Consider the following 72,089-nt stretch of genomic DNA (forward strand, 5'->3'; position numbering starts at 1 on the left):
AATTTCTTCTCATTGTATCTATAGAAATAACCTTAAAAATACTAATATCTTCATGAATTCAAATGAAATCACAACCTTGATTGATCAAAGGATAGTGAAACATGATGAGAAAATTGTAGAAGCAACAAGTTTCTCTATGGAGTTAATACATATATTCCTTAAACATATCACTGATAGTGCCTTGATTAAAGAATTGAGTAACAATTTAGATAAAAGAAGTCTTCGTGAATGAAAGTTAAAGTGAATATTCTCAAAATGTAATGACCATATTCTCTTATGATTATTACTGATGGAAATTCCTCAATAACCAGTGATGAGAAAACATGATGAACTCAATAGTTACTAATCAAACTTTCACCTATAGCAATAAGCTACATCTATAGGCAGTAAAATACAATACCTATCCAACACATAAGATGGGCCAAACAACTAGCATCAACATATGTACCATCAGCAATACATCATCATATTGCTTAATGTGAAACATTCATTTCATGACATATACATACATACATACATCAACACCGATGAAAGGTTGTGTGGAAAATTCTCAACACTGATGAGGACTTGATAAATGCATCTAATAAGAGATATAAATCCACTCTAATAAAGTAGGCTTTGTATTTACAAGGGATAGTTGGGAGACATTCACTATAACCAGTGAATAACAATTTTGAATTCTTACTAAATAACATGCAATGATTATTACCAACTAGTATGTCACCAAATAAGACTACACCATCTAATGTGTATGTAATAGAGAGAATTTTTAAGTCATGCCCATCATAATCAATTGCCAAGTTTCTATCAATAGATGCAGTAAGTGAATTTTTGTTTTATTCATAAAACCTTTTAGAACATACAAGAAATAATTAATGGAAGCAAGCAAGAAGATGAACAAATATATACAAAATATTAGGTTCCGCCAGGTGGATTTTATACTCATGGACTTATTTTGTGCACTAATAGATAGACCTTTAGTTGATAAAGCAACAATGAGAAATACTACTGAAGTTGATCCATTTCTTGGAGCAACCCATGTGACTAGTACTAGTTCATTTGTGGGGACATTGTTGAACAAGAAAACTATGTCTCCATTAAAATTATGAAAGCTTCTATGCTTTAAAATTGTTATTATTTATAGTGTAATTGTAGTTTACTTATAGATAACTCATTTTGGACTGATAATCCCATTATGTTTTTGTAAGAAATAATTTTTTCTTTGGTCATCATTTTGGTATGACATTGAGGCTATTTGGACCCACCATACTTAAAAGGTACATAGTTTCTTTTCATTGCTACAATATTTTTCTTTTCTTCCATTTATTCTACTATATTAAATTTATTGGTCTAACAAATTTTTTTTTAAGGTGGAATGAAGAGGGTCTTGAATTAAAAAATCAGCTCATTACATCTTTTGAGGACCTTTTTGGTAAAGAAACATTTTTCACACTACCCTATTTCTCAAAAGAGCATTGAAAGATATAAAGACTATGAGGGACCAATATAAAAGGGGTCTAAAGGAGAACCCAAAGTATGACCTTCCTCCTATGATTCCATCGATGGAGTGGAATGAAATAATAGAAGATGCAAAAGAGAACAGGTTACGTGATAAAGAAAATGAACCAAAAGAGGACAAAACAAGGTATGTCATGATATTATTAAGTAGAATGTAATTATGCACTAATTAGTGATCTTTGTAAATATATAATCTAACATGTCTCAAATTTTTCATAGATTGTAGGACATGTCAGCGGCTACGTAAGCAAGAGTAGGAAAGGTTGGCCAACACAAACTTGGCTTTGGTGGCTATATGAATCTTCAGTCTTGACTTGTAAGTAGCAGAATTGGAATTTCATATAAATTGTTTATATAATGTTGCAAATAATTTTTTTTAATCAAATCATACATACAAAACTGATGATATTAAGCAAAATATATAGGGTACAGAATTCAATGTAGAACCCATGGATGAAGATTAAAAAAATCCTTGAAGGAAGATTATAAAATCATGGTTGCACACCTATGCTAAGAATCTAAAAGCCATACTCAAGAATCTGGTGCACCAAATAAGACATAGGTAAATTGGTCAAATAAAAAGTAAATCAAATTGAATAGTTGAGAAATTTCTTTTTTGGTGTTAGTCTCAAACATAAATTGACTACATAACATTTCACTGCAACCTTCATATCCTATCACATAACTTGTACTTTATGAAGGCCATGATGTGCATCATAGTAGTGGAGTTATTAGTTTACTATTGGAAATTAGTCATGCAATTATGAATACAATTGAACATCTTTAATTGCAATTTGACATGTAACTTTTTTTGAATATTTTAGAGCATGTTGAACATCATAGTGAAGGATGGAGCATGTTCCAAGTGTTCAACATGTTGACATGGCGGTGGATCAAAATGTTAATGTACATGATGTGGCATTGTCATGTAAGAAAAATGCATGTTATGTTGTATTGGTTAATTAAATACTTGTAATAGTTTTAAAAAAAAAAGGAGTATGCCAATTTAACCTATTTACTTCTTCTTACAACAAAACCCCCTTTAGTGCAACAACCTCCTGCTCCTCGAAATAGGAGGCATCATAATTTGACATTACATGTGTTTGTCTGTGGTGATTGATCAGGAAAGTACTCTACATACTTCATAAATTCTTTGAGGCAAAAAAGAAATTTGGCCCTATTTAATTAGGATTTCGGGTTGACATGTAATTATTAATTATAATCCTAAAGCAGTAAAAACACTTGCATAAAAGAAATTAGGGTTAGGGATTGTTTCAATGTTGTGATGCAAAAATTGGTTCTTATGGTGGTATTTAGTTGTAAGGGATTACGAATTGTAATCAGGTTGTAGTCACTATAGTGTATTAATATTGGACTTGTTCTTTGGTGGACATGGCCCAGGAATTGGGTGAACCACATTAAATCTTGGTGTCTTGTGTTCTTTCTTGTGTGATCTATTATTTTTTAATATTGTTTATATTTGCATGTAATTTTTATTTATGTATGTGGTTTAATCCTAACAACATGTGCCATAAGAGGAGGATAATGAGGAAGACATTGATGCTCCTATCAGCCTTCACCTTAAGAGAGCTAAGAAAAAAAATGATTTTTAAAAAATGCTATTTGATAAACCTTTTTTGATAAACTTTGTTGGATAATGAAAGAATGTTGTTTCAAGTAATTACCTATGAATGTTGCATATTAATGTTCTTGCAGTAGTATTGAGCTGTAAGGGATTACAAATTGTAATTAGGTTGTAGTCGCTAGTGCATAATAATATTGGAATTGCTGTTTGGTGGAGATTGCCCAGGGATTGGGTGAACCATGTTAAATCTTAGTGTCTTGTGTTCTTTCCTATGTGATTTGTTATTTTTTGATATTATTTATATTTGCATGTAATTTTTATTTATGTCTATGGTTTAATCCTAACAACATGTGCTACAAGAGGAGGATAATGAGGAAGATATTGATGCTCTTATCAACCTTTACCTTAAGAGAGCTAATAAAAAAATATGATTTTTTAAAAATGATCTTTGATAAACCTTTTTTGATAAACTTTGTTGGATAATGAAAGAACATTGTTTTAAGTAATTATCTAGGAATGTTGCGTATTAATATTGATTTTTATTTCATGTTAATGAATATTGTCATGTGTTAATGAAGTCTTGATTAGTATTATGTATTAATGAATTTTATATCATATTAATGAATGTTATGTGATTGTATTGATTGAATGTTATAGTTCATAAATAGATGAATGAATGAATGAAGTATGTAATTAGATGATACTGGGGAATTTATATTGATGTTAGGGGGAAGTGGGGTGAAGTCGGATGAGCTTCCACCTTCACATGGTTGGCCTTGTTAAGTAGAGAATATTAAAGTATTTTTGAAACCAAGTGAAGCTCAAACTAACATACCAAGAATATCTTCCTAACTAGCTAATAACTTTTTTTATTTGAGATAGAGTTATGTGTCCATTCCTTTATCAATCACTACTCTTTAAGGCTCCTCAATTTCCTACTCTATCCTTTCTTTTGCTTCAAAACTACTACCAAAGTAATCCTTGTTCCAAAGTAGCAATTTATTCTTGATTGTCTTTAGCTTAATTACCAAGAAATATAATCTTGTGTAACGCCCCACCAAGGGATCCAAAAGAATTAACCTAAAGTTTCACTAAGTTTGCTAAACATTTTTTTTTTTTTTAAAGTAAGAAAGTATGACATACACATCAAACAAATAGTAGCGGAAGCAATAACATGTAATCATCGACAAACATACATTGCAAGTTACATTTCTTAAAGATCCCAAGACGTTGAGTCGCGTTTAAATTTAATTAATTCTAAGTCTAACAACTATCACATACATATAAAAGAATAATCAGAAACTCCAATGTCCATAATATACATTTGTTCCGAATGCTCCTTGGCAAATTAATTTGGAATGCTCATTCATCCACTGTACATGTCACAGGGTATGAAAGGCTTAAAAGAATATACATATGTAAAGATCAAGATACAACATCCTCAAATCCATGATACAAAGTACAGTAAAAATATATGAAACTATTCACCATACATGATACATCCATACATCCATAATGATAAAACATCTATCATAAAATCTAACCATCCATCATACTAATCCAAGAACATAGTGTAGGTAAATGCCAATCACGAAATCTCCAACTACGGTGACCACGGAACGAATCTCAATGGTAAGAGTAAAATCGCTACCACCCGACCGCGTGGAACCTAAATGGTCCACTCCCACCACGTTGAGGAGATAGTCTCAAGTCCCAAATAGGATAACAAAACCTATAATCATAAATACTCTCTAAGTCCAGGAAATCCTATAAGTATGCTAACTCAAGGGTTCCTAAAAAGATCGACATCTAAATCCCAGAGGTACCACAAGACATGTAGGAAACCTAATATGCAAGCGGGAAAGTGTCATCGCAAAAGTCATGTAGAAGTTACCCGAGCAATCCCTTAGGAATCCTGGGTCCCTACTGATCCTGTGGCCACTAGTATCCTCTCGTACTGACGAGGCATACTATGGAATGCAAGGTCGTAACCAAGCGTCCTCTCTACCCCATCCTAGTCTGTACTAGCACTCATGGCATGGGAGAGAACATACAATTATCTTGTTAGGTTCATTTTCTCTCATTTAGTGTAAATATTTTCACTTATTAAAAATGACTTACAATGGGTTTCTCAAGGCAGCCTCTTAGGGCTCCGACCCCCATTGCAAGCCACTTCCCGACTCTACACATAGATAACCTACCCTAGCTCATGAACTCGTAAATCAAAGAATCATAATAAAACCATCTCAGTCCTATACGAGCAACTGAAAAAACATCATAAAAAGATAATCCACAAATTATATCAGTTCTTCATGAGCAACAGATAACATCAAATAGTAATCATGTAATCACGACAGTTCTCTATCAGCAACTGAAGGCATCAATGATAAGTCACAAAATCCAATGGTTCTCTAATGAGCAACCAGAAAGAAATACAAGTATAACTGATCGAGACTCAGAAATGGTTATCACATATAACTGATCGAGACTCAAAAATGGTTAAGTTAGGTATCTCAAATATATACACCTCAGCTTCACACAAGGAAACTAGAAAGGAACAACAAACAGTAACACAATCATGTCATAGAGCACTTCATCACATTACCATGGTCAGGTTAAGAAAGATCGAAACCAAATCATCATGACATCACATTCACAACCCCGAGCCTCTGGTAACAACCTAAACTGGTCAACACTCTAGGGACCACCCAAACCCCAAACATAACCATTACATAGAAAACATCATAGTTTCACAGTGGGGTTGATTGAAGGTAAATTATCGAGTTAAAGGTAAGGACCTAGTTCTCAGTTAACATATGTTTCAAGTAATTAAATTTCATAGTTTGGGTTTGTTTCCAGAACACAATAGGATTTAAATTGTAGTTTTTAATTAATGTACATTTCTAATGCAAAGGTTTCCCCACTATTACCCTTAAATTTTAATTCGATAATTAATTCAACGCACAGATATATAATTGCTCTCACGTTTAAAAGTTAATTTTCCTAACAAAAATAGTCTAAGATAACCTTTTCATTCTATTAAATTATAAAAGAAATCCCTTAATGATTATAAATAAAATAATCATGATTTTTTAAAAAAATCAATATTTTAATATCTTCTAATCTTAACAAATATTATTAGAAACATATTTAATTTAAATAGATTAAAATTTTAATTCAATATATAAATATTATTATTAACATATCAAATTGTAAAATATTATAAAAAAAATTTGATAGCAAAAATATTAATAACATAAATTAAATTTAATTTAAAACTTATATTTCTTTTAAAACAAAACTAAATTGCAATTTATATTATAAAAAAAAAAAACTCTTAAATCGCATGCGGACTGCATGAAAAGTTTTTAAATAAAAAAAAACTTAGCGATTTTAAAATCGCTGTCCTGCGGCATTAACCCGCTACGCAGGGTACAGGCTGCAATTTAATGCGATTGGCAGCCGGGTTTGGGGTTGGGTCAACGAAACCCCCCCCCACACACACATAAATATGTTTTTATTTCATTTTTATAATAAGACTTTGTTTTTTTTATATAAATAACTATTATTATATATATATATATATATATATATATATATATATATATATATATATATATATATATATATATATATATATATATATATTTTAAATTGATTTCATCTATACTCTGATGGAGAAAGTAAATAAATATTATCAACCTTCCCAAATTTAGAATTTCATCTTTAGATTCGACCCTTTCTCGATTAAATCCTATGTTCTTTGATTTAGAAACTAGGGTTCTTTCAGATCTCTTTTCTAACCCTGACGTGTACAGAAGATTAATTCATGAGCATTTATTAATTTTCAATATTGGAATGTTTAAACTATGATCACAGAGAATTTAGATATACAACCCACAGGCACGAAGAAGACAAGGAATAGAGAAATTGCGTAAATAATCAATGATCAATACACAAGACCCTACCTGATCCTGATGCTAATACAAAACCCTCGAAAAACTAGGGAGAATTTGCTCCCCTTCAATAACTTTCCTCTGAAAAACTTTCCTAGAATTCTCCTTCTGAAATTCGCTGTCAAAAGATGTCTTCCCCAAAATTCTTGTCCAAATTCGTCTCTCCCAAAAAAAAATGAACCCCCAAAGTTGTGATAAGCAATTTCTCTTCCATTCGGGGCACTAATTGTGCGTTTACCCGAGAAGACTCTTTGCACAACTCAGTTAACTCCAATTTAACTTTTATTATCTTTTCTTATTCTTTTGCATTCAACTTTCATGCACATTAAGTTGAATTATTAAATAACTTTATTTAAAATTTCACTTGACTTCAATTCTTAATTAATTTATTACTTTAAATCTTATGTGCACTTTTAAGAAATTAAAATAACATTATTAATTTTTATAATTTAATCTTTTAATTTAATTCTTATATTTAACTCATGTTTAGATCACGCGATCTAGAATTCTTAATAAATTAATATCTTTCAACTTTTTAATTTATTTTAGAACTTAATTGATAACATATTTAATTAATTTAAATAACAATAATATTTAGCATTTATTTAAAAATGAACTCCAAATATATTATTATTAAATTAAATTAATATTATCTTGTTCTAAATATATCTTGAACTTTAATTTCCAACTTTAATTCTTTTATTTAATTAATTAATTAATTAATTAAATATAAAGATATCATAATAATTCCTTATTAAATTAAATCATTAATTAGTCTTTTTAATTAGACTTAATTTATAGGAAATACACCAAGGACTCATAAAGCAACATACGAAAATCCATCATAGAAAAATACATACCAAATCAAACAAAAGGGTTATAATCACAAAATTACATCATTTGATGCATTCGGAGGACACTTAACTCAGATACTTGTCCTAATTATCAATTAGGACAATTGGCTAAAGGGTTTAGGATTTGGACTTAAGAGTTTATCTCCCCTCTCTTACCATTGAGACAGTGCGATAGGGTACGCTCATCCTGACAATTCAGGAAAGTCGATACCCGGTACCTGCAACCTGCATAAAATCCACGCATGTACAAACACAATATTCTAAGCTAAACAGGCAATGGCAGGAAGTGGTGCATCGTGTAGATCCCGACTAGCAGGTGACTACGACTCCCTTCCTTAACCATATCAGAAACACCATACATAAATAAAACAACACGCACACCATACACATGCAGTATGGGGTAAGTATCCATAAGAGGCACATGAAATAATAAGCCATCTAACTAATCATCATCGATAACTAAAACCATTGAATAATCATCATACATGCATGAAATATAGAGTACCAAGAAATCTCATCATATAATAAACTGAGTGTAAACATCCTCTGATAATCTCTAAAATAATAATACTACTCATCAAACATAAATTGGCCTAAAAGAGTTTGGTAATCATATCATAAAGGTAGCTCGAAAAAATGTAAACTAGGGGCAGGCACTACATCCACCCCCCCTAGACTTAAGCTTACTCCTGGAAGCCTATAAACAAATAGGGATATAAATCCCGTAATCTAGATGCATCCTCCCATGTAGCTGAAGAGTCATCAATAGGGTCCCATTGGACCCTTACCTGCTCTATGGTTCGACCCCTGAGGGTCAACTCCCGCTGCTCCAGAATACGTATTGGCTCTAAAGCCAGCTGCCCGTCCTCTACCTGCAATGCATTCCAATCAAGAATATGTACAACATCAGGAATATACTGTCTAAGTACTGAAACATGGAAAACATCGTGAATGTGAGCAAGGCTGGGCAGTAAAGCAAGACAATAGGCAACTGGACCAATCCTCTCAAGAATATCGAATGGTCCCACAAAGCGAGGTGCTAGCTTCGAGCCCTTTCCATAACGGATCGAACTCTTTCGCGGACGCACTCTCAAGAAAACCTTCTCTCCCATAGCAAACTGCTTATTTGACCTATGAGCATCAGCATACTTCTTCTGCCTATCCTGTGCCATTGTCAAGTGCTCTCGGATACGCACCACCTGTTGCTCCATGTCACGAAGCATCTCTGGGCCCAACAGGATGCGATCCTCAAGGCTATCCCAACTCAAAGGTGTACAAAAAGGGCATCCATATAAGGCTTGGAAAGGTGCCATGCCAATAGAACTGTGATACCCGTTGTTGTAAGCAAACTCCACTAGGCAGAGATAGTCCTCCCAATGATTCTGCCTATCCATCACGTACATCCTCAACATATCTTCGAGAACCTGATTCACTCTCTCTGTCTGCCCATCTGTCTCTAGGTGATATGCTGAACTGAAGTTCAACTGCGCTCCAAGATCATGCTGTAGTGATGTCCAAAATGCGGAAGTGAAAACATGATCCCTATCCGAAATGATCTTTCGGGGAATACCATGTAGTCTCACAATATCACGCATGAAGACATTAGCTACTGAAGCTGCAGTGTAGGAAGACCTGATTGGTGCAAAATGTTCCACCTTGGTCAACCGGTCAATGGTGACCATGATAGCATCATGACGACGAAGAGTCATAGGTAATCCTACTATGAAATCCATAGAGATGATGTCCCACTTCCATGAAGGAACGAGATTCGGTTGCAAAAGTCCTGCCGGATGCTGGTGTTCTGCCTTGACTCTCTGACACTCAAGACATCTAGCCACAAAATCAGCAATGTCGCGCTTCATCCCGAACCAATAGAATAAACGTCGCAAATCTGCATGCATCTTCTTGACACCTGGATGTGCCGAGTAAGGTGCACGATGGGCCTCTAATAGGATCAATATGCGAAGCTCATCCAGTAGCGGTACATAGATCCTTCCTGAAAGTCTCAAAAGGCCATCTGACTCTAGGACATAGCCTGAAAACTTACCCTCCAAGGGTCTCCCTGAATTGATCTCACTGCACACCTCTAGATACCATGAATCAGTGGGGAGTGCCTAAAGTATCTGACATCTCAAATCGACACTAAGAGTCATAGATGATATCACATGTTTCCTGCGACTCAAAGCATCAGCTACGACATTCTCCTTCCCCTGGATATACTTCACCTCAAATTCATACTCGCACAAAAACTCCATCCAATGCCTTTGCCTAGCATTCAGATTAGGCTGCGTGAATATGTACTGAAGACTACGATGATCGCTATGTAGTTCAAATCTGTATCCCAACAAGAAATGTCTCCATCTCACTAAGGCATGAACTACTACTGCTAACTCAAGGTCATGTGTAGGATAATTCAACTCATGATCCTTGAGTTTGTGTGACTCATATGCAATCACTCGACCATTCTGCATTAGAACTGCTCCAATACCCTCAAGGGAAGCATCTGTACACACCATGAAATCATCTTCTGGATCAGGTACTGCTACGATCGGTGCACTGGTCAGAAGCTCCTTGAGTTTTTGAAATGCTTCTACACACTTTTATGTCCAAAGAAACTTCTTTCCTTTCCTCTAAAGGGAGGTAATAGGGTGTGCTATTCTGGAGAAGTTTTGAACAAATCTGTGATAATACCCAGCTAGACCCATGAAACTACAAATTTTTGACACAGTAGTGGGTGCAGGCCAATCTACTATTGCCTGGATCATCGCAGGGTCTACAAAGATACCTTTGCCTGAAATAATGTGTCCCAAATACTGTATCTCTGATTGAAAGAAATCACACTTTGTCGCATTGGCATAAATTTGATTATCTCTCAAGCACTGCAAAACTAAACTCAAATGTTCCTCATGTTCCTTTTGGGACTTAGAATATATCAGAATATCATTAAGGAACATAAGAACAAATCTATCAAGATAGGAATGGAACACCCCATTCATTAAGCACATGAAAATTGATGGAGCGTTCGTCAGCCCAAAGGGTACCACTGTGAACTCATAATGCCCGTAGCGAGTTCGAAAGGCGGTCTTATGAATATCAGCCTCCTTGATGCGAAGTTGATGGTATCCTGACTTAAGATCAATCTTAGAGAACACTGTAGCTCCCTTGATCTGATCAAATAAATCATCAATCCTAGGTAAAGGATACCTGTTCTTTATTGTCACCTTATTCAGCTGTCTGTAATCAATGCAAAGGCGCAAAGAACCATCCTTCTTCTTCACAAAGAGCACCGGAGCTCCCCATGGTGATACACTAGGTCGAATACTACCCTTGGCCAAAAGTTCCTCTAACTGCAAACGCAACTCACTTAGCTCTTGAGTGGTCATACGGGAAGGAGCTCTAGAGCTAGGTTCCGCTCCTGGAGTGAGCTCGATGCTAAAATCAATGTCTCTCTTTGGAGGCATGCCTGGAATCTCACTCGGAAAGACATCAGCATACTCTTGTAAAATAGGGTGATCTAGGGTCTTCCTCGTAGAGTCTTCCTCATCAAGCTCATTTACCGTAACGACAAATACCTGACATCCCTTACGAAAGCTTCGCTTAAGTTGCATAGCAGAGATCATCCGTAGGGATATAGGCCTCGGTATCCCCACAATCTCAACATCCTTCCCTTGGTCATCCTGACACATAATGGTCTTCTTTCTGCAGTCTATACTAGCCCTATGAGAGCCAAGCCAATCCATACCTAAGACCACATCGTAGGAGCCAAGAGGAATAACTCGAAAATCGACTGAAGTCTCAAACCCTCCTATGCTAAGTCCACACTTATGAACTACAGAATCTATGGAAACTTTAGCGCCTGAGGCTAGTTCCACTTGCCAACCATGATCTTGCTTAACCGACTCCAGCTTACACTTGTCAACTAGAGATGGAGAAATGAAAGAATTTGTAGCACCTGAATCAAATAATATAGAGAGAGGTGTACCTCGGATAGCTCCTGTAGTCTCAACTACTGTCCCCTGATGGTCTGCCTGACGGTGATCCACCGCTGCAAATACTCTATGAGATCCACCTGTATTTCTGACTGTAGGCTCAGATGCTGTTGGCCTGGGTCCTGAATACTGAGATGCTCGCTGTGGGCAGTATGCTGCAATATGACCAATCTGTCCACACGAATAACATCCCGTGCCTCTGCCAGATCCTCTCCCTATAGGTGGTGCATTCGACCGCTGGTGGCTACCCTTGCTAGCAAAAGACTGGTTGCTCTGTGCAAGTCGAGATTGCTGATTCTGTCTATTACGTTGAGCATTGCGATTGATCCTAGAGTTGGATCCACCGCCACCACTCTGTGCCTGAGGGTAAAATCCCTTATGCTACTGAGGCTGCTGCTGGGAATGCTACTGAGAATACTGATTCCTCCTAGGGAAGGGAGGCTTCTTGATTCCATCGGAATTGTGGTTGCCCTTAGATCCTGCTATAGTAGGTGTTCCCACAAATCCTCCTTGCCCAAAGTTGACACTTTGCTCTACCAGGATAGCTCGATGTACCGCATCCTTGAGGGTCTTAGGCTCGAATACCTTAACACCCCCAATAAAACGGTTGTTCAAGCCTCGAATGAAATTTTGTGCCAACTGTGCTGGGTTGTCACTAAATCCCGAAAAAGGCATGAGCTCATAGAACTTGCGCTCATACTCTACAACGGTCATAGTGAACTGTCTCAGGTTATGGAACTCATCTGCTCTATGCTGCTTCCATTCCTCTGGTAGGAATCGCTCATGAAAACTCTCCAAGAAAATCTCCCAAGTGACACTACCCATGTCAATGCCCAACTTCTTCTCCTCAATAGTCCACCAGGTAGCTCCAAATAACTCTAGATTGGTAATGGAAAACCTCACTTTGACATTACTGTCAAAGTCTTGCATAGCAAAAATCCTGTCAAGGGCAATAAGCCACTGCTCAGCTACATACCCAGAACCTTGCCCATTAAAGGGCTTGATCTTGGACCTCTGAAGATCCTTCATCTGAGAAGATACTATGAATCTATGTCGATCCCTCTGAGGACTCCTAGATCTGCGTCTATGCTCATGTCCAACCTGGTGTGCTCTATTCTGCTCAAGAACAGGAGGTAAGCGATCAATAAGGGTTCGCATCATTTGCCTCAGATCAACCTCCTCAGAGTCGGCATGTCCCTCATCGTGGTTCTCTTCCTGATGCTCACTGACATGCTCTTCCCTATTCTCTTCCTGAATGGGGCTCTCATGGATAGACTCATGAACACTAACATCTCTGCCTCGTCCACGGCCAAGGCTACGGCCCCTAACGGAAGATCTCGTCCCAGATGCCATCCTACAATAATATCCAAGACACAGGATGCTAAAATAACCATGAAACATACTACTGAAATACATAGATAAAAGACACATGTTTTGCAAACAAGATATTTTCAGTTTTCAGTTTTGAAGTTTTGAGTGTTGAAGTATGAATAAAATAGGTAACTAATAGTTTATATACTGTTTCAGTTCAACTAGCTTCAAGTTTTAGTTTAAGGTTTGCATTTTTATTCAACTAGTTAACACTAGTGGCGTTCCAATATACCCAGAGCTCCCAATGTAGAAACCTGGCTCTGATACCAGATGTAACGCCCCGCCAAGGGATCCAAAAGAATTAACGTAAAGTTTCACTAAGTTTGCTAAACATTTTTTTTTTTTTAAAGTAACAAAGTATGACATACACATCAAACAAATAGTAGCGGAAGCAATAACATGTAATCATCGACAAACATACATTGCAAGTTACATTTCTTAAAGATCCCAAGACGTTGAGTCACGTTTAAATTTAATTAATTCTAAGTCTAACAACTATCACATACATATAAAAGAATAATCAGAAACTCCAATGTCCATAATATACATTTGTTCTGAATGCTCCTTGGCAAATTAATTCAGAATGCTCATTCATCCACTGTACATGTCACAGGGTATGAAAGGCTTAAAAGAATATACATATGTAAAGATCAAGATACAACATCCTCAAATCCATGATACAAAGTACAGTAAAAATATATGAAACTATTCACCATACATGATACATCCATACATCCATAATGATAAAACATCTATCATAAAATCTAACCATCCATCATACTAATCCAAGAACATAGTGTAGGTAAATGCCAATCACAAAATCTCCAACCACGGTGACCACGGAACGGATCTCAATGGTAAGAGTTAAAGCACTACCACCCAACCGCGTGGAACCTAAATGGTCCACTCCCACCGTGCTGAGGAGATAGTCTCAAGTCCCAAATAGGATAACAAAACCTATAATCATAAATACTCTCTAAGTCCAGGAAATCCTATAAGTATCCTAACTCAAGGGTTCCTAAAAAGATTGACATCTAAATCCCAGAGATACCACAAGACATGTAGGAAACCTAATATGCAAGCGGGAAAGTGTCATCGCAAAAGTCATGTAGAAGTTACCCGAGCAATCCCTTAGGAATCCTGGGTCCCTACTGATCCTGCGGCCACTAGTATCCTCTCGTACTGATGAGGCATACTATGGAATGCAAGGTCGTAACCAAGCATCCTCTCTACCCTATCCTAGTTTGTACTAGCACTCATGGCATGGGAGAGAACATACAATTATCTTGTTAGGTTCATTTTCTCTCATTTAGTGTAAATGTTTTCACTTATTAAAAATGACTTACAATGGGTTTCTCAAGGCAGCCTCTTAGGGCTCCGACCCCCATTGCAAGCCACTTCCCGACTCTACACATAGATAACCTACCCTAGCTCATGAACTCGTAAATCAAAGAATCATAATAAAACCATCTCAGTCCTATACGAGCAACTGAAAAAACATCATAAAAAGATAATCCACAAATTATATCAGTTCTTCATGAGCAACAGATAACATCAAATAGTAATCATGTAATCACGACAGTTCTCTATCAGCAACTGAAGGCATCAATGATAAGTCACAAAATCCAATGGTTCTCTAATGAGCAACCAGAAAGCAATACAAGTATAAATGATCGAGACTCAGAAATGGTTATCACATATAACTGATCGAGACTCAAAAATGGTTAAGTTAGGTATCTCAAATATATACACCTCAGCTTCACACAAGGAAACTGGAAAGCAACAACAAACAGTAACACAATCATGTCATAGAGCACTTCATCACATTACCATGGTCAGGTTAAGAAAGATCGAAACCAAATCATCATGACATCACATTCACAACCCCGAGCCTCTGGTAACAACCTAAACTGGTCAACACTCTAGGACCACCCAAACCCCAAACATAACCATTACATAGAAAACATCATAGTTTCACAGTGGGGTTGATTGAAGGTAAATTATCGAGTTAAAGGTAAGGACCTAGTTCTCAGCTAACATATGTTTCAAGTAATTAAATTTCATATTTTGGGTTTGTTTCCAGAACACAATAGGATTTAAATTGTAGTTTTTAATTAATGTACATTTCTAATGCAAAGGTTTCCCCACTATTACCCTTAAATTTTAATTCGATAATTAATTCAACCCACTGATATATAATTGCTCTCACGTTTAAAAGTTAATTTTCCTAACAAAAATAGTCTAAGATAACCTTTTCATTCTATTAAATTATAAAAGAAATCCCTTAATGATTATAAATAAAATAATCATGATTTTTAAAAAAAATCAATATTTTAATATCTTCTAATCTTAACAAATATTATTAGAAACATATTTAATTTAAATAGATTAAAATTTTAATTCAATATATAAATATTATTATTAACATATCAAATTGTAAAATATTATAAAAAAAAATTGATAGTAAAAATATTAATAACATAAATTAAATTTAATTAAAAACTTATATTTCTTTTAAAACAAAACTAAATTGCAATTTATATTATAAAAAAAAAAAACTCTTAAATCGCATGCGGACTGCATGAAAAGTTTTTAATTAAAAAAAAACTTAGCGATTTTTAAATCGTTGTCCTGCGGCATTAACCCGCTACGCAGGGTACTGCTGCGTCAACGGTACCTGCTGCCGCAGCAGTACAGGCTGCAATTTAATGCGGTCGGCAGCCAGGTTTGGGGTTGGGTCAACGAAACCCCCCCCCACACACACATAAATATGTTTTTATTTCATTTTTATAATAAGACTTTATTTTTTTTATATAAATAACTATTATTATTATTATTATATATATATATATTTTTTAAATTGATTTCATCTATACTCTGATGGAGAAAGTAAATAAATATTATCAACCTTCCCAAATTTAGAATTTCATCTTTAGATTCGACCCTTTCTCGATTAAATCCTATGTTCTTTGACTTAGAAACTAGGGATCTTTCAGATCTCTTTTCTAACCCTGACGTGTACAGAAGATTAATTCATGAGCATTTATTAATTTTCAATATTGGAATGTTTAAACTATGATCACAGAGAATTTAGATATACAACCCATAGGCACGAAGAAGACAAGGAATAGAGAAATTGCGTAAATAATCAACGATCAATACACAAGACCCTACCTGATCCTGATGCTAATACAAAACCCTCGAAAAACTAGGGAGAATTTGCTCCCCTTCAATAACTTTCCTCTGAAAAACTTTCCTAGAATTCTCCTTCTGAAATTCGCTGTCAAAAGATGTCTTCCCCAAAATTCTTGTCCAAATTCGTCTCTCCCAAAAAAAAATGAACCCCCAAAGTTGTGATAAGCAATTTCTCCTCCATTCGGGGCACTAATTGTGCATTTACCCGAGAAGACTCTTTGCACAACTCAGTTAACTCCAATTTAACTTTTATTATCTTTTCTTATTCTTTTGCATTCAACTTTCATGCACATTAAGTTGAATTATTAAATAAATTTATTTAAAATTTCACTTGACTTCAATTCTTAATTAATTTATTACTTTAAATCTTATGTGTACTTTTAAGAAATTAAAATAACATTATTAATTTTTATAATTTAATCTTTTAATTTAATTCTTATATTTAACTCATGTTTAGATCACGCGATCTAGAATTCTTAATAAATTAATATCTTTCAACTTTTTAATTTATTTTAGAACTTAATTGATAACATATTTAATTAATTTAAATAACAATAATATTTAGCATTTATTTAAAAATGAACTACAAATATAATATTATTAAATTAAATTAATATTATCCTGTTCTAAATATATCTTGAACTTTAATTTCCAACTTTAATTCTTTTATTTAATTAATTAATTAATTAATTAAATATAAAGATATCATAATAATTCCTTATTAAATTAAATCATTAATTAGTCTTTTTAATTAGACTTAATTTATAGGAAATACACCAAGGACTCATAAAGCAACATACGAAAACCCATCATAGAAAAATACATACCAAATCAAACAAAAGGGTTATAATCACAAAATTACATCATTTGATGCATTCGGAGGGCACTTAACTCAGATACTTGTCCTAATTATCAATTAGGACAATTGGCTAAAGGGTTTAGGATTTGGACTTAAGAGTTTATCTCCCCTCTCTTACCATTGAGACAATGCGATAGGGTACGCTCATCCTGACAATTCAGGGAAGTCGATACCCGGTACCTGCAACCTACATAAAATCCACGCATGTACAAACACAATATTCTAAGCTAAACAAGCAATGGCAGGAAGTGGTGCATCGTGTAGATCCCGACTAGCAGGTGACTACGACTCCCTTCCTTAACCATATCAGAAACACCATACATAAATAAAACAACACGCACACCATACACATGCAGTATGGGGTAAGTATCCATAAGAGGCACATGAAATAATAAGCCATCTAACTAATCATCATCGATAACTAAAACCATTGAATAATCATCATACATGCATGAAATATAGAGTACCAAGAAATCTCATCATATAATAAACTGAGTGTAAACATCCTCTGATAATCTCTAAAATAATAATACTACTCATCAAACATAAATTGGCCTAAAAGAGTTTGGCAATCATATCATAAATGTAGCTCGAAAAAATGTAAACTAGGGGCAGGCACTACATCTTGATCCTGATACCTCTGTTTCCTTCAACTATTGTTCTATTGTATTCATTAGGCTTTCATCCCTCAACAAAGTTTACATGGTGTTCTATTGTATTCATTAGGTTTTGTTCGTAAAATCTACATGGTGCATCTTTTTAAGCCCATCACATGACTCCTAAGCCCCTACTACCCCATCTAGTTGTTTTTTTATCTTTGGCTCAAGGATATTATACTCATTAAGATATGTGGAATACTAATATCTTATTGAAAAAAGTTGATATTGCATGTTTGTACCTTAACTATTTTTTTAAACAATCACATTATTGATATTATTTGTCTTTGCAGGTTCCAAAGCATCAAAAGAACAAACTTATGGTGTTGCATAATTATGCCTTGAACTAGCATCATCATGTTTCGTAGTATAATATATGTTGGTGTAAATAATTATTCACTATTTACACTTACTTAAGTTTACTTAGGTTAATGTATTATTTTATTATTTTGCATTATTTTATTATTTATTTTGTGAGACACTTAAGAGTTTGTACACCTTTTTGATTTGTCATGTTGACAACACAGAACCACGCAACTCTATTTCAGCACATGGTGTCTACAACACTAAAGTTTGCATCATTCACTAAATTGTCATGTAGAAAACACAATTATTCACACTCCCTTTTTAGCACATGTTGTCTACAACACTAATTTGCATGTTACACCCTTGTAGGGTTATCCTCTCATCATTGCACTTACTTTCTTGCTTAATGGAGGATAACCCATATTTGGTGGACATGTTCCTAGTTGTATGACTTATCATGTAGTTGATTCTTAGACAATCTATATGTATCTCAGAGACCTTTATTACAGGCACTCCTACTATATTTTATGCATATATTGAATTGAATACATTGATATTCTGATCATACTCCTTTCTAGTCTAGAGTTGTGCTTGTGTTTGAGTTCTTAGTTCTTGAGTGAATTTTTCCTTAAGGTAAATTATTACATGGTATCAGAGCTATACCAAATTCTTACATGGTATCAAAGTTGGGAGATTTCTCTTCACAAAGTCATTCGAGACCATTTTGCTTCAGCACCTCAACCCAAATCTAAAGTACCACAAAAATTAGTGTCTAGAGTTAGAACGAACCTCACCATTACATCTGGAACATCAATTTGGTGCAAATCAACTATAAATTTGGCTACCTTAGCCCAAAGTTGATGGTGAGGCAAAAAAAATTTGCAAATTGGCATCCAGAGGCCCTGATTTGCAATTCGGGTATTTTTTTAGATCTGTAATTTAATTTAATTCAGATCTAGAATTATTTTTCTCTATCATTTTTGTCTGTATTTTTCAAAAAAGAATTTGCCTAGTTGGGCTAGCAGAGAATTTTTTTTGCAAAACCGGGCAATCACACCCTAGCTCTACAGTGTAGCATATTCCATTGGCGTAGAGAATATTCTATAGAATATTCCTTTAAGGAGAAACATATTCCATAGTTATCGGTGAACATTCATTATACTTTTGATAATGGACACCCAAATTTAGCGGGCAATACATTAAACCTAGCACACAGCGGCTTTGTTATTTTGTAGGTGTGGTGGATTGTTTTTAAATAATTGCAACTTCTTACCCACACTACATGTGGGATTAAACTCCCAAATTTTGGTAGCATTGACACATCCTGATGGTAAGGGTTTCTTGACAAGCAGACACCACTGCTATAGATCCCAGGGAGCGGCCCAAAACATTTCTCGGCATGTAAATCTTACTTCGTCGTCAACATACCTTCCTTCCTAGTAGTTCGCAAATTTCTAGTAGGGATCTAACTTTCTTGGTAGGTAGATAAACCCTGCCCTCTATGGACACGTGGCCTCCTTAGGACCCCACTTCACAAGCCCACTCTGTGCCAGGTGGCACGTGTAGACACACAACATCACTTGCTTCTTCAGCATCCAGTCATTGGGTACATCGGAGCCACCTGCTTAGACATGAGCACCAGCCTAGTACCACATCCACTTGTCTACATCACTAACTTTGGAAGTCCACATTAGCTCTCATTGCCACACAATCAGCCACATAGACCAATCTATTGCTGACACATTAGCTACTCTGCCTCGGTGGACCCTATCCATGTCACCCATCTAGTCAATGCCTACATGGATTGTCGTACTACCACTGTGGACTATACATTTTTTGCCACATCATCCATTGTATGACCATATGCCATGTCAGATTTTTGTACTACCACGTCAACCAAGGGGACTTTTCACTAATGTCATCCAGATACGACGTTAAATTTGACAATCATTTGACTATTATTTCTAGGGATTTTATAACTATTGCGATGATTGTTTGATCATCAAATTTAAGCACGTAGTTTTCTTTCTAGACCCCTCTTTAGATTGTTATTTAATTTGGAAACCTAACTTTGTGAGGCCATAACTTGATCATCTGAACTCCAAGTCAAGTGTAATTTTTTTATTTTGGGTAGAATATCCTAAACTTTCAAATGGTGGTGTTGTTTTTGGTTTTGGTACAAGGATTTTTTAGAAATTGTATTTTTTGGCCACTGTACCTATTCAATCCTACATTTTGCAACTTCAAATGCTCCATACGAGCTCATTTAGAGACAAAAATAGGTTCTATTTTTTTGAAAGTGCATTAGGGTAAGTACACCAAGTTGTGGTGCCAAAAAGGTGACATTTTTTTCAATTTTCAATAGCGTGTATGCACACACTATGGCTTGGGTAACCTGAGCCATAGCGCATATGCACTATAGTGCGTACATGCTATAGAGCGTATGCACTTTTTTAAAAGAAAAAATATTATAAATGGGTTGCATAACCACATCCCATTCATTTCACTTGTTTTTCCTACTTCTCCTCGTAGCAGTGCATATGTGGATTGCCACAAACCAAGCATTTCACCACCCACCTTGCAAATATGCCTCCTCGCCATCGAAGTTTGAGATCACAAGCATGTCGTATGTTATCTAAATTCCTTTTTGCATTGTTTGATACATTTTTATATTGTTTTGTAGGTTTTTTATATTGTTTTTGTAGGTTTTTTACAATTTTTCTTTAGATTTGTTTATTTATTTAGATTTCAATTAATTTCTTATCAGGAAATGTCAATAATGAACTAGAAAATCCCCAAGAAGCTCAAAACCCTTAAAAAAATCAAACCAAAACCCTCCACAAGAAGAACAAAAAATTCTATAGCCTGAACCAATTGCAAGACCTCCTCTTTGCACACAAGAAAATATAGTAAATAAAATAGAAAGAGAAAAAACTAAATTAGAAGGACTCATTGGTTGATTGAAAGAATGTGGACAAACCAATCCAATGAGAGCTCAATTGGCATCATCCCTCCAATCCATTAAGACCCACATGGCTTCTGTTAGTGGTCAGTTAGATGTTTAGTGGGTTAAGAGAGATGAACAAAAAAGATATTATGCAAATAAATTGTCATATCAAGATGTTAAAAAAAAAAAAAAAATACCAAAAGGTAGAATATGTACATTATTTAGAAAACCCAATGAAAAAAATATTGTTAGAGAGGGTACTAAATGGTTCCCCATCTATTGGTGCATACATAATGCTATTAGAAATAATTTTGGGATAGATGGTGGATGGTTTTTTATGCCTCTCCTTGCAACAATCACGAGGTCCCCATGTATTTTTTAAAGAAATTGTATTATGAGTTTGTCCCTGGGGAGATCCCCAATTATTTTGATATATTAGACTCCTAGGGTAGAGGTGGGTGGTCATCATTTGAGAGGTCGGGGGCACGTTGTGACCCTAATGTAGTTAGGGCACCTATGGTCAAGTCATAGGGTGAGCATGTGACTATTCCTTCAGTTGTGAAAGAACATGTAGAGACCAACACTCTAGGGACCATTAATTCTTTGATGTAGACCCTCATTCATTGGATGAGTCCATTAGTTGAGGGGGAGCCTTCTCCGTGTTGCAGTCACATGTGCACATCATGTGGATCCTTATGCACATTTGGAACTCATGTTGGAGATGGTGCAGATAATGGGCTTGTCACTAATTAGTTCCTGAATGAGACATTTGGCACTAACACATAGGTAAATTACAATTATTATTTACTTATTTGAACACATTTCATGTGTATAGTGAATGATTAATTAATTAGCATCCATTGACATTGTTCAAAATTAAGAGTTAGAGTGTTGGCAGGCCTAGTAGCGATCCCCTAGGCCCATTTTTTTGTCCTATCCATGAGTCCAGAGGTATGTATTGATTTAATCATTTAAATTAATACATATATTTATTAAGTAATCATATTAAGGATTGACAAAAAAAATTATGCATGTGCATCATTTCTCTACAGGACCATCAACATTCGCTACAGACTCTGAGCCTAGACACGACATGAGCTTTGTAGAGGTACATTTGTTTCATGTTAATTTAATTCATTTGATTATATTTGTTTCATGTTTCATGTTACATTTAACATGTATTGTATGACATGCAGCTCTTGACATCAGAGACTCCTCATCTCTAGTAGTTTGTCGACCATGGAGTGGCTAAAAGCTATGGCTAGTTCACAGCCATTGACTGAGGTATGAAAGAATTTTTTTGGTTTTAGTTGTTGTTTATAATAGTTAGTATCAAAATTTCTAATTTTATTTATAATTGATTATATTGATTCAATTGTTGTAGGGTCTTGTCACACTTGATCATCCATGAGCCTTCAAGGTGGACTTGCAAAGCGACTATATGATGGTGGTAAGAAAATAATTAATTTTGTGTGTACATATATTTGATTTCAATGTATAATAATTATTCATTCATTTCTACTTTTTTTGTATCAGCTCGAGTTAGAGAAGAGCCTCAACAAGAGGACAAGTGAGTGTGTGAGGAGGACCCCATCATCACCACTGTCTCCCTCCACATGATGGTTGAAGACCTTTAGATATTTGTTTCCTTCCCCTCGTGGGAAGGAGAAGATATAGTTGATAGACATGTACGTGTATAGACATCAGCGGACATATATGTTGGATTTTATGTTAGTGGACATATTTGATATGCATTTGATGTATATATGACATTTTATATTTGATGTATGACATTTATTTGATGCATGACATTATTAGACTTATGACATTATTGTTTAATATATGATATGTTTTTTCATGTACCACATTATTGATTATCATATTACATTATGTGTTTTTTAATTTACATGACATTATTGGTTATCATTTTATATTATATGACATTAAATTAGATATGTTCATGTATGACATTAAATTCAATACCTAATCAATTTGAAACTTTGATAGAATATTGATTACCAATAAACTTTATCACTGTTTAAGCATAATTTTATCATTTCCAATATGTCATCATCATATGATTTATGATCTTGTTCATGTTTAAACTTTTCCTTCTCTCTCATTTGTTTATCAAGTTTATTTCAATACCTAATCAGTTTGGATTTTTGATACAATATTGATCAGCAATAAACTTTATCAATGTTTAAATAGCTATTTTATCCCCTTGCTTATGTTTGAACTTGGTGTGGGGCCTTGTGTTATCTCCTAGCTTAGGGGAGTGGGGCAGTAAGGTTCCATGGTTGGGTGGAAAGTCTTTTACCCATTGAGTATTTTTCCAGAGTTTTTCAAGAGCCTTGGATGATCTTTCTTCACACATTCCAATTTTACATCTTTTTTTGTGTGTGACGAGATGATGCAACATCGTATTTTTGTATCATGACTATGATATGATACTTATGTATACATTTTGTATAGAGATCATGTTGGAGGAGAAAAATGTTAGAATTATATGAAAACATGATATATAATGATTACTTGCTCCTTGTAATATGTATATGTACACATGCTTAGTTGCAATAAAGGAGAATGGGTATATCAAGATGATTGTCCTTAGTATGCTTATGTGATTTTTATGCTATCTAATTGTAATAATGGATTCAATTATTTATAATGAAATATTATTCATATATTTATTATGGTTTTTACTTATGGGAACTTATGTATGTGTTTCTAGTAGTGATGTTTGTGAATTGTCATGCCCAAACTATGAGGGCAAGAACACAACAAATTTTTTTTTTGATTAAAAATTCAACATGCTCTAAGTTTGATATGATTGAGATAGAAGCTTTAGTATAGGTTCTTTTCATTACAATCCTAAGGTTTTAAACATGAGGATGATAACATCATTAAAATTTTAAGACTTTCGTTATTAGATTAATCTCGATAAAATTATGATATTATATTAACTTATCATGATATGCAATAAAACTTACATAGATAACAATGTGCATGAATTCGGATCTCAAATTACTTGCAATATCAAATCAATCAAACCTACATTAAAACTTATTTAAATAGCCAATTAATCGATAAATTTAAACTATTTGATGGTTAAAATAGTAAGAGTACATTTAAAATTAAAACTAACTAAATTAGTATTTATAAAATTAACCCATAACTAAGTAACTAAAAATTATTAACAATTACAACAAAAGTCCTTAAGCAAAACATAAAATAACCTTAAACTTTATTAAATCAACTAATTATACTTTAACAATTTAAGATTTCATTTTAAACTAACTATATAACTGATTGGTTATAAGTCAACTTCACACATAATGCTAACTTAAGACTTGATTAGGTTAACCAATTTACTCTTTAACAAATTTAAAACTAAAACAACATAATTAAACAACCAACTAATAAATACTAAACTATCTAAATTTATACTAAATCATATTCTAAATTTCTAACTACATTAAATCTGAAATATAATTAAATCAAATACTATTAACTAAACCTACCTACTAACTAACACCTAACCACTAACCCTCCTACCCTAAGATCTTACCTACACCCTAGCCCCTAACATCCACTTGGCTACAAGTCAAGTCAATCTGACCCCTCCCTACACCTCTCCCTAGGTCTCACACAACCCCAAGCCTGCGCAACAAGGAAAAAGGTACGTAGGGGAGATGAAGTTTAAGTTTTAAACAAGCATTAACTTGAAACATCAATACCACCCCAAGGCTAAGCCAATGTCCAAAACTAATGTCATGTCATGACAAGCTCTCTCCACCCCACTTGCCACGCAGCCCAAGGTAGGGAAAACGCAACCCAAGAGGTGGGCACGTGAATAGAGGTGAGCAAAGGAGTTTTGAGGAAATGAAAGTGACCACCTCAATTTCCTTTCTCAACATACATGCCACCTTCCCCAAACTGGCCGCTAGGAATGGAGAAGAATGGGGATGGGACAAGGTGGCAGGATGACGTCACCCACCCATCCCATCCACTTTGACTTGAGACAAACACTAAAGACCTTTTTAAAACAAGGTTAATTGACGTCCAAGGCCGAGGAGAGCAATGAATACATAAAGTTTTATTGGTGGAAGAAAGGATATAATGATGTTAACTTCTTTTTTTTTAAATATACATATTTATATATTCAAAATTATGCACCCATGAGATTAACATAATATTTATTTGTTTCTTATTTCATTAGGAAGGAATCTGAGCAAGAATATGCTCTGTGGTCTTGGAAGGAATGAAATTTCTCCTCATGTATTTTCTAGAGAGTTTTTACTCCTGGGAGTGCATTTTTTTTTTTGAAGCAAAATTTTAACAAGGCATGGTCATGTCATTTTTTGCATTTCTTTTATGTTACTAAGGATTTGAATAAATCTATTATTAACATTCTTCCTTAATACAAGTATTCCAAAGCAAAGGAGTACATTAGGTATAGTCTCTCAATCTCTTATTTAAACATGTATGTTTTATATTAATTCTTCAAGGACATGGTATGAGTTCTAAATTCTGATTATTATTATTATTGATTTCAAGAATACAACCTCTCAGTCCAATTGATCATATTTGAAGAACTTAGGAGGTGAATGATACTATACACATAATTTTAAAAAAAAGGTGGTGGATTATTCTCATTCAAATTTGATTATAACCACCATGAAATTTATCAAGATATGAAATATCTTTGATTTTGTAATATAGGGTTTTCTCTTGATTTGATCTGATCATAATACTTATACATCATAATTGAAACTCACTATATCAATTCAACTCTTCATTATCGTAATTAAAACTTGAACATTCATAATTCAAGACATTATCTATGATTCTATTCTCCCATCTATATATATGCAAATTTATTTATTCTATTTTGATGAGCACTCATACGACTGAACATTATGATCAAATATTATGAGAACCAAATACACTCAACCATTATTTTATTGGCTAACCTGATTCAAAGACTCAGCCGAGAAAGAATCAGGAAGAAAACCCGGCTTTGTTGCCATATACAATAAGGTTTAAAAAATACAATTTACAATAGGATCTCAATCCCAATTTTCAATAATTTTATCAAGTTTTCTTCATGATCAAAATCAAGGAGTTTGTAATGTTTTCTGAATCTCATTTCAAGAACCATGGAGGAAACCAATATCTGATCGGGTGACAACCAAGCAAAACCAAAAGAACATCAAGCATGCATAATCATACATGGTTTACACAATAGGATTCACAATGAATCAAGACTAGGGAAAGGTGGATTCTTCCAACAGGAGAAGTCAAGCACAACACCCATTCAGATGCCCAATCGGGGCTAATAAACAAGAACTTCCGTTCTTCCATTTAAACTTGCCATACTCATACCAGGTTTGTGCTGACGGGTAAGGGCCCATAACACCCTACCCTTTATCCCTCTTCTCATCCTGAGAAGAGACTCTACACAAGTTGGAGTCCAACTAAATAGACCTTTCCCAAAATTGGTCACTTTTGCCCTCTCCAAGGGTGAGTAATACCAAAACACCCATGTAAGGGAAACTCAAAAATTGCAAACATAAACAAGAAAGGAAAACAACCAAAAAGACATGGTTTTCAAATCTTCCCACATACCCACAACCATACAAAAGTGAAACAACAACAAGATAACATGAACATGAAACCAAACATAAAATCTAAATAAGGGAGATGAGAATTTCCTACCTTCACAAAGAGGTAATGGCAATGAAACAAGTTTGAGTAGAGTATCCCTTTCCTTTCTTCAAGCTTCAAGAAAATCTTCTCTATAAGTAGAGATTGGGTAACAACCCACTAGTCCAAGGAAGGCCTCCAAATAAGCCTCCAACTCAACCACCCAAAAGGAGCAATAACTATTTCCACCCACTAGCCGCTCTAGAAACTCCTAACTCAACCTACACTATGGTTAAACCCCAAGTGGAGATGAGGTGAGGTAACTCAAGATACCCATGATCAATTTTCGCACAAAGGCAAAAAGGGACTTTTTGAGTGACCTCAAAAGTCAAAGCAAGGGGCTTAGGGGTTGGAAAAGACCCCTAACCCATACCCATACCCTTTGGTTAGAAAAAAAACAAGTTTTAAAGCTTTAAGAAGAGGTTTAGAGTCAAATAAAATCTAGGAATAAAATAGGTCCAACTTACTACTCTAACTTAAACCAACTTGGTCCAAAGGTTAAACAATTAACCCTAAACAGCCACTGAAGCACATAACCATTTTACGAGTGTCAAGCAACACTGAAAGAACATAATTACGAACATTTAACATTCACTGAGCAAGGAAGATGCATACATACATCTCACAATAAAAATACGTGAATTACGAACAACAAGGTTTTCAAATTTAGCACATGGAGATCAGTTATGTTCCTCTGTAGGGTTTCTTGGCTAAATATTTGCACACTCATTGCATACATCAATAGTCGCATAAAATCATATGTACATAAATGTATATGTATTCAAAAATTCACATAAATTAAAACATACATCAATAAGGGTTTCTTTATCCTACTTAATTCTTAACCATTTAAAATATCTTAAATCAAAGCCTCAATCCTACCTTTACTGATTTCATCAACATACATATACATGAAACATTATATGACAATCATCAAATATATCTGAAAATAACATCACACAACATGAAATAATAAAATATGTTCTAAGCATTAGATAATGTCTCGACATCTCGATTCTCGAATAACAAAATAAGGGTAATGTATCACTATGCTACGATGGGTCGGGGCGAGGCCTCACATCCTCCCCCACTAGGCACAAACTTCCTCCTGGAGTTCATCAAAAAGGTATGGGTACTGAGATCGCATCTGCACTGCATCCTCTCATGAAGCCGTGACCTCATCGTAACAATCCCATTGGACCCTAACTTGGTCCAGCTCTCGGCCTCGAAGTGCTAGGGTCTGTCGGGCAATAATGCGAATAGGCTCCAGTGCTAGCTGTCCGTCTGACTCCACCTGTAAAGCATCCCAATCTATAATATGAGACTCATCATAAATGTATCCTCTAAGTACTGAAATATGAAATACATCGTGGATGCGTGACAGGCTAGGTGGCAAAGCTAAATGGTATGCAACAGGTCCTATCCTCTCAAGGATCTCGAACGGCCCAACAAACTGGGGTGCCAACTTAGAGCTCTTTTCGAATCAAATCAGACTCTTGTGTGGTCGTACCCTCAAGAAAACTCTATCACCAACCTGATACTCTCGATCTGTCCTTTTCGCATCTACATACTTCTTCTGCCTATCCTGTGCCTCTCTCAGGTGCTATCTAATCAGGGTCACCTGCTGCTCCATCTCCTTTACTAATTGGGGCCCAATAGATACTCGATCCTCGATCCTATCCCAACTCAAGGGTGTCCTGCACGATCTCCCATACAAAGCCTCATATGGCGGCATACCTATGGAAGAATGATGTCCATTATTATAGGCAAACTCAACAAGATGAAGGTATTCCTCCCATTTGACCTGATGGTCCATCACGTACATACGTAGCATGTCCTCCAAAACCTGATTCACTCGCTCGATCTGGCCATCGGTCTGAGGATGGTACGCTATACTAAAATTGAGCCTAGTGCCCAAGGCCAACTACAACTCTCTCCAAAATGAAGAATTGAACAAAGAGTCTCTGTCAGATATGATCTTACGAGGAACACCATGAAGTCTAACAATGTCCTGCAAGAACACCTGAGCTATGTCTCGTGCTGTGAATGTAGTACGCACGGGTGAGAAATGGGCAACCTTGGTCAATGTGTTGACTATCACCAAAATGGCATCATGGCGACGAGATGACATAGGAAGACCAACAATAAAATCCATAGATATAGTGTCCCATTTCCACACTGCAATCTCATGTGGTTGGAGAAGCCCGCCAGGATGACGGTGCTCCGCCTTCACCCTCTGGCACTCGAGGCATCTCGCAACTATGCTAGCAATCTGCACACTCATGCCTGGCCAATGATACAACTGCCTCAAAACTGCATGTAACTTCTTAACACCGGGGTGTGCTGCATAAGGTGCTCTATGAGCCTCAAGTACAATGAGCTCGCGCAAACCTCCAATGGAAGGTACATACATATGTCCCCTATGCCGCAAAAGTCCATCGGACTCCAAAGAATACTCTGCAAACTTCCCTTCCAAGGGTCTCTGAGAATGTACTAGTTGACTGACTTCTGCATAAAGCTCATCAGCTGGTAAGTGTTGAAAGATCCGCTCTCTCAAGTCAGTGCAAGTAGTCACAGATGAAAGTTCATGGCGCCTTCTTCTTAAGGCATCTGCAACCACATTCTCCTTTCCCTTGATGTAATGAACATCAAAATCATACTCACACAGGAACTCCATCCACCTTCTTTGCCTAGCATTAAGGTTCGGCTGAGAAAATATGTACTGCAAGCTCTGGTGATCGGAATGAAGCTCAAATCTATGACCCAGAAGGAAATGTCGCCATCTCACCAAGGCATGAACCACTGTCGCTAGTTCTAGGTCATGAGTAGGATAATTGATTTCATGAGTCTTCGACTTCCTAGACTCAAAGGAAATAGGTTGTCCTTCCTGCATAAGGATTGCTCCTAACCCATCTAAAGATGCATCAGTGCACACCACAAAATCTGCAACAGGATCTAGTACTGCAAGAATCGGTGCACTTGTGAGGGCTCTCTTGAGCTCTTCAAAAGCTCTACCACACTTCTCTGTCCACTCGTACTTCTTCCCCTTCCTCTAAAGAGAAGTGATGGGGTGTGCCAATCTAGAGAATCCTGAAATGAAGTGTCGGTAATAACCTGCTAGCCCCATAAAGCTCCTCACTTCGATAACACTGGTGGGTGTTGGCCAATCCATGATAGCCCTGATCTTTGATGGGTGTACTGAGACACCATCACCTGATATGACATGACCCAAATAATGTATCTTGGGTCTGAAGAATGCACACTTCGACAAGCTGCCAAACAACTGATTCTCTCTCAGCCTCTGCAATACCTGTCTCAGGTGCTCTTCATGCTCTCTCTCATCATGAGAATAAATCAAAATGTCATCAAGAAACACAACCATAAACTTATCCAAAAAGGTACGAAATACTCCATTCATGAGGCTCATGAATACAGCTGGAGCATTCGTAAGGCCGAAAGGTACCACGGTGAACTCGTAGTGGCCATACCTAGTACGAAAAGCTGTCTTGGGGATATCACTATCCACAATCCTCAACTGATGGTAACTCGACTTTAGGTCAATCTTTGAAAATACTCAGGCATCCTGTAACTGGTCAAAGAGATCATCGATTCTAGGAAGAGGGTATCGGTTCTTGATGGTTACTTTGTTCAATTGCTGATAATCAATACACAACCTAAGTGATCCATCCTTCTTCTTGACAAAGATCACCAGTGCACCCCAAGGTGACACACTAGTTCGAATATGCCCCTTCTCCAAGAGTTCCTCCAACTGAGCCTTTAGGTCACTAAGCTCATGAGTAGTCATCCTATATGGTGCTCTCGAAACTGGCTCAGCTCCTGGTACTAGGTCTATGTGAAAATCCACTGCTCGCGGTGGAGGCATACCAAGAAGCTCTGAAGGAAACACATCTGCAAACTCTTGAAGGATTGGAAAATCATCAAGGGATGGCTCCCTTTCTGAATCTTCCTCTCGGTCACTAATAGTGATAGAAAACAACTGACAACCCTTTCGCATGCACCGTCTAAGCTGCATAGCGGAAATCATACGAAGGGACACTGGCCTCTTCACTCCGAAGATCTCCCTAGAGATACCATCATCATCCACACATTCCACCCTCTTCTGTCGACAATCCATCTTGGCGCTGTGGGCATAAAGCCAATCCATGCCAAGGACAACATCATAAGAACCTAGAGGGGTAATGCGTAGATCAGTCCTAGTGGACATGTCTCCCATCTGCATCTGACAACTCCGCACTATGGAACTAACTGACACTCTGGCTCCTGAGGCTAACTCTACCTCCCAACTAACATCCTGTCTAATTGCCACTAGCCCGCAATGCTCCACCACAAATGGAGATATTAAAGAGTCAGTAGCCCCGAAATCAAATAAAACTGCAACCATATGGCCCTGTATAATACCTGTAGCCTCGATAACTATGGCCTGATGCTCAGCCTGGCGGTTGTCAACCGCTACAAAAACTCTATGGGATCTACCCATGTCACCAACTGTCAGCTCTAAAAAAGCCCTGCTCTGACCATTGGATGCCTGTCCCTGCGGACACTCCCTAGCTATATGACCCATGCCACCACAAGTGTAGCATGGTCCGTGAGTATAAGATTGTGCACCCTATGACCCAGACTGCTGTGGGCCTCTTGACCTGCTAGATCTGCTGAATCCTCCCCTAGAAGACTGCTGAGTCTTCATTGACTGAGACTATGGGGCTTGTACCTTCTGCTCCTGCCTAGGACCCTGTGACTGCCACTACATGGGCTTAGAGCCCTGATAACCCTGAGAAGGTTTCTGCTGTTGCTGATGGGGTTTTGGCTGCTGAGACTGTTGGCCCCTAGAGGACCCTGCTGTATAGTTCTGATTCCCTTTCCAAGGGGGTCTCTGCTGGGAGGAGTTTTGGTTCTAAGACCGATCCCGTGACTCCTGCCTACCTCGAGTATCCTTAGCAACTAGTGCTATCTCCACTGCCTGTCTAAAGGTGGTAGGGAAGGCCATCCTAACTAGGCCCTGAAGAGAGAAATTCAGACCCATGATAAAGCAATGCACTCGTAGTTTCTCATCCTTCATGTATTCCACATAGGGAAGGAGCTCGAGAAACCTACTCTCGTACTGAGCCACTGTAAGGCCTCTCTGATAAAGAGAATGGAACTCCTCTATCTGTTTCTGCCGAAAATGCTCTAACAAGTACCTCTCGCGAAATCTTTCTAAGAAAGATTCCCATGTGAGGGTGTCCATCCTCACTCCACCAATAATCTCCTCCTGATGCCACCAGTTGGAGGCATCCCCTCTCAACTAATGAATTGCTAGGCATGCTTTTAGATTACTCCCATAAGGGCGTAACCCAAAGCACTGTTGTAAGCTTTGCAACCATGCCTCTGCTACTGAACTCTCAGTGGTACCGGTGAACAATGGTGGTCTGAGTCGAATCAATTCCCTGATGTCATCCCCTACATGTCTAGGAGGTCTGTCAAAAGGGGGTCCTCTCTGGTGTATGGACTCTTCCTCGTGATCACCCTGACCCTCTATCTGTCTCAGTGGGGGACTCCTAGTCCTCTCTCTGACTCTGGGCCCGCCTCCTCCTGGTCCCTCTGCTTCCACTACTAGAATCTGTTGAACTGGCTAAAATATAGGTACCACTCTCTGTTGAACTACACCGATCAAAGTCTGAAGTGCATCTATAATGTCTTGGTTTGGGTTCGGTGGTGGTGGAGGTGGAGGTGGTGGTGGAGGTGGTGGTGGTCCATCCTCCTATCCCGCTCTAACACCCCCAGTCTTACGACCTCTGCCTCGCCGGTTATGAGTAACAGGTGGCATCTACACAGTTAAAAATTGAGTTAAGTTTAGGAAGCACCATGGTTTAAGGTTCCTAGTGTTGAAACACAAGCTCTGATACCAAAATGTCGTGCCCAAACTATGAGGGCAAGAACACAACAAAAAAAAATTTTGATTTAAAATTCAACATGCTCTAAGTTTGATATGATTGAGATAGAAGCTTTAGTACAGGTTCTTTTCATTACAATCCAAAGGTTTTAAACATGAGGATGATAACATCATTAAAATTTTAAAACTTTTGTTATTAGATTAATCTCGATAAAATTATGATATTATATTAGCTTATAATGATATGCAATAAAACTTACATAGATAACAATGTGCATGAATTCGGATCTCAAATTACTTGCAATATCAAATCAATCAAACCTACATTAAAACTTATTTAAATAGCCAATTAATCGATAAATTTAAACCATTTGATGGTTAAAACAGTAAGAGTGCATTTAAAATTAAAACTAACTAAATTAGTATTTATAAAATTAACCCATAACTAAGTAACTAAAAATTATTAACAATTACAACAAAAGTCCTTAAGAAAAACATAAAATAACCTTAAACTTTATTAAATCAACTAATTATACTTTAACTATTTAAGGTTTCATTTTAAACTAACTATATAACTGATTGGTTATAAGTCAACTTCACACATAATGCTAACTTAAGACTTGATTAGGTTAACCAATTTACTCTTTAACAAATTTAAAACTAAAACAACATAATTGAACAACCAACTAATAAATACTAAACTATCTAGATTTATACTAAATCATATTCTAAATTTCTAACTACATTAAATCTGAAATATAATTAAATCAAATACTACTAACTAAACCTACCTACTAACTAACACCTAACCACTAACCCTCCTGCCCTAAGACCTTACCTACACCCTAGCCCCTAACATCCACTTGGCTACAAGTCAAGTCGATCTGACCCCTCCCTACACCTCTCCCTAGGTCTCATGCAACCCCAAGCCTACACAACAAGGAAAGAGGTACGTAGGGGAGATGAAGTTTAAGTTTTAAACAAGCATTAACTTGAAACATCAATACCACCCCAAAGCTAAGACAACATCCAAAACTAATGTCATGTCATGACAAGCTCTCTCCACCCCACTTGCCACGCAGCCCAAGGTAGGGAAAATGCAACCCAAGAGGTGGGCACGTGAACAGAGGTGAGCAAAGGAGTTTTAAGGAAATGAAAGTGATCACCTCAATTTCCTTTCTCAACATAAATGCCACCTTCCCCAAACTGGCCGCTAGGAATGGAGAAGAATGGGGATGGGACAAGGTGGCAGGATGATGTCACCCACCCATCCCATCCACTTTGACTTGAGACAGACACTAAAGACCTTTTTAAAACAAGGTTAACTGACGTCTAAGGCCAAGGAGAGCAATGAATACATAAAGATTTATTGGTGGAAGAAAGGATATAATGATGTTAACTTTTTTTTTAAAAAATATACATATTTATATATTCGAAATTATGCACCCATGAGATTAACATAATATTTATTTGTTTCTTATTTCATTAGGAAGGAATCTGAGCAAGAATATGCTCTGTGGTCTTGGAAGGAATGAAATTTCTCCTCATGTATTTTCCAGAGAGTTTTTACTCCTGGGAGTGCATATTTTTTTTTTGAAGAAAAATTTTAACAAGGCATGGTCATGTCATTTTCTGCATTTCTTTTATGTTACTAAGGATTTGAATAAATCTATTATTAACGTTCTTCCTTAATACAAGTATTCCAAAGCAAAGGAGTACATTAGGTATAGTCTCTCAATCTCTTATTTAAACATGTATGTTTTATATTAATTCTTCAAGGACATGGTATGAGTTCTAAATTCTGATTATTATTATTATTGATTTCAAGAATACAACCTCTCAGTCCAATTGATCATATTTGAAAAACTTAGGAGGTGAATGATACTATACACATAATTTTAAAAAAAAGGTGGTGGATTATTCTCATTCGAATTTGATTATAACCACCATGAAATTTATCAAGAAATGAAATATCTTTGATTTTGTAATATAGGGTTTGCTCTTGATTTGATCTCATCATAATTGAAACTCACTATATCAATTCAACTCTTCATTATCGTAATTAAAACTTGAACATTCATAATTCAAGACATTATCTATGATTCTATTCTCCCATCTATATATATGCAAATTTATTTATTCTATTTTGATGAGCACTCATACGACTGAACATTATGATCAAATATTATGAGAACCAAATACACTCAACCATTATTTTATTGGCTAACCTGATTCAAAGGCTCAGTCGGGAAAGAATCAGGAAGAAAACCCGGCTTCGTTGCCATATACAATAAGGTTTAAAAAATACAATTTACAATAGGATCTCAATCCCAATTTTCAATAATTTTATCAAGTTTTCTTCATGATCAAAATCAAGGAGTTTGTAATGTTTTCTGAATCTCATTTCAAGAACCATGGAGGAAACCAATATCTGATCGGGTGACAACCAAGCAGAACCAAAAGAACATCAAGCATGCATAATCATACATGGTTTACACAATAGGATTCACAATGAATCAAGACTAGGGAAAGGTGGATTATTCCAATAGGAGAAGTCAAGCACAACACCCATTCAGATGCCCAATCGGGGCTAATAACCAAGAACTTTCGTTCTTCCATTTAAACTTGCCATACTCATACCAGGTTTGTGTTGACGGGTAAGGGCCCATAACACCCTACCCTTTATCCCTCTTCTCATCCTGAGAAGAGAATCTACACAGGTTGGAGTCCAACTAAACAGAACTTTCCCAAAATTGGTCACTTCTGCCCTCTCCAAGGGTGAGTAATACCAAAACACCCATGTAAGGGAAACTCAAAAATTGCAAACATAAACAAGAAAGGAAAACAACCAAAAAGACATGGTTTTCAAATCTTCCCACATACCCACAACCATACAATAGTGAAACAACAACAAGATAACATGAACATGAAACCAAACATAAAATTTGAATAAGGGAGATGAGAATTTCCTACTTTCACAAAGAGTTAATGGCAATGAAACAAGTTTGAGTAGAGTATCCCTTTCCTTTCTTCAAGCTTCAAGAAAATCTTCTCTAAAAGTAGAGATTGGGTAACAACCCACTAGTCCAAGGAAGGCCTCCAAATAAGCCTCCAACTCAACCACCCAAAAGGAGCAATAACTATTTCCACCCACTAGCCGCTCTAGAAACTCCTAACTCAACCTACACTATGGTTAAACCCCAAGTGGAGATGAGGTGAGGTAACTCAAGATACCCATGATCAATTTTCGCACAAAGGCAAAAAGGGACTTTTTAAGTGACCTCAAAAGTCAAAGCAAGGGGCTTAGGGGTTGGAAAAGACCCCTAACCCATACCCATACCCTTTGGTTAGAAAAAAAACAAGTTTTAAAGCCTTAAGAAGAGGTTTAGAGTCAAATAAAATCTAGGAATAAAATAGGTCCAACTTACTACTCTAACTTAAACCAACTTGGTCCAAAGGTTAAACAATTAACCCTAAATAGCCACTGAAGCATATAACCATTTTACGAGTGTCAAGCGACACTGAAAGAACATAATTATGAACATTTAACATTCACTGAGCAAGGAAGATGCATACATACATCTCACAATAAAAATACGTGAATTACGAACAACAAGGTTTTCAAATTTAGCACATGGAGATCAGTTCTGTTCCTCTGTAGGATTTCTTGGCTAAATATCTGCACACTCATTGCACACATCAGTAGTCCCATAAAATCATATGTACATAAATGTATACGTATTCAGAAATTCACATAAATTAAAACATACACCAATAAGGGTTTCTTTATCCTACTTAATTCTTAACCATTTAAAATATCTTAAATCAAAGCCTCGATCCTACCTTTACTGATTTCATCAACATACATATACATGAAAGATTATATGACAATCATCAAATATATCTGAAAATAACATCACACAACATGAAATAATAAAATATATTCTAAGCATCAGATAATGTCTCGACATCTCGAGTCGTGAATAACAAAATAAGGGTAATGTATCACTATGCTACGATGGGTTGGGGCGAGGCCTCATAGGAACCTATAAGAACTTGTTTGTTGAGTTAATATAGAATATTCATATATTTAATCAATGAGATATATAAAAATCTTTAATGTTAGAAGAATTGAAAATGAAATGTATGTGCTTCAATTTTGTCTTAAAAATAGAATAAAATTTATTCCACTTTTACCCTTATTAGTTATGTGATCTCTTAGGTTCCTTGCTAGGGGGATACAAGGAAGAATTACTCTCTAGATTTTTTAGATTACTAGATGGATTTATGGTAATATTGTGGTTATTGAAATTGAGACTCTTGATGCCTTTCATTCTTAGAATTTTATAGGTAGAATGATGTAGAAGTTAGGGTACAATAAGCACAATGCTGATGTCAATCCAACAAGATAGATTATACACCCAAACTTCTACACTTTGACACAACAATAACACTAAGGGATCATCATTAATCCATACAACTTTACTCTAGCAAACTTGGCTTCACACCCATGAATGGTGGATTCTCAGAAATAAGGTTGATCAGCATGTTAAGGGGTTCATCCCAACTCTAAAACCAAGGAACCATGGCCAAACGGCAACCCAAACACGAATTTCATAATTCTGTCCTCATAATGCAGCATCTAGGCTACTAGCCCTTCCAAAGATAAATTAGGAAACAAGTACCATATCTTCCAAAAGACCTTAGGAACTAGTTAGCATTCCAAGTACCCTTTATTGAGTTTGTTACATCCCCAAAAGGGCAAGTGCTGAAGCCATTTACAAGCCCTCCAAAACTAGATTGTTATATAGGCCTAATTGCCCCAATTAGGTCACCTTAACAAAGGAAGTACCAAAATCTAGTGAGAAAGACCAAATGAATTCATCCAACGATTAGGTTAGGACAAGGGAAGGCAAATTCCAAAGTTTCACTTACTGGTTCAAACCCCAAGGTATGCAAATTAGCAAATTCCATAATGCAGCAAAGTTGTCACATGGTAATGCCAACTCATTTGTGAAAATTTCATAAAGTAGATCAAATGCATAAGATAATCTTTTCAAAACTTAAGATACAAGGAAACAATCAAACCCTCTATAGACTTGAGTCCTTATCAATCCAAAATCATGACAAGAGGAACATCATTAACAAAACAAAAAACAAAAAGGGGTATGATTTCCTTAGTAATATTTGTGTGTTTCAATATGAACTAGACAAAGGATATAATTCAATGGTTTAGGAGGTTTTTCTAGCATGCTAGTCAATCCTATTAAAAAATACTTTGCTTCTTCTCATAGATTTTCCTATTTGTGTATGTGTGCACCTCATAAATCAATCAATCTATCACCATGGAGATTGGATATCTATGAATATGCCAGGATAGGTCAAATGGTCTAACAAATTATGTTATTGATAAGTAGGCTTAGATCTTTTTTCACCAGTCAAATTGTGATAGTACTAATGGAATTCAAGTGTGTAATTTTTTAGTCAATCTCATTATCCCATGTTTCAGAAGTAGTGGGACACAAGAACCCATCTCTCGTGAGAGTGAATAGAACACTTAGCACTCATTGGATCTAGACAATTCTCATAGAATTGAGGTACATGGACTTCTTAAGATGTCACCTACCCTAGTACTACTCTCGCTTGAGCACACTTAACTATAAAGTTTCCTCTATGGTTAAACCCACTCTTCTCGCAACACAATTTGCAAAACCTTCACCAAGTGTTGTGCCTTATGAACCGTTCATTTGAATTCTCCTTAAGCTCATTTATTGATAAGTAGGAGACATTTCTACAAGAAGTCAAATTGTGATATTGCTATCAAAATTCAACTGTGTAGTATTTGAGACAAATTCATTGACCCATGTTTTAGGAGTAGTGGTTTACACAAACTAATCTCTCATGATAATGAATAGAACACTTAACACTCATTAAATATAATTGATGCATAGAGAGGTGAAGTACCCATACTTCTTGGGAAGTCACCCATCCTAGTACTACTCCAACTCAAGTGCGCTTAACTAAAAAGTTTCCCCCATGGTTAAAACTACTCTTCTTGCAACTCCACTTGTAAAAACTTCATCAAGTGTTGTGCCTTATGAACCATTCATTAGTAATCCCCTTAAGCTTTTTAATTGATAAGTAACACATATATTCCACAACATGTCAAATTGTGATATTTCTATCAAGATTCAACTATGTTGTTTATGAGTCAAATTCATTGACCCATGTTGCATGAGTAGCAGTTTGCATGAACCCATCTCTCATGAGAATGAATAGAACACTCAGGACTTATTAGATTCCTACTTACCAATTAACACTCACCAATCCAAAAAATACACTACACCATCCCATCAGCTCCTAGAAGTAGTAATCTATATGCCACACGCTAGCGATTGTCACAAAACAAACCAAATGAATTGAAAATCTCAAATCATTCACTATTCCAAGTCTTCTACCATGCTTTATGCTCTGAGATATGCCCCGTCAAAGATCATAGGTCTATGGCATTTAGTGACCCTTAGGGATGTTCTGGTTTGGCATTCCTGATAATGTTTGAGCACTAAACAGGATGGGAGGAGGTTGGGGATAGGGTTTACGCAGCCACCCAAAGCTAACAGAGTAGACAATTCAATCCCACGTGAAAGGTGAGAGAGATTTGGCAGTTGTCAACTTTGTATTGACACACACTACAAGTTTTAGCATCACCCAAGATGGCATCACAAAATCAAAATGTAGTATGATCTCTAAAAAGTGAGACAGGTTATTGTAGGTCTCTACAACATGGTCCTATAGGAACTAGAATCATATACATACCTCGCATAAGCTCTGAGATATGCCCCATCAAAGATCATAGCTCTATGGCATTTAGTGACCCTTAGGGATGTTCTAATTCAGTGTGCTTCAGAACGTTCAAGTGCTGAATAGGATGGGACAAAATTGGGGATAAGGTATACCTAGCCACCCAAAGCTAATGGAGTAGAAAATTTGATCCCATGACAAAAGGTGAGAGAGATTTGGAAGCTGGCAACTTTGTACTAGCCAACACTACAAGTTTCAGCATCACCCGAGATGGCATCGCAAAATCAAAATGGAGTATGATCTCTAAAAAGTGAAATATTTTATTGTAGGTCATCACAAAATGATCTTATAGGAACTAAAATTGCATCCATACCTTGCATGAGCTCTAAGATATGCCCCGTCAAAGATTGCAGCCCTATGGCATTTAGTGACCCTTAGGGATGTTTCGGTTTGGCAACTTTGTACTGGATAACACTACAAGTTTTAGCATCACTTGAGATGGTTTCGCAAAATCAAAATGGAGTATGATTTGTAAAAAGTGAGAGATGTTATTGTAGGTCTCTACAACACAGTCCTATAGGAACTAGAATCACATCCATACCTTGCACAAGCTCTGATATATCTGTCATCAAAGATCTCAACCCTATGGCATTTAGTGACCCTTACAGACATTCTGGTTTAGTGTGCCCAATAATGTTTGATTTCTCAATGGGATGGGACAAGGTTGGGGATAGGGTTTACCTAGCCACCTAGAGCTAAGAGAACAAGCAGTTCAATCCCACAACCCTTTTTCCACTAAGTTGCAAATTTGAGCAACTTTTACAACTTTCAACAATGCAACTTTGCACAGAAAGTGCAATTTTTACATTTTTCACTTGATTCCAATTCTATGACTTGGAAAAAGTTTGGAAATAGTAAAATAACTTATTTCCAAATGCTCATCCCTTCACAAATTCCCAAACTCCTGCAAAGTTGTCAACATTTTTGCAATTTTGCTTTGACAACTTTTACAATTTTTTGCAATTTTTGACATCTTAACTCCTAGATGCCTAAAACTTCACCTAATTACCCTAAGGACCTTTTTAACCTTCTAAACAACCAAACCACTCCTAGGAATCCCCAATCACAAGGAAAACCTATCACAAAGACAACTAATCACTAGTTGCTCTTAAGGGCATCACAAGGCTTATTTGACAGAAAACCCCACAAATACAAATAATGACTAGGGGTGAATTCCAAGTATGGAAAGGGTCTATTTAGTTCCAAACTAACATGAATCCAACATTATATTCAAACTATGCAACTTTAATTGGCTAGTTGCTTCACAAACTCAAGACTAGGCTTGTAGCCTTGAACATGGAAAATCACAAACATCTCCTCACAACCCAAAGAAAAGAATCACTGATTTGAATACCCTTTTTAATTTTATAAAACATAATAAAGCCTTGGGATCTCAAGAGAAGTATGCAGCAACTGAGTTTTTTAAGGCTCACTTAAGAATGTAGACAATTAGGCATACATTAACAAAGGAAGTACCCTACCCCTTGAGAAAAAATTCAATCCAAAAATTGGAACATGAGGGGGATCATTTAATATGATCACATACCAATTTTAAACCCTTGAAACCTTCTGTGTAGCGAGTTATGAAAGATGTTGCTACAAATTTCTAGCATGCACATGGATCTTGCATGCCTAGGGCATCAATTTTTTCTCTCTAGCCTCATTATTTTGACCTAAAACCAAAAGGAACATAAAACACATTTTCCTAACTCAGATTCCATCAAGGGTCATTAATTTCCCATGGTGGAACCTCAAGATATGAGGGAAAATAGATGAAACCCTAGGAAATGGCACAAAATGGGGACAACAGTTAGTAAAATGGGAATATCTTGAGTTGTAGAGTGAAGTAGAACCTCATTCAAAATGCAACAGAAAGAAGATTCACAAATATATCCAACCATGCTAGATATTTGTACTTATATGTGTTCAACTTGACCAATGAGCTAGTGTTTTTCATGAGTTCCAGTATAATAATCTATCTTTTATTATGATTGAGTTCAATATTTTAGTGTTCTTGTTGATTGGTGTTGAAAATGATTAGTTATAGTGTTTATAAGTGGTTGTGACCATTGGAGGACATATATTTAAGGTTTTGAAAATAGGAGAAACCCATTGTACGAACGAGTGAACAACAAACATTGAATAAAACTCAAAATTTCTACCTTTTTCTCTATGTTTCAATACCATATAGCCCGTACGGATTGGTAGGAGTGAAATTTTTGTATGGTTTGATATAGGATTGAGTTAGTGTTCCATTACATTTGGTTTTAAGTATTTATCTTATCTACAACAAAAGTTACATCAATTTTTGTAGAGGTTGGTCAAATTTACCCTAAATCTGAGGGTTTCTTCAAGATGACCTCCTAACTTGAAATTCCACTGTGGGATTTCAATGCCACTTTTGGGAATGAAATTTAGGAGAGGGTACTTCAAGATGGTAGAGATTTAGAACTATAGGTGTAGGTTACCTATTTTTACCAGCAAGCCCTAGACTGAACATTGTTATATGTCTAGTCTAGATTTGAAGAAGAAAGAAGGTTCAAGCTTCCAAACTGATTGATTTGACCTAGGTGAAGGGTGTAGGAAGATTAATTAGATGTGAAGAAGATTTCCAAGGGGTGGAGTTAGGTCTATGAACCCATTTACTCATACTTCCTTTGTAACCCAGCCTAATCTAGCCAATTAGGTCTGTGACTCAAAGTGGGTGTTAGTTGGTGCTAGAATAGAGTCAAAGTTTGATCTTTTGGAATCTCTAAGAGGTGGTTAAAGGGTGTCTAAAGAGGTGAAAAGATAGTGTGGCCCTTTGCAAAGTTTTGGAGTTTGATTGAGAAAGCTAGGATTAGCCCTATTAGAAATGACGGTAATAATTATGCAAATCAGTTGTTGGGGGTTTGAGAACTTTAAATTTGGGTTTTTTTGAGAGATTAGGTCCATAGAAACATTTTCTATCAGAAAATTTGAGTTCTAAACCCATCTAGGGAGAGTTTTCATTTTCAGGCCTATTGGAGAAGGGGACTCCCTAAGAAGTTGTGATTGATCCAAGCCAATTGAGAACCCTAGGTTTGAGGGTTGGGCATGTAGAGTGGAGTCCACTTGCAAGGTAGAATATGGTGGATCAAAGGTCCAAATACAAACTCAATCAAATGCACAATTGAATCTAGTGACCAAAAGTCCTTCACTAAGTGAAATGGTAAATTATCCACCAACAAGTCTTATGATGTGATTTGATAGCCCTAAAATATGCATTCCAAGTTACTTGAATAGGTTTCAGACTTTCTTCAATGGTTTAGAAACCAAAACTTCAATATTCCTCAAACTAGGCCTAATAGCATGCCTTGTAGCCCTGCAGCAATACGCACAAGGATTTTTCTTCAATTTTTTTCCAAAACACTAGGAAAATAAATTATATATTTTAGTACCCTTTATGGATTAATTTAATATACCAAAAGGATAGGGTAGGTTTCTTTGGAAGGTATATGACTGTTTTCATTGTTTCTTAGATTTTTAAGGCCTAACTCTCATGCATTTACAAAGGAAGTGCTAACCATTCTAACTCCTAGGCTCCAAATATTTGCATAGTATCATAAATAGGTTCAAATCAAATTAATATGAAGTCAATTTGACTCCAAGAGGTTTATAGGTACCAAAGCCCCAAATTGTGCCCTTGAAACCCTTAAATTTAGGGCTTCCTCAATATCATGCTTCCCAAAGTTTCCTACAACAAATAAAGGTTGGAAAACCTTGTATACAAAATTTTTATATACATTCCATCATAAAATAGTGCCCTTGTTTGGCCAAAACTCTCTAACCTTCAGCCTATCTTCCAAATTCACTTAGTTTCTTAGTCTTCTTTATGGTGATCACCACATAAATTAATCAAACTTGCATTTCCAAGATTAGTAAGATAATATACATATTAAATTGATATTATGTATGTCAATAAGATGTCATTCTATGAGAATCAGAGTGCTACATTCATAGAATGACATTCATAGTGTGAAATCTACACAAAATTGTCTTAAAATCAGATTTTCCAAAGACTAAACAGTACCAAAATGATTAATAGTATTTAAGGAATTTCTACCTATTTCCCTAGACACTAAATGCCCTATAGGTCTTAAGGACTCAATTTTTGAATACCTATGCATGTTCTTCATATATTTTTGAAGTGAAGCCCAACTCCCAAAGTCTACTAATCAGTGTGTGCATGTGATCTCCATGCATTCTGCATTTTTAGGATAAATAAGTCAAATGCATACTCAAGTTTATTTTAGAACCAAAAACAATATTTTTTAGTTTACATACCAAAGGTTCGTCATTTGAACTCCTTGCACATGTATCTAATGATATCCCTATTTGGTCCCCAACTGTTATAGTTTTTACTTCCTTAGCTCCCTTAGATTTTCTTCCACTTCCATTTGTAGGTTTTTTCATAGATGCAACTTGTTTACTCTTTTTTCTTTGTCCTCCTTTAGTTACAAATCAATATTACAATCACATTAAATGTTGGGAAAAAATCAAGAAATATAGTAAAAGTTGTTAACATAAGAACCATTTTATGGAAGAGTAAATTGATTGTCTATATACTATATATGATTAACACACAATGGTACTTGAACAAAAAGCACTAATAAACATTGAGGATGTGAATTGATAATACCATTTCATAGATGATTTTTGCATCTCACCCTTTTTCACTAGTGCTTCAACTTTATTAGCCCTCTTCTTTGGTGACCTACAAATGAAGAATTAGCACAGTTTATGTAGAGAGTGAATGATATAGTTTTCTCAATTATAAGTAGAGATGGCACCTTAAGTGATGTAGAGGTCAATGGTCAACCAATAATTTTATGTACAAACAACTAACTATCCCTTCGCTTTGAAACAATGCCCTTATATCTTCCTCAAATGTAACTAAAACAATGACCCAACCCACTCAATCTTTTATCAAAGGATAATAATTCAAAAGGCTAACCCATTGAACTCCACACCTTTGGATCCACAAGACTAACTCCACTTACAAACTTCTTCAAGAAAGAAAGTTATCCAAGTTGCCAAAAACACCTACAAACTCCATATGACTCAAAATAACCCCAAATATGCAAAGGCCTTAACCAAGGGTTAAATAAGACTTTTATTAGTTATATAATGTGTATTCAATTGGATTTAACCATCCACTTGGCTAGATCCAACTCCCAATGCCTAATTCTTCCAAGGTGTCTTAAGAGACCTAATTGAAAAATTAGTAGCCCTCCAGTAGCACAAAAGTCATCAAGGGGCATCATGGGGCATTCCACAAGGATCCTGCACTACACCACCTTCCTAAAGGATTCATGAGCAAGACAATACGGTTTTAGGATGTTAGGAATAATTTCATGATGTTATAAGTTGATGCATAGGTTTGGGTATGTTAAGCACAATGTTGGTTTCAATCCAAAAGGATAGACATACACCCAAAACTTCTACACCATGACACAAAGACAATACTAATGGATCAGCATTAATCCATATAACTTGACACTTAACAACTTGACTCAACACCTGAGAGTGTTGGATTCTCACCAATAAGGTTAATTAGCATGTTGAAGGGGTTCACCATGACACTAATACCAAGGAACCATGGCCAAACAACAACCAAAACTCAAATTTATTAACTCTGTCCAAATAATGCAGCATTTTAGGCTACTAGCCCTTCCAAAGACAAAATGTGCAACAAACACAATATCTTCCAAAGGACCTTAGGAACTAATTGGAATTTCAAATACCCTTCATGGAATTTTTTAAATCCCCAAAAGGAAAAGTGCTAACACCAATTACAAGCCTTCCAAAACTAGAATGTTCTACAGGCCTAATTCCTTTAATTAGGTCACCTTAATGAAGGAAGTACCAAAAATCCAATGGGAAAGACCAAACCAAAGCATCAAATAGTTAGATAATGACAAGGTAATTTAGGTTCCAAAGTTTCACTCATTGGCATAAACCCCAAGGCATGCAAATCCACGAGTTTCATAATGCAGCAGAGTTGTCACATGGTAATGCCAACTCTTTAATGTAAATTTTGTACAGCCACCACCATCTCCAGCCTAGAAATCACCAAAATCATAAAGTAGATATGAAAACCTCCAATTCCACCAAAAATTAGAATTTTCCAACTGTGGAAACGGGAGAAATCAGCATTTTTGTTCAAAACCCTAGGCAGTGAGGGTTTGAAAGCAACTTTCACAAAAAACCTTATATCTTGCACCTCCCAATGTTTCAAGAGCTTTTGAAAGGTTATTCAACAACCTTCAATAAAAAATAATTCTCCAAGCCCCTTGATCTGTACAACCTATACAATGTACATAAAAATAGTCTTATTGTAGGAAAATGATGTTTTTCTTTATTGATTTCAAAGCAAAAGTACATATATGTCTTCTACCCACCTATAAGGGCTTATGAAGACCTTCCTCCAACTATTCCAACCAATTTTCAAAGGTTTTGACCATTGGAGGGAACCATTACAAACAATAATCCTTATTATATACATAAATGTTGCATTCTTGTTCTAGTTATGCAACTTATTTTCTTTTTATGACTTTATTATGACCTCTAAAGATACTAACATCTCCTAAGACTCCTAATAAGACCTCAAAATATTACTAGACCCCTGTGACTTCATGAATCAACCAGTTTATAGAAATACCAAAGTTGTCAAGGGTTCACACAATAGGGTCAAATTGAAAGAAATAAGAAATAATGCTAAAATCAAACTTGAAAAAGGCCTAGAAGACCTTAGAACCATTTTTTTTGATAAGAGAAGACCTTATGAAAAATTAGTAGCTCTCCAGTAGCACAAAAGTCATCATGGGGCATCATGGGGCATTCCTTTAAGGATCCTGCACTACACCACCTTCCTAAAGGATTCATGAGCAAGACAATAAGGTTTTAGGATGTTAGGAATAATTTCATGATGTTATAAGCCCATTTGTAAAGGCTTGAGGCTCATTTGGTAATTCTATAAACAATGAGTCCCCAAGGCCTATAGGGCATTAAGTAATTAGGTAATAGATGGAAACACCTTAGATGAGGTTAATAAGGGTCCTAGAATAGTTTAGAGGTCCTAGGTAGTCAATTTCAATAAAAAGTTGCAAAGCAATTTTTTCTTAAAAGTTGCATATTTCTAATGAAGGGGTTTGAACTGATTATAACTATTCCCTAGGTAGTTGATTAGTCAAACATGCTTATAAATGTATGATCCAACCTTCCCAATAGAACAAGTTGGTTGATGTACGGATTTTTGCTGATTTCAATAAAATTTATTGGTTTTTTGGCTCAAAACTGTTGCATTTTCATTTTCCCACATGCTGTACGGATTGGGAAGGGTGATTGAATGGTCTGAGGAGTAACTTGGTTGACTTAGCTAATGAAATATAGAATATGAAACTAAATTCTTTCCTTCCATGACTTGGCTAATGAAAGATAGCTAATTGCTTCATTTGCTTGACATTAAAGTATAGAAAATCTCAAATCTTATATGAAGAATTGTTTCCAATTAGTAAAAATAAAATCAACATCTGGCTGAAGAGATGCATCAACATGCACAATAACTGCATCTCAAATACCATGCTACTTTAAAAAATAGATTTCAATTATTGAACCTCATACAGTTGACGAATTATAGATTCAATTTCAAACCATTTCCTATAGCTATAGTTTAGCAATCCTTTAAGAAAAAGGGTGCAAAGTTGGAGAAATAAAATGTTGAAACTACCCCTAACTTTCTTGCTTCTATTGTTGAGCATTTTCACTAAGGGGACAGGGTTGAAAATTTTATATTTTTATGTCTATTAGAGAAAATTCCACTAGCAATTTTACTACTAGGTTAGATATTAGCAAGTGTTATAGATTTCTTAAACTTAAACTACCAACTTTTACTTTTAGTGATATTTCTTGGGATAAATTTTTTTATGGAATCAATACATTAGATATATATTGCACTCTATGCCTAATAGACCAGCATAGATAATGTATGATATGAAAATAGTCAACTATTTCTTTTACTACATCTATCCTTCACATAGTTACTTCATTAGATTTAGTCAAAATAAACTTTTTCAAAACTATCTTCCTAGAAGAAAGTTATACTATTTTTTTAATTTTACATTGAACATTCTCAATAGACCTCATCAATGTTTCAGGCCTATTACAATTTAGTTTGGTCCCAAACCAGCCACATTGTTGTTGGAAAATTTGATCCAAGAATCATGGTAAAACATCTATCATTTTCTCTTAACATTAAAATTTCATATAATATGGAAATAGTTCAGCCCTTTTAGAGCCTAAAGTAGATGGCATGTAGTAATTTACTACAGCAATTCTAAGAAGCTTAATCTAATTGTTGAATTTATTTCTCATAAATCATTATAGCAAGTAAAGACACCAAATGCTGAAAAAAAAATAATGAACCTTTTGAACACCATTACACTCTTTCAATAGTTTTTACCTCCTCTTATACCCAAGCAAGAGAGACTATTTTTATAATAGATTCTAAAACAAAACCCACTAAAATCATCCATTTTTCAAACTTTGATGTTGGCCATAGGGTGAAGGGGAATACATAATCTTTGTTTCACTAAGAGATATTTTCTATTCAAGCAAGACAATTTTTATAGAGTTAATTCTACATCTCTTGGATAGACTATCACACCTTAAGAAAATCCTTAAATTATTTCAACCTAAAACTAAATCATTCCTATAAAAAACTACCTCATCTCTACTAAAGATAATAAAGATAAACTAATTTTAAACAATTGTGAGAACTACCATTTACTGCAGCAAAATCAAAATCCTATTATAGAGTTATATTGTATTACAAAAAAGAAGAAGCAACAGCTACTAGTAATTTCTTCCATGTTGGTTGGCTTCAAGGCAATGATATTGAAGCTTTGATCACTTATTTCTAACTTTAATAAATGTACTCTTAGGTCATCTACTGATTTACAAGTTTCACCATCATTGAACAATAAAAGATATAGTAAAGTATGAAAGAGAATAACAATTCATGATAAAAATCAGTTAACTTGGAATGGATAGAAACACAAGCTCAAAGAAAAATAGATTCTAAGAGGAAAAGTTCATCATATTTATCTGTACTTATGGGCTTCTATCAAAGGAAACACTAAGCATGAATAATATCTTGATCCTTGTTACATCTATTTTTTAAAATTTGGTTAGATGTCTTTCATAAATATTGTGCAAGAATTGAATTCAAATACTAAAAATACAAGCATCATCAGATTGATGATTCAAATCAATTTTGTTTGAAATAAAAATGCAAAATAAGAATGCTAAGTTATTAATTTTAAAATGGAAGAATATCTATTGCCTTGTGCCCCCCAGTAGACCAGGATTTCTTTTTAGCTTGTTCACATTTCCATCCATTTCTCTATGTATAAAATGTTAGATTTATATAATACAAGGTTAATCATTGTCATTTCATGGTCTCAGGGCCCTTGATCCCATGAAATGGATCCTCTACATTAAAGAGATCAATATAACTATTAGGTAAAAGTATTGAAAATTGTGACTATTATGTGGATGTGCAAAATAGTGACTTTGATTAAGTTTTAAAACATTCAAAAGGATTTGGAAATTGCTGGTTGGTTAAAAGTTAACAAATGCTCTAGTTAAAACAGCAAGTGATCATAGGTAATTAAAATCAACATTAAGTACATAGTAATAATAATAATGAATTATTTAATTAATGAAAGGGCTTTAAAAGAGCACACATTTGGAGTGTGATAGAAGTTAAGGAATAGACCATGGTCACATGGAAGGTGAAGAGGCACTTAAAAGAGGGTACTCATGAGGTGGCAATATATATATTTATAAGGTTGTGGCGAAGTATACAAAGGTCCCATGCAACTAACTTCCCTTGATTGTTTCAACTATTTTTATTTTACTTCATGTTGGATTACTTTTATTTTTTCATCTCTTTCTTAGAAATAATAATAATGGTTGGCACGATTAGATTTTTACTATGCATTATCTTTAGTGCTGAGATTGAGATCGTTGTTAGAGGAATGAAGATAACTCAGAGAAAAAGAGGCATCATTTCTAGGTTCTCTTACTTGTTTTAGAATATACTAACTATATTTCATATTGATCAACTCTAGAAATAAATTGATTTGAAAAGAATTATTTTCTATGACATTGCATCAATAATTTAAGAAAGGACACATGAGAGTGTCTTGTTTTCAAATTTGAACCCAAAACACATAAAGCAATAAAAATTGTAAGAAGGAACAAAACCAAATAAATGTAATAGCCTTGTTTGTTCTTTCTAGGGCATCTAAAGGACTGATGTCCTACTTGGTTACAAGTAAAGCACTTACCAGTAAACATACTAGGCCCTCTTCCACTAGACCTTCCTCTGCTATTGAATCTTCTACCCCTAAATGACCCTCTATTAGCAGACTCACTTTCAGAATTTGAACCACTAGAATCCTCTTGATTTTTATTTAAAAATAAAAGCATGTTAGTCATAATATCATTAGTGGTAGCAATTTTCTAGATGCAAAGAATTATTTGTTTAAGCTTCTAGCAATGATCAAGTGGCTTACTGAACATGGCTTGATGAGTCTTGGAAACTTCTCCCATTGTATCCTTGTTTTTGCCATTTTGAAGTTTCTAGTTACATGCACACAATCATGACTTTACATCACAAAGCATTCATATTCTAACAATTTTCATGTTCTTTCATTACATTTTGATCTAAACAAAAAATTCTAAACTTTCACTTATTCAAATGACTAATTTGAAAATGGGTCCTATTAAAGAATCTAATATAAATTCAAATCATGTATCTAGATTCTAAACAAATCAAAACATAAAATCTATGATTTAAACTTATCTCATCACTTACACATCATAACAATACAGTCCACCTTGTTATGTGGACAGTCTTGGGGGAGAGGTTACAACATTGTATTTGGATCCAATTGATCACTCTTTCTCTCTCTCCCTCTCTCCCTATTCAATCTAATGAGCCATCTAGATCTACTCTACATTTTAATGTCTCAAGTATTGCCTCATGGTCTAACTCACGAACTTCCCAAAGAATATTATTATGTGGTTTTCCACCCTATTTTATCAAGTGGACATTTGATGCAACAACAAGGTTTGAATAATGAAGAATCTTCCTCTTTGTTTGCCAATCCTCGAATAACCACAAGTTAGGGTTCTTCGTAGAATATCGTTTAAGACATGTGCTGGTTACAACCACTGCACCGACATGGTACTCTAAACCTTCACCATCTATAATCGGGTGATCTAATTTTTGTTTGGCTTGGACACAATGACACAAATAATAATTTTTCCCTTCTTCATTGTCTTTATGTGCAATAATAGCAAAAACATGGGCTACAATGACAAATGTACGAAATGCGATCATTAATTCAGAAAATACTTAGGTAAAAGTTATAAAGTTAGATATTGAAATTAAAAATGTATATAAATATATATATTACTAGGTTGCACTAGATCAGACAAGTGGTCAAATTCAATAGATGAATCCATATCTATCATTTCTAGTGCTTGTGGGGGATGATAGGTGTCAATTGGGTCCAAAACTCGCATATCCCATTCGTCCACCCATTCAATCGACTCACAATCATCCCAATTTTTCTCTGCACATGATGGACAATAGCATGCCATTTTTTGTGTGTGGATACTCCATGAACCTGCATCAAAGCTTCTAAAAGAGTGCAACTCACTAGATCATATTAGTGTGCAACAATCCTAATATGGTGCAATGTTAGTAATATCTATCAACCAAAAAAATCTATGAACCATAGACTCACCTTCCTTACATGGACCCATTGTAGCATTACACCATTGGACGATGAATTTTGCATTTGTCAATATAGCTCCATCTTTTTACTTTAGTTCTTCACGAGCTAAGGCTCTTTTGATGCATGCACCTGCACCATCATGCTCTCCCTTTCCATGACCAGCCTCTGTGAAATTTCACATATATTGAATTCTACACAACTTATGCATCCTGCTCAACCAATAGAATATCTGTGCATTCTTGAATTGAGATGCACAATTGTCTGACCAAATAATGTGCTGACGATATGTGATGCCCCTGTTAGCCAAATCTCCATTAAATAGTTGAAAACAACCCTATAAAAACTCTATATAATGTGATCAATCATCACTAATGTAAAAATGGTACTCCCTAAAAATCTTCCTGTCATGCTCTGTACTTGTAGGTGAATGCATGAATGTTATCTGAACAAATATGGAAACCTATTGAGAAGTATAATACTTTTCTTGAACCTCATTTTGTGGTTGTAGTGTGTAGTTCTTTGTGAAGTCTACAACTGAAATAATGGTATCCAGTGGAAATGTATCATTGCACAACTTGAATTGCAAATCCAACCATCAAGCTCTATGTGTATGCCTTGCATACTCGTAAATAATCTTTTCACGAAAAATCTTCATGAACTCATGCACTAGAATCCTTTCAATGACTAAATCAAATCTTTTGCCTTGTTTCCCATCTTTTAGAGCATATGTCACTATCTTAAATTTTTTGTAATCTACTGTTTCATTTCCAATTGCATGTGTACTATCCATATGTTGACAAGTTGATAAAAGTTGCAAAGAACCACAAAATAAGCATGTACCATCCATGCATGATGTCTCTTAAAATTGTTGACCATCCCCTATTTCACATAAAATGTTAGATATGAATTCCCTTGAAGATCTTGGTGGCTCATTCATGTCACAATCTTGCAAAACAAACTTAGAGTGCAAAAACACACATATATGCCTAAAAACATCAAAATGGTTAGAAAATTCAATATGTATCCTACAACAAAAATTTGTGCATGTGTGATTTATCTTGACATAAAAAGGTTTACCCATCTCAAACAATGCTTGACTTATTCAAATTTGAGGATACATATCAATAAATTTTGCAAAAAATTGTGTCTGAGTTGAGTCCAAAAAATGTTTTGTATGTGGGTCGTGATTTATGCTACCAATCCTCCTTCTTACAACATCTCTCTGATTAGGGGAAACATGTGAGTTATTTTTCCAAAAATCTTTGATCAATGATTTCAAAGCTTCACTAATTTCTTTATCCTTTCGTGGTAGTCTACAACTAAATGTCCATAACTCATTTTTTGTTGGATCTTCCAATCTCTCACACCTTAGCATGGCTCTCCTTAGAGTACCTCTACCAATTTTTAAGGTTTTGCTTGTCTTTCTCATGAGTCAAGCTTTCTTCATTTGACTATTTACTATTGTTGATGTAAGTACTCATCTTGTGATATTACTATCTTTGGTGTGTGATTTAGATCCCACTTTGTCATAAGCACTCATTACATTCTTTACACTGCTTTTTTCATTTGGATCATCCATCGTTCTTAGCCCAAGAATCTTCATGATAGGCCTAAATTTCAAATTCCTCATCATTTCAACAAATAATTGGCATTGACCTATAATATTTAATTCTTCAAAAAATAATCTCCACATACAATTAACTTTTATTTGACAAGTACACTTGCTAATCTTGTCAGGCATTGATTTCAAAATGTTAGTATCAATATCAATCAAATATTTTGGTCTTCTAAAACAAATTCTAGAAGGTGTTATAATCTCTTTCATTCTCTCAACATTTTGAACATCAACATAAGGTTAAGTGTATTATGTACCTTGAACCGAAGATGATGTGCCTTGGCAATAAGATGCAAAAGATGGAATATCACGTACTCAATGTGTTGATGTTGTGTCTTTAACATGACATGATGGAGTGTGTACATCATTGGATCTACAAATTAGTGGCTCTTTAAAATGAGAGGATGATATGACTCCAACATTGGAAGATGGTATAGATTCACAATTCAATTTTCTTCTTGGGCATAATAGTCTCATTTTTTCTCTTTATCTTTCCAATTCTTCCTCTTTGTTTCTTTGTATTGGTGGTTCTTGATTCTCTTCGAAAGTCAATTCTTCATTATTGCTTTGCAATTTCCTTTGTTCATGTATTAGTTTCATTTTATCTCTTTTAATTGCCAAATCTCTCTCCCTATCTTCATTTCTTTGAGTTTTTAGTTTCTTCCTTGGCATGATGATGATTTCTACATGTCGAATTATTCAAACATCTGAATTACTTACAATGTGTAAATTACAAATCATTCAAATACATATAAAAATTACAATTATTTGAATGAATACACAATATATATCAAACAAATTGTAAAATTTCTAACCATTTCAAAATAATATTTCATTCAAACATACAAATTTCAAAGAATTCACTATCTATTGAACATGTCAAATTATAATCAAATATGTATCTATATATCAACAAACAATATTTAAAAATGATTGCACTAACCTTTTCTATACAAAGAATATTCAAAAAGTCTTCAAATCATGTATCCAATGATTGAATTTGGTGTTTGCTAGCTTAAAAAAGTCTTCAAATAGTGTTTGCTATGTTGAAACCTGTGTTTTCTATTGGAAAAATAGAATGCACAACAAACCAAAAGTAGAGAATGGATGAAATGAGACCCAAGCTTGTTTTTTTACCATTTTTGGGTGATTTGACATAGTGTGTATGCACTATAGCACATACACACTATAAAGTGCATACACACTTTCTCAAAACACATCTCTCCCTATCCCACCATCCCCCATCCCCTATTCTCTCTCCTCTCCCATCCCCTACTCTCTCTCAGCCTCTCTCTCCTCTCCCATCCCCTACTCTCTCTCTCTCTCACTCTCCCTCTCCTACTCCCTCTCTCATCACCTACTCTCTCTCACTCTCCCTCTCCTACTCCCTCTCCCATCACCTACTCTCTCTCTCTTTCATCCCCTACTCTCTCTCTCTCTCACTCTCCCTCTCCTACTCCCTCTCTCATCACCTACTCTCTCTCACTCTCCCTCTCCTACTCCCTCTCCCATCACCTACTCTCTCTCTCTCTTTCATCCCCTACTCTCTCACTCTCTTTCCTCTCTCATCCCCTACTCTCTCTCTCATCTCCCATCCCCTACTCTCTTTGTCTCACACACTCCCATCCCCCCTCTCTCTTAGGTTACTCTCTCTCCCATCCCCTACTCTCTCTTTCTCTCTCTCTCTCCCCTCTCCCATCTCCTACTCTCTCTCTCACTCTCCCTATCCCACCACCTACTCTCTCTCTCCCTCTCCCATTACCTACTCTCTCTCTCACCCTCTCTCTTCTCCCATCCCCTACTCTCTAGATCTCTCACACACACTCCCATCTCCCCCCTCTCTCTCTCCCTCTCCCACTACCTATTATCTCTCTCTCTCTCTCTCTCTCTCTCTCTACTCTCTCTCTCATGTCCCCTCCTCTCACTCTCTCTCCCATCCCCCTACTCTCTCTGACACTCTCTCCCATCCCCTACTCTCACTCTCTCTCTCCCATCTTGTTCTCTCTCTGCCACCTCCTACTCTCTCTCACACTCTCTCCCATCCCCTACTCTCTCTCTTACACCCACCCCCCTCTACCTCCCTCTCCCACTCCCACTCCCACCACCTAGTCTCTCTCTCTCTACTCTCTCTCCCCTCTCCCACTACCTACTCTCTCTCTCACTCTCACTCTCACTCTCTCACTCTTACTCTCACTCTCTCCCTCTCTACTCTCTCTCTGCCACCCACTACTCTCTCACACATTTTCACTCTATCCTCTCTCTTACACGTATTTTCATCTCCCTCTCCCACTCCCTCTCCCATCACCTACTCTCTCAAGCTACTCTCTCTTGAGCTACTCTCTCTCCCCCCTCTCCCATTCCCTACTCTCTCTCTTTCACACACATGCACTCCCATCCTCCTCTCTCTCTCACTCTCCCTCTCCCACTTTGTCTCCCACTGCCTACTCTCTCTCTCCCTCATCCCCTACTCTCAATATCTCTCTCATCCTGTACTCTCTCTCTCCTAATCCCCTACTCTTAATCTCTCTCTCCCACCCTATACTCTCTCTGGCACCCCTACTCTCTCTCACACTTCCTCTCTCCCATCTCCTACTCTCTCTATCTCTATCTCTCCCTTCTCCCATTCCCTACTCTCTCTCTCTCCCCCCTCTCCCATCCCCTACTCTCTCTCTCTCCCCCCTCTCCCATCCCCTACTCTCTCTATCACTCTCCCTCTCCCACCACCTACTCTCTCTCTCCCTCTCCCACCACCTACTCTCTCTCACCCTCTCTCCTCTCCCATCCCCTACTCTCTAGATCTCTCACACACACTCCCATTCTCCCCTCTCTCTCCCTTTCCCACTCGCTCTCCCACTGCCTACTATCTCTCTCTCACTCTCTCTCTCCCTCTCTACTCTCTCTCCCATCCCCTACTCTCACTCTCTCTCCCATCCCCCTACTCTCTCACACACTCTCTCCCATCCCCTACTCTCTCTCTTAGACACACTCCCACCCCCCCTCTCCCACTCCCTCTCCGACCACCTAGTCTCGCTCTCCCATCCGCTACTCTCTCTCTACTCTCTCGCTCCCCTCTCCCATCACCTACTCTTTCTCTCTCACTCTCACTCTCTCCCTCTCTACTCTCTCTCTAACACCCCCTACTCTCTCTCACATTTTCACACTCTCTCATCCCCTACTCTCTCTCTCTCTCTCTCACACACACACACATTTCCATCCCCCCTCTCTCTCCCTCTCCCACTCCCTCTCCCATTTCCTACTCTCTCCCATCCCCTACTCTCTCTCAAGCTACTCTCTCTCCTGCCCCTCTCCCATTCCCTACTCTCTCTCTTTCACACACATGCTCTCCCATCCTCCTCTCTCTCACTCTCCCTCTCCCACTCTGTCTCCCATCGCCTACTCTCTCCCCCCCCCATCCCCTACTCTCAATCTCTCTCTCCCATCCTGTACTCTCTCTCTCTCCCCATCCCCTACTCTCAATCTCTTTCTCCCACCCTATACTCTCTCTACCACCCCTACTCTGTCTCACACTTCCTCTCTCTCCCATCCTCTACTCTCTCTCTTACGCACATTCCCATTCCCCCCTCTCTCTCCCTCTCCCACTCCCTCTCCCATCACCTACTCTCTCTCTCTCCCATCCCCTACTCTATCTCTCTTACACACACTCCCATTCCCCCTCTCTCTCCAACTGCCTACTATCTCTCTCTCTGACTCTCTCCCTCTCTATTCTCTCTCTCCCATCCCCTATTCTCTCTCTTACGCACACTACCATCCCCCCTCTCTCTCGCTCTCCCACTACCTACTCTCTTTCTCTCCCATCCCCTACTCTCTCTCTTTCTCTCTCTCCCCTCTCCCATTTCCTACTCTCTCTTTCACACACACACCCATCCCCCCTCTCTCTCCTCTCCCATCCCCTACTCTATCTCTTACTCGCTCTTTGTCTCCCACTCCATCTCCCATTGCATACTCTCTCTCTCACTCTCATTCTCATTCACTCTCTCCTCTCTACTCTCTCTACCACCCCCTACTTTCTCTCATATTTTCACACTCTCTCACATCCCCTACTCTCTCTCTCTCTCTCCCTACTCTCTCTCTCTCTTACAGACATTTCCATCTCCCCTATCTCTCCCTCTCCCACTCCCTCTCCCATCACCTACTCTCTCTCTCCCATCCCCTACTCTCTCTTGAGCTACTCTCTCTCTCCCCCCTCTCCCATTCCCTACTGTCTCTTTCACACACATGCACTCCCATCCTCCTCTCTCTTGCTCTCCCTCTCCCACTTTGTCTCCCATCACCTACTCTCTCTCTCTCCCCCATCCCCTACTCTCAATCTCTCTCTCCCATCTTGTACTCTCTCTCTCTCTCTCCCCCATCCCCTACTCTCAATCTCTCTCTCCCATCCTATACTCTCTCTCTACCACCCCTACTCTCTCACACTTCCTCTCTCCCATCCCATACTCTCTCTCTTACACACATTCCCCCTCCCCCCTCTCTCTCCCTCTCCCACTTCCTCTCCCACCACCTACTCTCTCTCTCTCCTCTCTCATCCCCTACTCTCTAGATCTCTCACACACACTCCCATCCCCCATCTCTCTCCCTCTCCCACTCCCTCTTCCACTGCCTACTATCTCTCTCTCACTCTCTCCCTCTCTACTCTCTCTCCCTTATCCCCTACTCTCTCTCTCTTCCCTCTCCCATCCCCTAATTTCTCTCTTTTCCACCCCTACTCTCTCTAACACTCTCACACTCTCTCTCATACCCTACTCTCTCTCATACACACATTCCCATCCTCCTCTCTTTCTCCCTCTCTCCCTCTCTCGCTCCCTCTCCCACTACCTAATCTCTCTCTACCATCCTGTACTCTCTCTCCCACTCCTACTCACTCTCTCACACTTCCTCTCTCTCCCATCCCCTACTGTCGATCTCTCTCCCCCATCCTGTACTCTCTCTTTTCCACCCCTACTCTCTCTCACACTTCCTCTCTCTCCCATCCCCTACTCTCTCTCTCCCCTCTCCCATCCCCTACTTTATCTCTATATCTCTATCACACACACACACACACACACACAGCCATCCCCCCCCCCCCCTCTTTCTCTTGCTCTTTCTTTACATCTCTTCTTCCTTCTCTATGCACTAATTAGGTCTCAATAGTGCATGTGCATTGTAGTGTGCACATGTTATTAAGACCCAAATTCAAAAGCTTTAAATAGTGCATGCACACTATAGCACACATGTGTTGTAAGATGTACATGTTATTCAAAGGTTTGCATTAAAATGAAGCCTAAGGCTTGGTTTTTTACTTAGAGATCCAACCCAAAGGTTTGGATTTTATAAACAGGTCTGAGATGTGTTTTTCTACAAACATATAAAAAATGATTGATTTTTCTTGTGTGCAGACTTTAGGATTCCTCATGGTTGGGCATCACTAAGATCAAGTTACATGACATTGTAGGTCTCTATGTTAGCTATATAACCATATAATTTATTTTTAATTTGAACTATTTCAAGCCTTTCATCTATAATTTCTTTTGAATGTATGTCCATTTTTTTTTCAAAAACCACCATGTACTAATTGAGCTGTAGATTTTAGCTCGTTCATCGAATTTTGTAACAACTTAGTTTTTTAGAAACTACACTCCATTCTACACACTTTGAAAAAAAAAGTTTTGATTTAAGATTAGTTTTCAACTATTTCTAGGGGAAGCACATAGATATTTCACGTTTTTGGGATGTGTTTAGTTAAAAAATTCATAATAAAAAAATACACATTATAAAATTACTCAAAAATTTTGGTATAAACTACATAGTGTTAAATAACTTTTGACCAGAGTGATTAAAGAATTTCAAAAAAAGTTAAAATTTTAGGGTGGCCACACTTTGTATTGTGTTATATGTTTTTGGAATAAACAATACCACTTTTTGTGCCCCCCTCTTTTGAGGACCTAAAACTAAACCATTTTGAAAAAAAAATAGCAGTTTAAAAACTAGATTCAAAGGACTACAACTTTTACTTTTGTCATATCTTAAAATTTTGAGTGTAACTATCTTCAAATTATTGTTGAAGTTCAAAAAGTGTTGATTTTAGGAAAAGGGTGTCCACTTATACCCCCCTTTTGGCACCACAACTTGGTGCACTTACCCATTATTTTTTGTCTACTTTCCAGATCTGCAGTTAGATTCTAGGTTGTGTGGACAAAAATCTCACTAATAGAACTAGGGCTATTTCTACATTGTAATGCTTTGATTACTTTTCAAAATTGTTGTACATCTAAGCTACAATGCTTAGTGTCATATTTGGGCCTCAAAAGGCAATTGTAAAAAGCAAAATCAGAATTCCATTGTGTACATTTTGACAAGTGGCCCATTGTACACACACTACATATAAAGTGCCAAAAGCATCTTTTTTGGGGGGGTCTTTTGATTGAGTGAAAAGGGGAGGTGTATACTATGTTCTTGTGTCTCTCTTATGTGCTCTTTTCATTTTCTACATCATGGGTTCATCTAAATGTCCACTTCTATCTTCATGTAATTATTCTACTTGGAAAGATATTTCATGGGGTAGATTAATTAAAAAAGGTTACAATCTTTATGTTGATGGTATAATACCCAAACCCACTGATGCTAAAGAACTCATTAATTGGCAATAACAAGACAACCAGGCTTTAGGAATTATCACGAATTGTGTACATAGAGATCTCTTCTTCCACATTTCTAGTTTCAAGGAATCCAAACCTTCATGGGGACAAACTTAAATCATTGTATTGTAAGGTGGATGAGGAAAAGGGATTTTAGATTGAGGATGATCTACTTATCTTGGATCCAAAGAAATTTGACACAATTTAGGACTACATCAACAAATCCAATGAGTATAGGGCACTACTTAAAGATTGTGGAAATCCAATGAAGGATGAAAATTTGATTCATCACATCCTAAAGAGGCTACCTTCAAAGTATGCTTCCTTTGTTTTGAGTTATAATACTCACAGGTTGACCATGGGAAGTGCTTACTAGAAGCTAACATTTGATGCATTTGTAGAGATGTTGGTTTTTGAACAATCTCACTTGGTAGATTTTGAACTTCTCACGACATTAAACACCAAAGCATTGGTGGCTAGTGATGAGCACCAATCAAGTCAAGGAGGTAAAAGTTCTAGCAAAAAGAAGAAGAAGAAGTGGAAGCGGAAATCATAATCTGAGACACAAAAATCCTCCTCACAACAAGGCAATTCTTCTTCCAACAAGAAGGGAAGTAATGAAAAGAAGGACAAACTTTTTTGTGCATACTACAAAAATCCAAATCATGATGAGCATCATTGCAAGACTTAGAGAATCGATGAGTTGGAAAATCTACTCAAGAAGAACAAAATTCAAATGCCACGTACTTTCAAGGATTCAACTCCAACCTCTTCAAAGGGAAAAGGGCAAGCACTTATGGCAAATACAAGTTCTTCTTTGGAATGGATACTTGACTCAGGTGCCTCCTACCATATGGGTTCTTCAAAGGGAGACTTTTCTTCATTGAAGCAGTCATAGGTACCGCACATATTCATGGGAGATGATTCTAAAATGGAAGTTAAAGGAAATGGACATGTGGAAATGGAAAATGGGGAATTCAAAGATGTTCTCTACATTCCAAACCTTAGCTCCAATCTCCTCTTAGTTTACCAAAACACTCACCTAAGAGATGGTCACAAAGTTTAGTTCCTTCTAGATTTAGAGATGGTGTGAAGTCTAAAAGATGATTCATTGGTTGTAGTGGGAAAAGTCAATCATCACAAGAGTGCTTTATTCCATCTCCCACTTTGTGCCTAAGTCTCCTTCACAAGCCTTGATAACTTAATCTAACTCACAAATCAAACTATGGCATGAGCGGTTTGGTCATCTTGCCTTCCGCTCTCTTTAGAAACTTTTTTCAAAACATATGGTCAAAGGTCTACCTAACATCAACTTTTCTAACAATGAGTGTTCATCATGTTCAATGGATATGCATCTCAAGGAGAAGTATGATAAAGGGAAGTCTTCTAGAGCTTTAGTTGTTCTCCAATTCGTTCACATGATTTTAGCAGGTTGTTTTGCAGTGACTTCAGTTAGCCAAGGTTGCTACATCCTTACTTTTGTTGATGACTTTTCATGATTCACATGGGTCTACTTCCTTCATCACAAGAATGAAGTGGTTGATAAGCTTCTAGACTTTAAGATTCATTTTGAACACAAATCCAGGAAATCCATCAAGGTTCTATGGATGGACAACAAAAGCCGATATGTGGATAGAAGACTTAAGCACTTTTGCAAACTTGAGGGAATTGATCTTCAAAATCCACCAGTAGTTAGTCCACATAAGACAGATGTTGCAACTCTAAGGATTAGGACTCTTAAGTCCAGTCCATGGCAAGTTGCATGATAAAAACCAAGTCTCTTGATCCAACACTTGAAGTTGAAGCCATTAGCAGTGCTACTCACATACTTAACAGGTTTTCTCATAATGCCTTAGATGGGAAGAATCCTTTTGAGACATGGTGTGGCAGAAAACCAATTGTGAGTCACTTTAGAGTCTTTGATTGTCTAGCATGGTAAAACCTATCTTCTAGGGAATGCAAGGCACCAACACCTAGGCCTTGTACTTTCATTGGTTATGAAGACAAAGTAAAGGCATATAGACTTATGGATCCAAAAACACATGAGATTTTTGTGGAGAAGGATGTACACTTTGAGGAAAGTTCACCTAGCCTATCCTCTAATCCTCTCTGCACTTTATACACAGTGGAAATTGATAGTGACACTAGTGATAGTGCTTCAATAAATTCAGACACATGGGGTTCTATCAACAGTTGCAGTGAGAGGTCACAACATTAGTATAGTCCACATGCTTATATTGCCACAGTGAAAGGTCCATCACAGCAGGGTACACTTCATCTTCTACCTCCAACTTTAGTTAATGACTACATAGTAGACATTACAGGTTTGTTCATGGAGTCACACACCACAAATTTGGGAGATAGCCTTGATGATTTGCATGTTCTCTTTGATGAAGATGATCCTTCTATAGTTGTTGCGAGGGCTCACTCTGACCCTCATGTCCATTCTCTACTTGATCAATCTTTATAGGTTGGCATGATTGTGGATCCTTATGAACAGCAATTTTTGGAGGTCTCTTTATCAGTTGAGGAGATAGATAGCTCATTAGGACAGGTTCAATAGAAGTCCTTGCCAAATCTGCATTCGTTCTTTCTAGCACTATTGGAAGGGGCGACCACCAGCATCAACACAAGGATACTTGAGAAAGTTTCAGGACCACCATACATCTTCAGGATTGTATATTTTCCTTTGTTTCTTCCAAAGGGGAGGAACATCATTCTACATTCATGGACCAGCTTCTTCCTTGGAGCATCTTTCACTAACAAGCATTCTTTATTCAGGGGGGGGACTACCTTGTCTCTCTTCCTCTTCTTTCTTATTCAGGGGGAGGGGGGAGGACTTTTTCCTCTTATGAGGTCTTGTTCTTCTCATTCTTCCTATTGTATATACTAGATGTATGTTGTAATGGAGGGTTCTTGATTACCCCATCCATCTATGCATCTTGTTTTTCATCTCTCTTTTTTGGGGAGGGTTTTTCCTATTATGTTTTCCCTCTTTCTCCACTTGATGAGAGATTTCATTTCATTATGTACATTGGTACCTAACATGGCCTAGTAGCTAGGACTCATCTTGCATTTCATCCTAGTTTTTATAAGCTTAAGGGAATTCACCTAAGTTTCTCTTAAGGGGTGGTGTTGGTGTAAATAATTATTCACTATTTACACTTACTTAAGTTTATGTAGGTTAATGTATTATTTTATTATTTTGCATTATTTTATTATTTATTTTGTGAGACACTTAGGAGTTTGTGCACCTTTTTGAGTTGTCATGTTGACAACACAGAAGTATACAACTCTATTTCAACACATGGTGTCTACAACACTGAAGTTTACATCATTCACTGAGTTTTCATGTAGACAACACAGTTATTCACACTCCCTTTTTAGCACATGTTTTCTACAACACTGATTTGCATGTTACACCCTTGTAGGCTTATCCTCTCATCATCACACTTACTTCCGTGCTTAATGGAGGATAACCCATATCTGGTGGACATGTGCCTGGTTGTATGATTTATCATGTAGTTGATTCTTAGGCATTCTAGATGCATCTCAGAGGTCTTTATATATAGGCACTCCTAGTGTACTTTTATGCATATTGAATTGAATACATCAATATTTTGATCATACTCCTTTCTAGTCTATAGTTGTGCTTGTGTTTGATTTTTTAGTTCTTAGGTGAATTTTTCCCTAAGGAAAATTCTTACAATATCCAAATTGGTTGAAAGAAGTAGCAACTATGATTTTTCCTTATATTCTGATTCTTCCAAAGTTTTTAAGAATAACTTGTCCTAAATGTACAACTATATGCTATCATCATGTGGCCTACATTGTGATATTTTCTTGTTCCCTATGAACATGGTATTAGATCAATATGTTCATTTTATCTTTTTTATCTTCTGAAGATCTCTCTACCACTACTTAATTTAATTGATTAAATAATGTAGACATGGAAATTAAACCAAAAGGCTCTACAAATTGCTGCTAAAATATCATGCCCATTTTTCAATCATCTTTCCAATACCTTAGATCTAACCAAAGGTACTCATAGTAAGGTGTGCATTATATCTCAGGTGTAGATCTAAATTGTCTTAATGTTTTGAGCCTTGAGTTTGTAAAGATTATCTTAATGTTTTGAGCCTTGAATTTGTACAAAAAATTATCACATGTAATTCTAGATCTGTTTGGGTGTTATTACTAGCAATTAGCTTGGTATCTACTTATAATTGGAAGTCTATATATTAATAGAGATATTCAAATGAATGTGTATTTCTTATTACACTTAATTGGAATGAATGCCAACATTTGTATCTTTTGGGCCAATGTAACATAGAAAATTTTCCAAAAATGTCCTTTGACTTTGATGGCTTCATGAATTGATGGCTCATTAAGGGATTCCCTACCACCATCATTATGAAGGAAGGGTATTTTACAAACTATTATGTGCCTTGTCTTTTTTGTTTGTAGCAATTTGTCATACCCAAAATATCGGGGCAAAAACACATAGAATTTTTTTTTTTAAAGTTGATTAAATCCACTAAGTAATTACATGTCACCTAAGAAGGTTTTGAGGAGTTTTGAAAGGAATTCCAATTGAGATTCAACATGATGTAGAGTCAATAGTTGAGTTATAGAGAGATATCATAAGTTTGGGCAAGCATTAGGTTTCATAGTTCTCCAGTCACAATTTGATTGATATTCTTGACTTAATACCTAAGTCACACAAAGTTTTGACATGATTCAAAACCTACATTTTCACAAGTTAAATCTATAGGTGTGTTTGAAAAGCATACATAGGTTTATCTAACAATACCTTAATACTTCATTATGGTTTGTAATCGAAGGTGTGGGATTAAATCATTATATTTAAACATTTGTTATTTAATCAATTTTGACATTTGTTTGTATTACATTAGACCCTATACCACTATAACTTATTAAAATAACGTGACCCTTCAATACATTATTAATCTACCACTTCTATTTAAACAAAATAAATAAATATTTAAAAACAAGGCAAATAGCAACCATAACTCAACTTAAATGGATTTAAATAAAAAAAAGAAAACAATAATAATTAAACGTACGATCTAAGATAATATTAAACATATCTAAGCCATTAATATAATTTAAGCAATTCCAAGAATAACATTACTAACTCATTTTACTTTTCAAACATCTAACACTAATTAACTTTACCCCATCACCTAACTATCCTCATCTCACTTTCTTTTTAGATCAAGTAATTATTTAAAATAAAACATACATTCACAACTTAATTAAATAAATTTAAAATACTGAAATAATAATAAATTTAAAACATAAACAAATTAAAACATCCTATTCTAACTATCAATTGTTTTCAAGTTTTTATCTATAAATGACCGAAACTAATTCTAAAAATTCAAATCTCTAGATCCCATTCATGATTAAATACATATCAAACTTATTTAGCAAATAATGAACATCACATAAATACAAAATGAACTTCCTACCCAGAATTACTAACAGTAGAAAAATAATCTAATCTAACTTACCTAGATTCATATCTAACTCTACCCACTTGCCAATTTCTAATAAATATATTTATTCACTAACTACTGCTCTAATTCCCCCTAAAGTATACTACTAACTACAAAGTAATAATAAAACTAATAAAAAAAACAAATATCTAACTATAAAAAGCTACCCATACCCACCATAGTCTCTATCCATCTCCCCTCCCACTTTCCCACTTTCACGTGGCCAAGATGGGTGCTTACTAAGGTAGCCTACATACTTTTTATAAGTTGCAGGTCCTTTGTTGAACATGGGAGCATGCATATCCCTCAGGTACACTTGGAAAGAGTTTGGAGGGTTGAGTAAAATAGGATGGAGTTATGAGCATAAAGGCAAGTATGAATTTAGTCAACAACACATAGACTTATGTTTCTATTTAAAATAAACTTGAATGCCTATCCATAATGCAAAACCAACATGAGCTTGGGAAGGAAATGTGGATAGTGGGGGTGTGGGACCCACAGATGTCCCATCCTCCTTTCCTTAAATGGTTTCAACTTATATATATATTTAATTATATATATATAATTAAATCCATAATATAATCAAATAAAAATAAGGATATTTAGGGGAATCAAGAGAATATGCTCTTCAAGGGGGGAATTAATTTCTTTCCCATACAAAAGGTAGAGAGCTTTTGCTCTAAGGATGAAAATGTTTCTCAAGACCCATATTTTTTTTCTAAGTGTTGAATTTTGAATGCAAGTTATATTTTCATGGCAAGGAGAAGATTTTTTTTTTTTTAAGTCCCTTATTTTTCTAAGTACTAAATTATTAAATCTATTTAGTTAACCAAAGGGGACTTCTTCTTTTTCTAAGTTGATTATAACATCGGGTTTAATGTTTTGATTATTCATCCATGTAGGGCTATTTTTCATTCCAAAAATTATGAAAATACAAGATAATCTATCATTCAAATAATCAAGTTTTCATAACATAGTTTGAACTTAAATTGCATAACTTAATATATATATCATCACTTCATCTAATTACCATTAATCATATGAATATGAATTTGAACTTCAAGAATATCATAGGAAAGGTATAACATCATTGCATCCATTTACTAAACAACATATGCATATAAATTTAATCACATAAAATACCATATGAATGAAAAATATTCCATTTTTATCCATTCATCTAATTCAAGGACTCCCGTGGAAAAGAACCAAGGAAGAAAACCCAAGATCATAATCATTTCAAAAAAATAAGTTTAACAATAACTTTTTTACAAGAGGATCATTATCTCGAGGAGAAATCTTTCAACACATTTGAAATGAAAACAACTCTGAGATCCTACTTGGCTCCATAACAAGGTAGCCATTATGAAATCTGCAATTTCATCAAGGGAACCATGAAGATAATGAAACTAACTGGGGGAAAAACAAATTTAACATGAAGAAACATTCAACTCATTTACTCCCAATCTAGGTTTGCACAATAGGGTCATTATTGAACCAGACTAGGGAGAAGGTTGATTTTTCCAGATAGAAGAAGTCAGTCACAACACCATAACAGATGCCCTTTCGAGGCTATAATTATAAGAACTTTCATTCTTTCATTTCTCAATTTTCAAAACACAAAACATGGTTTGTACTGATGAGTAGGGGCCCATAACACCCTACTCTCTCCCTCTCCTCATCATGAGGAGAGACTTTACACTATCAGATTCCAACTAAAGCCCTCCTCCCGTACATGGCCACTTTTGTCCTATCCAAGGCTAAGTAATGCCAACACAAGCCTTACAATCCCCTCAAAAATAATATGTAAAGCATGAAGGAAAACATTCAACAAAAACCCATTACAATCCCATCCTAAACATGTTCATCAAACACACATATGCAAAAACCTACTTAAGAATTGAAACACAACATGAAGACATTAACTTGAAGGATTCCTACCTTCACAATAAGGTCATGGAAAGTTGAAATTTGAGAAGAGTTATCTTTCCTTCTCCTTCAATCCTAACATTTCTCTCCAAATCTAGAGGTTGGGTGAACAATCTTCTACCCTCAAATCTACCACTAAATAGGCTCCCAACTCAACCACCTACAAAATGCAATAACTCCCCCACTTGACTAAAGGCTTCAAGAGTCTTCTAACTCAATCTTGTCATTAAGGAAAACCTTAAAGTGGAGTTTAACTTATCAAACTCATGGTAAAACTTCAATTTTTGCAATAAAACAAAAATCGGATATTTGGGTGATCACAAAAATCAACAAAAGGGGCTAGAGGGGTGGAAAAATGCCCCCAACCCATACATATACCCCCTAGGTACTTAGTTTTCATAATTTTTGGCCTCTAGGACTATTTAAAGACCTGTTTAAATGCTAAAAATATTTGGACCTTCTAAAAAAAAACTAAGAATCAAATTTTATCACTAAACCCTGATTAGGGTAATTAATCTTGATTACTTACTGATTAGTATTAGGTCACTAACCTAGTTCAACTCAGATCTTTAGGTTACTCAGTTAACCCTAACTATCATGCTGAAATGCATTTACAAATCACAAGTGTCAATCGACACTATAAAATTATTGATACAAAATATTAACACTTAATGATTATAGAATGATACACTCATTTAATGTATGATACAAACAAAATACAAAACAACAGGATCTGCATCTTTCATTAGACTTAACCCTAGTTTTCACAAATTGTACATCCAGTTCCAATTCTCCATTAGATTTCCTTGCTAATAATCCTACACACTCATTTCACACATTAGTAGCTCAAGAAAATCACATGCATATATATAAAACTCATCTGGATAGTCACATAAATTCAAACATAGATCCTTCATTTCAATAACCCTTTCTAATTTCTGCACACATTTAATCATCAATAATCACATAATCAATATAACATAACTTATTCATTAATTTAGATTAAAATACTAGAATAATCATTGTTAGGCATGCATATAATTAAACATCATAAACATCATCAATAGGGCATAGTAAACTATCTCAATGCATATAACCTCATCATTAAGGTACCATAATCAACATCATTATCATAAGGTGAAACACCTTGTATTATTGTTAGTGCAAATTAATGTTTAAATAGTTGAGATAATGTAGTAGTTCTTGAATAGCAGAGAATTTGAAACATGCATGTATCAACTGATCTCAATTTTCATTAGGACATCTACAACATAAAACATTACTTCACATCCATTCTAATCTACAATAATGGATTTAATAGAGAAATCCATATTTAAAAAGTACATGTGAGGATGGACCTTACACAATTAGTGACTACCAATAGTCTACAGTTCCAAAATTTGAATGAAGAAAAAAGGAACATTCAACTACATGTATATATCTTGTTGCTATTTTCCTCAATCTTGTATTTCACCAATAGATAAATTTTCTCTCTCTTTTTCTTCTACTATCAATTACCTCAATTTGATAGTATTTTGCATTACATGTTTAGGTTATGCAAAGGGGGAGAAGATTTAAAGTTTCCATTTTTTATCTTCTTTTTGGATCAGGCATATATGTAAACTGTATAACATTATTATCCTATACATTCTTTTATTAGTCTATTTTGGAAATGACTTATTGCTTTCTTAAACACTTATCATTTATTTTTAGGTCCCTGCAGATGGCATTATAATTGAAGGACATTCCTTGTCAATTGATGAATCTAGCATGATTGGGGAAAGCAAATTATTATGCAAATCTCTCTTATATTCTGTCAATGGCATGTTTTCAAGGTGATAGATATCTTATAGGTTTTTAATGCCATTTACTAGGATATTGTAATCAACTTAACTCCCTAATTTGGTTGCAGGTTCACAAAGATCAAAAAAATCCATTTTTGATGTTTGGATGTAATGTGGCAAATGGCTATTGAACAATATTGGTAAGTATTTATCTTAAATAAATAGAGTTACGCTTTCTAATTGTGTTTAATCAATTGCCATATTTTACTAGCTTATCATAGGTGACTAGAGTAGGATTAAATACTAAGTGGGGTGTTTAAATGGTGACTATATCAAAGGATAATGGGGAAGAAACTCCACTGCAAATTTTGTCCTAGATCCTTCCTGACTTATCAAATTATCTATTATTTCTATTCACTACTATTAGTTTCACACTCAAATTTTGAACACACAAAAATGGTTCCTATTTCAATAGGTTCACCTAAATGGTATTGCCATATTTATTGGCAAGGTTGGACTCACAAATGTAGTTGTTGTATTAATTGTCCTTTTAATAATGTAAGTAAACGTACCTTAAACTGTTCTGTTATAAAATATTTTTCTTTTTCACTTTCATGCATTTCATATATTGACCATGTTCTATTTCTTTAGGTGCTTTAGTGGACATATAAAAGATACTGCATGAACTAGCAAGTTTAAGGAAGAAAAGACCAAGTTTGGAGATGCAATGAATGGGGTTGTTGAAATATTTGCAATTGTGGTGAGGCAACATTTTATAATTCAAAGTAACTTTTTCATTTTAAATTTGAATGGATAAGTCTTTCTATAGCAACAAATATGACAGTTTACAAAATTGTAAAAAACTTAATGCCATATTTTCCCCTAATTATTTTTAATCTATATTATAATCCTTCCTTAAGATAGTTTTGGGTTGTGGAGTCCTAGAAATTAGTGGATGATAGGGTTGCTTCTTTGGGCAAGTGCTAATTAGGCCTAGTTAAAGGGTTAGGGGGGTGAAGGAAGTGAACACCATTTAGGTCATGAAAGTATGAGAATTATATGAACTTAGTAACTTTGCAAAGGGTATTTTAAAGTGTAAAAACCTTGATAGGTTGTTTGGGGGTTTTGGGAGAGAATTTTTTATTTTAGTGTTGGAAGGGCTATTAGGTAGACCTAGAAAGACTATAAAAGAGAAAAGGTTGAAGATGAGTGCACAGGAGTGAATGGGAAGTTTTAACTTGGAAAATGTAGCATGTTGAGATGATCTAAGGTGTTAAGATCAATGTGTGAAGCCTAGTTGGAGTTTGGTATGGTGGAGGCACTAGGTGCACTAGGTGGCCTAGGAGGGTATTGGTGCTTGGAGAGATGGGAACAAAGAAAAGTGTTAATAAACTCATGAGAATGGTTTTGGGAGTGACTTAAAATGTTAGAGAACTTCATTTGATCTTTAAGTATGATGAATTCTCTAAATTTATTCCAAGTTTCTTGTTGAATCCTTGAGTTGAATTAGTTTACTTAAGGTGACAACGGATGGCTCTACATCAAATATGGTATTTCACAAGGGAATCATTTGGGGTAAAATTATTCAGTTATTTCTTGGGCTACATATTGCCCCTTCTAGAGAATTTCTCAAAGGATTTATGTTGGGATTCTCTCTCCCAAGAGAATCCAATCTTCTACTCCCAATAGATCCCAACAACTTCACAAAGGAGTCGCTTCTCTATTTGAGCAAGCTCAGCTACAGAACAGTGTTAACATGAAGAGGTTCTTCTCCTTCTTTAATTTCAAGATGCTCATGTCTATTATCATAAATGAGAAGTATTTTGGAGAGGAATCGAGGATGTCAGAGGAGATTATTTCCAAGCTGATTGAGGAGTCTTTTGTGTATCATGGGTGTGTTAATATTGGGGATTATATTTCCTAATTGAAGTGGCTTGATTTGCAAGGGTATGAGAGGGAAATGATCAAAGTACAATCACATTTTTGACTTGTATATGTAGACAATATCAAAGGACCTCACTCATCTATAGCCATTTGTAATCCCATCAATATAGGTTTGTGAAATCTCATCTCAAGATGGTGGTAGACCCACAAAAGACCTAAAGATAAATATCCAAACTAATTACTAACCAAGCTACCTAATGAGACCAAAAAATTTCTTTATTTTATGATATTTAAGATACTTTTTTGATACTCTGTTAAAACATTTGTGGATCTATGTTTAACGAACCTATGATAAACCTATGCGGTACAAACTATGCCATCTTTTGCTAATATTATATATAGTAGGCAGTATTTTATATAGTTATCAAAAAGTGCATTCTTATATTTGAATTTAATTTGATAAATTTTTATTTTCAAATATGTTTTGTGTTATAACTAACCTGTTAATGAAGACTGAAAGATGATTGGAGGAATTCAAAAGCTAAGCGCCAACAGCATTTAAGGAGAAGAGAATGCCAAGGAGCAACCATGGTGGAGGAAGTTGTAATGGTTCTAGAAGACATGATAGTGAGTAAGGATGAACTATGAAGACTTATTACCTTCTCTACATTTACTCTATGGCGAGCGGATGTTCAGACTTTATTATTCCCACCTTAAGCCATTATTCCTTCTTCCCGCCTTCAGTTGTTATCTTCCTATTTTCCCTCTTGTGGATTTTAAGCTAGGTCATTTACTTTTCTTTTATGGAATAAATGGTGATTTCCTATATATATAGGAATCAACCCAAGTGTGTTAAGTTTTAGAACCAGTTAGAAGAAATAGTTTCTGAGAATAGACTGTTAACTTTTACAGTTGTGTTTTTATAGTTCGGTGTTATGTAATGAATTTCTAAATTGAATGAAATAGTTTTTGGCTTTCATATTGTGTTAGTAGTTTAGAGAAGCCGACCAAGGGGGCCCACTTGGAAGGTTGATTAGATTAGGATAGAATAGACTAATTTCCAAGCATTCATAGCATCTTAGTTAAAAGTTGTGAGTTCCTTCCTGTAGCATCACACTTTGTGAATGTTCCTGTAGCATATGTGAGAACAGTTTTAGTGGATGAGAAAATTTGGAATATTTTTTATCTTTTCATTG

The sequence above is a fragment of the Cupressus sempervirens genome, chromosome 1 (genome assembly GCF_028749045.1).
Source record: "Cupressus sempervirens isolate cs-2001-9-10 chromosome 1, ASM2874904v1, whole genome shotgun sequence".
Taxonomy (NCBI): Eukaryota; Viridiplantae; Streptophyta; class Pinopsida; order Cupressales; family Cupressaceae; genus Cupressus; species Cupressus sempervirens.